This window comes from Triticum urartu, chromosome 3, assembly GCF_003073215.2.
Source record: "Triticum urartu cultivar G1812 chromosome 3, Tu2.1, whole genome shotgun sequence".
Classification (NCBI taxonomy): Eukaryota; Viridiplantae; Streptophyta; class Magnoliopsida; order Poales; family Poaceae; genus Triticum; species Triticum urartu.
The window spans coordinates 66490380-66562468 of NC_053024.1; the positions used below are offsets into that span (position 1 = coordinate 66490380).

The 72089-nt window shown below is 45.2% G+C and overlaps 1 long non-coding RNA gene across 1 annotated transcript; it reads left to right on the plus strand.

The window, feature by feature from the left end:
• The first annotated feature begins 47742 nt into the window (after positions 1–47742).
• On the plus strand, positions 47743–52910 carry LOC125547986. Its single transcript, XR_007300858.1, has 6 exons — positions 47743–48329; positions 48444–48647; positions 48858–51225; positions 51547–51687; positions 51820–52062; positions 52673–52910. It is a non-coding gene; the product is annotated as an uncharacterized LOC125547986 (long non-coding RNA).
• Positions 52911–72089: the final 19179 nt, after the last annotated feature.

The following is a 72089-nucleotide window of genomic DNA, read 5'->3' on the forward strand; positions in this document are numbered from 1 at the left end:
TGTCAGACTTCTTCATCAGTCAGTAAAGAGGCAACGCCTTTTCACCGAGACGAGAAATGAATCGACTTAGAGCGGCCAAGCAACCTGTAAGCTTCTGGACATCGTGTACACGCACAGGGCGCTTCATCCAGAGTATGGTGCCAACTTTCTCGGGATTGGCGTCGATTCCTCGTTTGGAAACGAGAAAACCGAGTAACTTTCCACCTGGAACTCCGAATGTGCACTTTGATGGATTGAGCTTGATATCATATCTCCTGAGGTTAGCAAAGGTTTTGGCAAGGTCAGTCAGTAGGTCGGAACCTTTCCGTGACTTAACCACAATATCATCCATGTATGCTTCTACGTTCCGACTGATCTGAGTGAGCAAACACTTCTGAATCATCCTCATGAACGTGGCTCCAGCATTCTTGAGGCCGAAGGGCATGGTGACATAACAGAAGCACCCAAATGGGGTGATGAAAGCCGTTTTGATCTCGTCGGGTCCATACAGATGGATCTGATGGTACCCTGAATAAGCATCTAGAAAAGACAAACGCTCACACGCCGTGGTCGAGTCCACTACCTGGTCGATGCGGGGGAGAGGGAAATGATCTTTCGGGCAGGCCCGATTGATGTGTTTGAAGTCAATGCACATGCGAAGTGACTTGTCCTTCTTGGGGACCATGACAACGTTGGCGAGCCACTCGGAGTGGTAAATCTCTCGGATGAACTCCGCTGCTAAGAGCCGAGCCACCTCCTCGCCAATAGCTTTCCTCTTCTGGACGGCGGACCGTCGAAGATGTTCTTTCACAGGCTTGAACTTCGGGTCGACTCGTAGACGGTGCTCAGCCAGCCCCCTGGGAACTCCAGGCATGTCAGAAGGCTTCCATGCGAAGACGTCCCAGTTCTCACGGAGGAACTGGATGAGCGCTTCTTCCTATTTGGAGTCCAGCGTCGTCGAGATGTGAGTCGGAGCAGCGTCGGGGTCGGTCGGGTGAATGTGAGCTGTCTTAGTTTTACTGGACGACTGAAAAGCAGATTCTGAAGCAGGCTTCTTGGCTCGTAGCAATTCACTCGGATCAGCAGTCTTCTTGTATTCTTGTAGCTCAACAACTGCCATCTGAGCGTCAGCAATCTTCGATCCTTTCTGAAAACACTCCTCTGCTTTCTTCCGATTGCCGGTAACGGTGATCACACCTCTGGTGCCGGGCATCTTCAACTTGAGATACACGTAACACGGTCGAGCCATGAAGCGTGCATAAGCTGGCCGGCCCAGAATAGCATGATAAGCACTTTGGAAGTCCACAACCTCAAATGTCAACTTTTCCTTGCAGTAATTCTTTGAATCATCAAAAACCACGTCGAGAGTAATCTGGCCGAGTGACTCGGCTTTCTTTCCAGGAATGACTCCATGGAAGCTCATGTTGCTGGCGCTGAGCCTGGACATCGGAATGCCCATCCATTTCAATGTTTCAGCATACAATATGTTCAGGCCACTGCCACCATCCATCAGGACTTTGGTCAGTCGAGTGCCTTCGACAACTGGGTCGACCACCAAAGCTTGCCTCCCAGGGGTGGCAATGTGAGTAGGGTGATCGGACTGGTCGAATGTGATGGCAGTCTGAGACCACTTCAGATAACTGGGTGTCGCCGGAGCAACCATATTCACCTCACGGTTAATGACTTTCAGTCGACTTTTGCTTTCGACATCAGCAAAAATCATCAGGGTGGAATTGATTTGGGGGTATCCGTCATCGCTATCTTCCTTGTCCTCGACTCTGTCCGACTCTTTTTCCTTATCTTTGGGCTGTTTGCCCTGAAACTGCTGGATCAGGAGCCGGCACTGTTGAGTGGTATGCTTTGGGTAAATGAAATTACCCTCTTCATCTTTCTTGGTGTGGATGTGACATGGCAGATCCAAAACATCATTTCCATCTTGATCCTTGACTTTCTTGGGCTTCCAGGGGCCTTTGGGTTTTCCCTTGAAATTTCCCTGGGTTGCGGCCAGGGCCTCCCCAGGGGCGGCTGGCTCGACCTTCCGCTTCTGCTTCCACTGGAATTGCCTCCCGTTTCCTGGGCGACTGCTTTCTGCTTGCCACTCCGGAGTCGATCTTCATCTTCTCCATTAGCGTATTTGGTGGCAATTTCCATCATCCGATTCAGGGACATTTCTCCGGTCCGACCGAACTTCAGGTTCAACTCTCTGTTCTTGACGCCTTCTTTAAAGGCACAAACTGCTTGGTGATCCGGTACGTTCTCGACTGTGTGATGCAAAGTGATCCACCTCTGGATGTAATCCCTCAGAGTTTCACTCGGCTTCTGCATGCAAGACCGCAATTCTGTAAGGCATGCGGGTCGCTTGCATGTTCCCTCAAAGGTTGCGACAAACACTCGAGAGAGATCCTCCCAAGTCTAGATGCTGCTGGGTGCTAACTGATTCAATCACGCTCTGGCCGAGCCCTCTAACAGGAGAGGCAAATGCTTCATGGCCACCTCATCATTGCCACCGCTAATCTGTACAGCCACTCGGTAATCTTCGAACCAAGTGTCAGGCTTAGACTCACTGGTGAACTTGCTGACTCCAGTCGCCAACCGAAAGTTGGGAGGAATCACCGCGGCCCTGATGGCTCAACTGAAACACTCTGGCCCTGAAACACGTATTCTGCTGCTGGCGGGCGCATCTCTGTTCTGGCCTTCCCGATGAGCCCTGTTCCTGTCAACCAAGCCTTGAACGAGGACAGATCTCGCGTCAAAGCCTGGGTCCCTGGGGTCGACTGGAATCCTCTGCCCAACGCTATGAGGGCGCCTGTCATCTCGATGTCGAGGCGCATATGACCCACTCCTCGGGGGAGGGGTTGGCACTCGACGTCGATCATCACGATCGGATCGGTGATCATACTGCTCATTCCTTCTGCACTGATCATGCCGGTCACCACGTCCCTCACGCCTCGGGGGCAACCTCGGGCTGTGAGCCGACTGGACTGTATCTGTCGCAACGGATCGACTGTGGATCCTGTTGAGAAACAGCGGAATTCTGGTTTCCCGCCGCCCGGAGCAACGCTCTGATCTGCAACAAGCCCCTGCCAGCCTCCGACTGGGAGGGCTGAATCGATTCTGCTATACGGGCCGCGGTGGCCAAATTCTGAACTGGGGTTCGATATACCTGCGTCGGCGGGAAGAGCTGGCGTCGACTGGACTCGGGAGCCCGCTGACGCGCTTGCTCGTCGAGTGCTCGCTGGAGATTCTCCAGTCAAGTGCGCTCGGCCAAGTTAGCCAAGCGCGCGTCCTCCAAGGCCCGAGCCTCGGGGGTCTCTCCGACGATAGGAGTGCGGAGTGCGTCCATGTTCCGGCGGCGAAGCTCCTCCCACTGTAATGACGTGAGAGGTTCGGGGAGATACTCATCGTGGGGATGCGACGGGTCACCCCCACCCGCGCCTCCATCAGCGCGAGGGAAATCGGGAGGACTGTGCGTTCCATCGACCGCCAGAATCTCAGCCGCTGGATCGCTGCTGTCGCACTCGGATGCGGTCTCCGCGGAGCCAGTCGAACAGGCCGCAGAGGGATTCGTCGGGCTCGATTGCCGCGACTTGCGGGGCGGCCGACTGGCGAGCCACGGCATGCCTCACCCACCTCTGAAGTCTCGACCGACCGGAGCGCTTGCGCCGGTGGGAGACAGAGTGGGGAGACGATACGGGGGGCGACCGATACTGGGTCGACGGCTGCCGCAGGAGGACGTCACGAACGCATGTGCGGAAATGCGTCGCACCACGGACGGGGAGCGCGTCGATGTCGAGTGGCGCCTCCTGAAGCCAGGCGGAGTCATCGGCGATGAACGTGAGCGCGCCGAGGCGGATCTCGCGGCCCTCCACCAAAACTTCGCACGAAACCATGATCGAAGGGATCGGAAAAATCGCAACTTCTCCAACCAGGCGCTAAGATTCCTGCCCCACGGTGGGCGCCAACTGTCGTGGTTCTAGCTCTGACAGTGATGTAGGGGGGTATGTATGGAGAGGCTAGATCTTAGCTATTGGGAAGTTGTAAACACACCAAGATGTACGAGTTCAGGCCCTTCGCGGAGGAAGTAACAGCCCTGCGTCTCGGTGCTCGGAGGCGGTCGATTGGATTACTGGCGTGTGAATAACAGAGGTGCGAACCCTTCATACTGAGGAGGGGGGTGGCTTATATAGAGTTCGCCGGCCCCCTCCTGCCCTCAGTAATGCAGGGTTTAAGGTACATTTAAGGTTGGGCGTTACTGGTAACGCCCCTAATAAAGTGCTATAATGACCATAAAGACTACTCAATAGCCGACCGTTTGCCTGCGGAGTGACTTTAGGTCTTCTGGCAGTCGAGTGGTTGGCTTCATGGTCGAGTGATAGCTTCTTGGTCGAGTGTCTTGAATCCGTCGAGTGGGATACCTTCAAGTCGATTGAAAGGTGACTTCCTCTAGGGACGTCCTTGGGTAGGGATCTTTGGACAGGTCCGTGCCCCTACCCTAGGTACGTAGCTTCATCAGGTGGTACGAGTGTTTGATTGTGCATAGAAAAAATGCAGAATTCTTTCAAAGAGGTTTGAGTGGATGGGATGTTTCCTATGAAATTTACTGCAAATGAATCATATGGAAAAATTCCTATGGTTTACAATCCTACGAATCAAACAACCAAGATAGGAAAAATTCCTAAGGATTAGAATCCTCCAAAATTCCTTCGAGAATCCTTTGAATCAAAGAAGCCCTTAATCTATTTTATGATTCATGGAATTGTGCGTTGTAAAGCATAAAGTACAAACAAAGAATGGCAATTCAACTAGAAAAAAAGTTTGGGCAGTTACGATACGGAAGATTCTAGAACAAAGGAGAACCACTGTTGTTTTGAGATTTGTGCATTATGCTTAAGTTCAACCATGGAGTCTGCTAGATTGTACATGTGGGAAAATCTGGTGGGGGGCTAGAAGATGGTGCGAGGGGTCGAGTGGAGGGAGACTATGAAGGAGTGCACAACTGCGAGATCGATATTTAGAGAGAGGGGGCGAGAACGTGCGCTGTTGCGCGCAGTGGCGGAGCCATGAAAAATGTATCATGAGCTAGGGGGCCAAGCATTGCTAATCCTTTACAAGGAGGGCCAATTCATCAACTTAAACTAGTTTTACCAGCAATTGTCTAATGATCACATTCATATTAGCCTCGATATATAGTGATGTTAGGGGGGCCCTTGCCGCCCCCTGTCTTGGCCATTGTGCGCGCGTCTGAGAGATGAAGCGGAAGGCATGGATGACGAGAGGTATAGATTGATCGATGTGGACATGGGAAACAGGGTGAGACCTCACTAGATATATAGATTGATCGGTTTATGTGGAAAACTATGGAAGACCTAGCTATATACACACACATAGAGGAACATCGATCGTTGCGCATGCACGCCAGAGATAAAGAATGCCCGATATGATGGAGAGGGGGATGTGTGTGTGTGTGCCTTCATGGGAGACCGACCTGAAGAAAAAGATTGCATGTGTGCGATGGATAATGCCGACTGGTAGTGTGTGTGCATGCATGCACGAGAGAAAGTTAGTGGTACAATTATAAAGAGAAGACCAATGTGTGGGTGTAAAAGACTAGGTGAGGTCATAATCAATGTAAAGTTGAATTCAAATATTTGAATAAGGGATCATGATGTTTGAAACCCATGCATGCATGAATATAACGGAGATATGCGCGGTGTGGTTTGGAAACGAGCATGTTGCAATGTATACACATTGAACAAGGTCAGATTGGTTTGAATTTGAGATACCGATGGCAGACATCGTTTGGCCACATTGCATCCGTGCATGGACAAACTATTCTAATTGGAGATGATGGGTGGCTTTCGCATCACATATCTATATCTATACCCCTATATATATATATATTATATATTTTTTATATAGTGTGCGGATAACTTTAACTTTGAAAGATGGTCGTTGGATGAGGCCAATCCGATGGTGTAGAGCTGGCAAATTTGAGCACTACTGGTCGTTGGATATCATCTAGATTCCACCAAATTTTTCCACATGTACAATCTAGAAGACTCTATGGTTGAACTTAAGCATAATGCACAAACCTCAAAACACAAGCACTTCGTCTCTGTTCTAGAATCTTCCATATCATAATTGCCCAAATGTTTTTCTACATGATTTGTTTTTACTTTATGCCTTACAACGCACAATTCCATGAATCTTAAAATAGATTAGCTTTCTTATAAAAACTAGATGATTTTGAATGAAATGAACTATAAGAATTAAACGAACATCTACATCATGCATATATGACTCAAAGCTTACATGCTATAATGTGGTATTTATTCATAATTTGGTTGCCAAATCTCATGCGTGCAATGCACGCGTACCTTACTAGTCTAAATGGTGTCTGTGTGTGTGTTGTGCATGTTAAACACATTGTACGTAGTATATCATACTAGTCTAAATTGTTTTTTTGGGTACACGTTAAGCTTGTTCTCTCAAAATTTCAAGCTGCGCCCTGTTATGCTGAAATTTCAAGCTAGCGTCTCTGTCTATCGTGCTGCGAAACTCCCGCCTCTTCAACCCGCGCCTTGTTAGCCTGAAATATTTAAGATATATCTTTGTCTCGTTGTGCTCCGACAACTCCCTCCATCTCAACCCACTCCTTGCTATTCCAAAATTACAACGCGCGCGAAAACTCCCACCTCCTGTGAAATCCCGACACGCGAAATGCCCGTGATACCCTTGAACCGAAAGAACCGCCTCAAATCGGTGGGGGTACTTTCATAACTTACCCCACATTTCGGACAAGCGCGTCCCTAAGCCATGGTTCCCCACTCTCATCCCATCCGCCGACCCGTTCATACACCAAGGCCGGGAAAACCCGCGAAGCCCCATGCTACCTCTTGAGCACTGCGTTGGTTTTCCCCGAAGAGGAAGGGATGATGCAGCAAAGTAGCGTAAGTATTTTCCTCAGTTTTTGAGAACCAAGGTATCAATCTAGTAGGAGGCCACACGCAAGTCCCTCGTACCTGCACAAAACAAATAAATCCTCGCAACCAACGCAAATAGGGGTTGTCAATCCCTATAAGGCCACTTACGAGAGTGAGATCTGATAGATATGATAAGATAATATTTTTGGTATTTTTGTGATAAAGATGCAAAGTAAAATAAAGGCAAAGTAAATAGCAAAGGAAATAACTAAGTAGTAGGAGATCAATATGATAAAGATAGACCCGGGGCCCATAGGTTTCACTAGTGGCTTCTCTCGAGAGCATAAGTATTCTACGGCGGGTGAACAAATTACTGTTGAGCAATTGACAGAATTGAGCATAGTTATGAGAATATCTAGGTATGATCATGTATATAGGCATCACGTCCGAGACAAGTAGACCGACTCCTGCCTGCATCTACTACTATTACTCCACTCATCGACCGCTATCCAGCATGCATCTAGAGTATTAAGTTAAAAACAGAGTAACGCCTTAAGCAAGATGACATGATGTAGAGGGATAGACTCATGCAATATGAAGAAAACCCCATCTCGTTATCCTCGATGGCAACAATACAATATGTGCCTTGCTGCCTCTACTGTCACTGGGAAAGGACACCGCAAGATTGAACCCAAAGCTAAGCACTTCTCCCATTGCAAGAAAGATCAATCTAGTAGGCCAAACCAAACTGATAATTCGAAGAGACTTGCAAAGATAACCAATCATACATAAAAGAATTCAGAGAAGATTCAAATATTATTCATAGATAGACTTGATCATAAACCCACAATTCATCGGTCTCAACAAACACACCGCAAAAAGAAGATTACATCGAATAGTTATCCACAAGAGAGGGGGAGAACATTGTATTGAGATCCAAAAAGAGAGAAGAAGCCATCTAGCTAATAATTATGGACCCGTAGGTCTGAAGTAAACTACTCACACTTCATCGGAGAGGCTATGGTATTGATGCAGAAGCCCTCCGTGATCAATGCCCCCTCCGGCGGGGCTCTGGAACAGGCCCCAAGATGGGATCTCGTGGATACAGAAAGTTACAGCGGTGGAATTAGGGTTTTGGCTCCGTATCTGATCGTTTGGGGGTATGTAGGTATATATAGGAGGAAGGAGTACGTCGGTGGAGCAACAGGGGGCCCACGAGGGTGGAGGGCGTGCCTGGTAGGGGTGGGCGCGCCCCCCTACCTCGTGGCCTCCTGTTTCCTTTCTTGACGTAGGGTCCAAGTCTCCCGGGTCTCATTCATTGAGAAAATCACGTTCCCAAAGGTTTCATTTCGTTTGGACTCCGTTTGATATTCCTTTTCTTCGAAACCCTAAAACAGGCAAAAAACAACAATTCTGGGCTGGGCCTCCGGTTAATAGGTTAGTCCCAAAAATAATATAAAAGTGGATAATAAAGCCCAATAATGTCCAAAACAGTAGATAATATAGCATGGAGCAATCAAAAATTATAGATACGTTGGAGACGTATCACCCCACACCCTCCTCCGTCCGCCACCCAGCCAGAGCCTCTTCCCCGACGACGTCGTCCACAGCAACACCTCGATGTCCCTCATCCACCGTACCGGATGAGGATCCGTTGTCGATCTGGTCGTCCTTGCCGGTTCAGCCACCCCGTCCTCCACCTCCAAGGAGCTGCCCCGATGTTCCCCTCGTCTTTCACGCCACCTCCATTCCCACACTGCCGTCTGCACCTGCACCACTGGAAGAGCATCATCATCACCGTTTCCTTGGATCAAGCTGCGGCCAAATCGGCGCCACCAAAGAGGTTGTACACTAATCGCCACATTTTCTTCTTGATTCGATCTCATGGTGCTTCCGGCGCTCGGTCTCGAGCCGACACGGCGCGGCTCCATCCACGACGGCGTCGCTGGCCACTTCCTCCACGATGTCGTTCCCTCGGTGGTGGCGCCCACATCAGTAGGAGCTGCTGCTGCTTTAGCTCTCGCACTACTAGCTCTTGCTCTCGGTCCCCTGCCTGGTCTGCTCTTGCTCTTGCTCTTGCTCGCGCTGCTGCTCTCGCTCTTGCTATTGCTTGTGATGCTGCTCTGATTTAGCTACACTTCAGTCGACTGAATTGACTTTTGGGTCAGTCGATTTTCAGGGGGTGGGGGGGGGGGGCTCGCCAGAGTTAAGGAAGAACCAACCGTAGCGGGGAGGGGGGCTCGCCGGAGAGGTACCCCACTATCTATCTTAGGGTTCAAGGTGGGGGCGATGGTCACCGACGGTGGTGGGGCGGTGGCGTGGGGATCGCCGGATAAAAAGCTCGGCACGGGGGACATACAGGGATGGCCGGGGCGGCGGTGGACCGGTGGTGGGGAGTGTTTTCGAGGTAGGCGGGGCGGCGCACCGCTGACCGCGGGCGGCGGGGGTGGCTGTTTGGCCGGTGGTGGCTGGCGGCTCAGTGGGGTGGAGGTTGAAGATGAACTGCGGGCCCTTGATTTCATATCCAACAGCTGCAAAATCGACTGACCAGAGATGAAAAAGTCAGTCGACTGACTTGTAGCCTCACCTCTAGTGCATTCAGTTTCGACAGAAAAATTCAGTTTCGATAGTTAAATTCAGTTTCGACAGTTAAGTTCAGAGATGAGCGGTTGATGTATACATCTAGCACTTTGTGGTTATGTATTTTACGTCATCTATTGGAGATGCTATTAGAATTCCACTTAGGTTAACGTTGTCTCTCTTGTCCTGCTTCAGCCTCGGCGTCGTACAACTCACCGGAGCTGCTCCAACGACAAAACCCTCCATCACAGCGGAGCAGTACCTCGGGCTCCATCTCCAGATGCCTAAGATCTTCTTCCCCTCCTCCAACAGCCAAGTCAGCCGGAGCATCCTCACTGGCCAACCCAATCACGCTGAGATCGACATGGCTTCGCCAAAGAGATTGTACACTTCTTGTGGTTTGACTTAATCTCAACATGCTTCTTTGCATCCTGTGATCTTCCAATTCTTGTGAACCAAACACCCAGATTGGCAGAAATCCTATGTTTTTAAATTCTCTGTTTTGCACGTGCATTCCTATCCTATTCCTGTCTATTTCCTATCCCTGCATTGTTAGAATCCTCAAATTCAAACAAGCCCTTACACAATTACTTCTGTTACAGATATGTGTCAAAGAAAACCTTGTGTGGTTTGTCCTGCTCCTGCGGTGCTGTGTTCCACCCTAGCTCAGCTCCTCCAATGATGGAAGGGTTCACCACAGCAGGGATCCGCTCTCCAGACTTGTCATTGAATTGTCACGGCAGATGTCCTAGAACAAGGACTTAGTCGTAGGGCCATCGCACTAGGAAGCTTAAAGGGGTTAATCGGGACAAAGGACACGAGAGAGTTGTATACTAGTTCGGCCCCTCACGATGAAGGTAAAAGCCTACGTCTAGTTGGGATTGGTATTGCTGAGGTTTCGATCTCCAAGAGGCTCAACTCGCCAGCTTGGTTATCGACTTGTTTTTTTTTCCTAAGCCGCCACCGGGTCATCCCCTTATATACATGGGTTGACGCCTGGTGGCCTACAGAGTCCCGGCCAGCTTATAATCGTGTCCGGCTCGGTGACTTCCTTTACATGCCTTTCCTTACAAGTCTTTCCTTACATATGGCGGTTCATAGTATCAGGCCTTAAACCGCCTTTAGGCCTTCTATAAGTCTTAATAAACTACAATCTTGAATGTTTACTAGGCTTCTTGCATCACCCGCCATTGGGGCTGAGCTGGCCCCTCCTGGGCGGGTCTCAACTGATAGTAATATCCCCAACATTAGACCCCAGGTTGACTTTGAACTTTGTTCTTTGTCAATCTTCCATACTTAGCAAAAAATCCATCTTCTTATCTTTACTGAAATTTCCTTGTAACCCGCCGTGATGTCATCTCTTGGAAACGCAAAAAACTTTCATGACGTCATCCTCCAACGGATCTTTTATCTTTAATGTTTCCTGAGAATCGAGGCGCCTGTATAGCTGGATAACCATTTATTCGGCTCTTCCTTGATCTTCGCGCCTGTCTGTTCACCTTTTCCCTTATAAATAGGCTCGCCCCGAACTTCCTCATTCTTCTCTCTCTCTCTCTCTCTCTCTCTCTCTCTCTCTCTCTCTCTCTCCGTCTTCTTCCTCTCGCGACCTTGTTACTGCTCGAGCTTCACCGCCGCCGCGCTCCACCTCCGTCTCCGTTAACCTTGGCCGCTGCATCAACCCGAGTTGGTTCAGAGAAACGGCGGCAACCTCCGCAGAAGATCTGTAGCTGTAAGTTCTCACTCTCCTACTCCTCAGATCCATGTTTAGGGTTTCTGTGTGTTCTTCGCAGTTCGTCATGGCTTCTTCGTAGTTTTTCCACTGCCTCCTCTTTTTGATCCAAAAGAGATGTATGTTCATGCAGTAGTTGTTTGGTGCCTCCTTTTGATACTAGCAGACTCCTTTTTCTGGTACAATAGCTATATTTAGATCTGATGAACTCATTTGGGCTGTATTTTTAGGTCTAGATTTTTTTTTCATTTTGAACATCCATTTGATCTGAAATAATATCAAGCATTTTGGGAAACTTGTTTTGTCCCAACACTTAGCTGAATCCGCTTTCTGAAAGAATCTATAGTCATGGCGGCTTACCGCTCCGGCTTTCTTTTCTTTTATGTCATTAGCCCTTAGTTAAGCCGCCATTAATTGTGTTGCATCTTCATCCCTTAACTGTTAATCTCACCGTTAAGCTGAACCGGCATGTTGCTTTTCTTTTCAGTTCCTTGCACATCATGCTGTCCAAAGCGCCAACCATCTGTATCTGGGTTCCCTCAACCATAACTGAGGAACGTTTAAAAGAGTTCTTCATCATAGGATTTCTGCCAGCGAAAACCGTCATGTCTTACCGTGCCCCTGATCCAGAAGAAGAATGACCCAATTCGAGAGATGGTGAGGTGATCATTTTTACTGACCACATGAACCGTGGCTTCTCACCGTCTGGCTCAAAGTTCTTCAGAGAGGTTCTCCATTTTTTCAAGCTCTATCCTCAAGATATCGGGCCTACTTCCATATCTAACATTTTTAACTTCCAAGTAGTCTGTGAAGTATGTCTTCAACAAGAGCCGATCGTGGAGTTATTTAGAGAATACTTTTATCTGAACCGGCAGAATGAGTGCACCAACGGCCTTAGTTTAGAGCTTGGAGGCATATCAATTCAGCGTCGGCAGGGTGCCGTCTTCCCCCTTATTGTCTTACCAAGTCACCCAAAGGAGTGGAACCAAACTTGGTTCTACTGCCAGGACACTTCGCTAGCAAACGAGAAGCCCCTGTCGGGTTACCGCCCCGATCGTCTTGACTCCAAGTTCGCGCTTCCTGATAAGCTGAATGTCGCTGAACGCAAAAGGCTGATACCATCCATCAAAAGGATCAACGCTCTGTTGGGAAACGGGTTAACTGGAGTTGATCTGACCCGCTGCTGGCTCTCATGGCGGGTCATCCCTTTGAGCCACCGGTCAAAGCTGATGTATGAGTATGGTGGAGGCCCGGATGACTCTCTTCGTCACAACCCTGTTCAATTGATAGAAGAAGATATTGTCTCAATGTCAACTCTTCTGGTGAATGGGAAATATGAAGATTGTAGTGTCGTCGGGTAAAACCCCTTCTGCCAACTTAACCCGGTTCCAAAAGTAAGGATGTCATTATTTCTCTCTTTTGTATTTTTCCAGCCATATTATTTTAATACTTGCCTGACTCTTTACCTTGTTTTTACCTGTCTGCAGGCCAATTCTGACTTCTGGAAAGTTAAGTATGACCACGAGGTGGCCAAGAAAGCCAAAGCCACCACCATAAACGCCAAGAAAACGACCCGGAGGTCAAAAAAGAAGAAAAAGAGTACTGCTGAAGACTTGATGAAGCTTGATGATACATCTGACTCGAAGGTAGCCCTTGATTCCCTTGGCCAATTTTTTAACAATCTTATTGACACTGATCGTTACCAGGATGACACTGGGGCTAGTCAGGCTGGGGAAGCAGAGGTAACTATCATTTCCTCCGACTCAGAGCCCTTGCCAAGACAAAAAGTTCGACGAGTGATCCGTAAAGTAAGGTTTTCTAACCCTTTAGCTCACTTGGATCCCAACTTTCTTTTGAAAAAAGAGCAACATGAAAGCCGCCGTCAATCTTGGACTGAAGATGAGCCAGCCGTCGTTCTTCAACAAACTCCTCAGAAACGTTCGCATGAGGTTTACCTCTTTCTGTCTTTAACTCTATTTAATGGATCCTTCCCTTTGTATTTCTTTTAACTCTATTTTATCCTTTCAGGAGGTGTCTCGCTCTTCTGGCGACTCATCGCAGACGCAATTTCCGGCTTTCAAGACTGCCCCTGGGTAATGAAAAATCCTCATATTTCCTGGGTTGTTCAAATTGTATCTTTATACTGACAATCCTGCAACATTTTTTCTTAGTGGCCAAGCTAAATCCAAGAAAGTGAAGGCAGCTAAGCCGGCGGAAGACCCGCCGGTGCTGGCATCTGACCCGACTAGGCCATCTTCTCCATTAACTAACGCTCCAGAAGACCTGCCTGTTGACACCGAAGCAAATCCTCCTAAGCCGTCATTTGACGAGACCACTGTGAACCCTTCCACAATCGGACCATCAAGCTCAGCCAACCCGCCGTCTCCGTCTGCACAAGATGTTCATATTACCGGGAGCCGCTTTATTGAACCGGGGAACCCAACCGTGCTGGCTCGGTGTACGGCAAAACAAGAGGCTTTGGAGAGGCAGAAAGTTTGCTTTGACGTTGCCAACTATGACCATCTAAATGCCAATGATATTTTATCCGGCTATCTTAGCCATCTACACTCCAGTCGCGATTCTGAGATTGAAATGCTGCAGTTAAAATACGAGGTACGCTCTTCCGGCTTATCTATATTCCTTCAACCCCAAGTCTTCGGATTATGAAAGAAACGGAATTATCTGTAGACTTTAAAATATAGGCCAAAACCTTTACCTTTAAAATTTTCCTTGAATCCAATAGAACAAAGCTTCACCTGTAGTCCCCAAGGGCCGGTTCTTTTTGATCATAAATGAGCCGGTACTTTAAATTGATTTGTACCGTTTTGAAAGAACTTAATACTTCGGCTTAACCTAGAGAACCTTGCTGAATTGCATACATTAGTCCCCAAGTGCCAAGTTCTGTTACTTTGTAAAGTACTTGGGACTTAAAGTATGTCTTTAGATTCATAAAAAATTGTTTTGGCATACATTAGCCCCCAAGTGTCAAGTAGTTTGTTTGTAAAGTACTTGAGACTTGAATCTTGATTGTTTAAACTTTGAAACAAAATCTTGACTCATCTGAATGTTTTGCAGAATGCCTTATGTGAATTGAACTCGCAATTGACTGATGCGAAGACACGGCTAGCGAGTCAAGAGGCATAAATTAAATATGCTAACTCCAAACTGCAAATAAGTCTCTCTGAGACGGAAAATTTAAAGACCAGCTTTGCTGTCAAGAAGAAAACTTGGGGAGAGGAAAAAATGCTTCTAACCCAACGTGCTGAGAAGGCTGAAACAACCCTTGAAGAGATTTCAACAGAGCTGAATGGGTTAAAGGGTCGGGTGTCTCAAATGGTAGCTGCCATCTTTGGTAAGCCGTCCGATTTTAACTTTGTGTGCTTTTTGCTGATTCGGAGTATAAGCCGCTAGCTGACTTTGTGTAAAGTTTATGCAGGCCCTCGAAGCAAAAATGTGAGCCAAGACCCGTTGATTAAATTGAAGGCAGTGTATACTTTGGTAGAACAACTGTACATTGGCGCACAGCGGGCTCTTGCCGCCATCTCTCCTACTAATCAAGGACCCAAGCGGCTCAGCGACGTCCTGAAGAAACTCTCAATCCTGCCTGCCAGGTTTCAAGAAGTGAAACGCTCCTGCGCGTGAGCCGGAGCTTTGACTGCCCTGAGCCACTCCAAAGCTTGGGTGCCAAACCTAGACTTGGCGGACGTGGCTAGAGGTTATCCCACCGTGAAGGAAGACGGATCTCCTTTTCACCAGGATGACTTCATGGCTTGCGTGCGTGGAGTCCGACCTCAGGCAACTACCCTTGGAGATGATACCAATGTTGATAAATACCAGTCGGGTTTTGATAGTGAGAATAAGAAGATGGCCACTCCCTCGTACAAGGTAACAGATTTGATCCCACCAGTAAGAGAAGACACATTTGCCCCGGAAGTTGACCCGGTCGGCCTGATCGACGATGAAGCCGAATTTGTCACCGTGAACGGTTTTGATTGGTCAAAACCCAACTTCCAGCCAACAGAAGGAGGTGAACCGGCAAGGGAGGAACAATGATCATCTTCATGGGCTTATAAAGCCTTGTAATAGTTTAGCTGTGAAAACACTGTATGCTTTGCTTATGCCATTGCACATAAAACACTTTTATGTGAGTCTGTGTTTCCTGATGCCAATGTATGCATCGTATTTAATGTTTGTTTCTGCAATGTTTGAACTCTGTTCCTATAGATACAAAGAAAAGATTGGCTTGGCGGCTTAGAACCAAACGGGTTAAGACACCCAATTTATAGCCAATACATTTACCACAATAGGAACCAGAGACAGATATAAATAAAGGACGGGCTGAAACTAACTCTTTTAGTTAATGCAGCAGGTAATTGCGTATAAGTAATAACCATACCTTGTACCTTTTGATCCTTAGACCGCCGGTTTAAATAACCCGGGTGATGAATTTGATAATTCAATCTTTATGAGAATCCAATGCTTTTTTGAATACACAATGATCATTATACCTTGGTAGGGTGCACCTTTTGATCCTTAAACCGCCGGTTTTAATGACCCGGGCGGCTGTGTTGTCAAATAGTCGAGCCGGTGAAGAAGACCAGGCTAATCGTTTGTAATATTGAAACAACAAAAAAACTAAAAGGCAAGCAACAGATAATAAGCATAATTTAACCTTGTATTCAAAAGGTTGGGGGTTTCTGATTCGAATACGATCAGTAAACCGGACCAAAGAGGTTAAACTAAGGTTAGAATACGACCATATAGTCCCCAGTGGCTTTGGCGTTGCGCCGATCAAGAGGGTACCGACAGCTATGTTCTCTTTGGTTCTAATATGACCTATGTTTGAACAGGAAGTCCCCAAATGATCTTGAGAGGTTTTTAACGACCCTGATTCGAATACAATCCAAGTCGGACCCAAAAGGGGTTAAGCTATGATTCGGATACGATCAAGAAGCCCCCAGGTGAGTTTGGCCTTGAGCCGATCAAGAGGGTTATGACAGCTATGTTCTCTTTGGTTCGAATACGACCTATGTTTGAACAGGAAGCCCCCAAAGTGACCATGAGATTTGCAGCTAAATTCAGATACGATCATAAGCTGGACCAAAAAAGGTTAAACTTGATTCAAATATGATCAACTCCTTAATAGTCATTTGAAAATAAGAAATAACAAAGATGCATAATCTTTGAAAAGAAAAGAGACCGATGGTCTTACTTTATTGCTTATCATGGTATACACAATGTTAAAGTATGTACATGATGAGAGCCGGTGGCTCAGGTGTTGTATGGCCGAAGTTGAGCAATGTTCCACGGCCGGCGGGTCTCCTCCTCCGACTTACGTGAGTCTTTGTGCTCTCGAACGTCAATGAGGTAATATGACCCATTGTTTAAGTTCTTACTGACCACAAAGGGTCCTTCCCAAGGTGGGGATAACTTGTGTGCATCTGACAGATCCTGGATGAGCCGGAGCACCAAGTCGCCTTCCTGAAAAGTCCTGGACTTATCTCGGTGGCTGTGATAACGGCGCAGGTCCTGTTGATAAATTGATGACCGGGCCGCTGCTAAGTCTCTTTCTTCATCCAACAAGTCAAGTGCATCCTGTCTGGCTTGTTCATTATTAGCTTCAACATAAGCCGCCACATGGGGCGAGTCATGACGAATGTCACTAGGCAACATTGCTTCTACTCCATAAACCATGAAGAAAGGTGTGTAACCTGTAGACTTGTTAGGTGTGGTGTTGATACTCCACAACACCGAGGGTAATTCTTCTACCCAACAACCCAACGTTCGCTGTAAAGGAACCATAAGCTGGGGTTTGAGCCCTTTCAAAATTTCCTGATTGGCTCTCTCAACTTGACCATTGGATTTAGGATGAGCTACAGAAGAAACATCAAGCCGGATGTGCTCTCGTTGACAAAACTCCTCCATAGCCCCTTGGGATAGATTAGTGCCATTGTCAGTGATATTGTTGTGTGGAAAACCAAAACGGAAGATCACCTTTTTCATGAACTGAACCGTCGTGGCCGCGTCACACTTACTCACAGGCTCCGCCTCAACCCACTTGGTGAATTTATCAACTGCCACCAAGAGATGTGTCTTTTTATCCTTAGACCTCTTGAAAGGTCCCACCATGTCAAGCCCCCGGACCACAAACGGCCAAGTGATTGGAATCATCCGGAGCTCTTGAGCCGGCACATGCGCTCGTCATGCAAACTTTTGACATCCATCACATCTACTAACCAGATCTTCTGCATCAGCGTGAGCCATCAACCAGTAAAAACCGTGACGAAACGCCTTGGCCACCAAAGATTTTGACCCGGCGTGATGACCACAATCGCCTTCATGGATCTCACGAAGGATTTCTTGACCTTCTTCGGGGGAAACACACCGCTGAAACGCTCCGGAAACACTGTGATGATATAACTCTCCATCCAAAATCATCATTGACTTAGACCACCGGGTTATCTGTCGAGCCAGGGTCTCATCTGCTGGCAACTCTCGCCAGGTCATGTAAGCCAAGAACGGTACTGTCCAATCTGGGATGACATGAAGAGCTGCCACCAACTGCGCCTCCGGGTCAAGAACAGCTAAATCTTCTTCTGTGGGCAACTTGACAGAGGGGTTATGCAAAACATCCAAAAAGGTGTTAGGTGGTACCGGCTTACGCTGAGACCCCAACCGGCTTAAGGCATCAGCCGCTTCGTTCTTTCGACAGTCAATGTGCTCCACCTGATAACCTTTAAAATGCCCTGCAACGGCATCAACCTCCCGGCAATAAGCCGCCATGAGAGGGTCCTAGGAATCCCACTTGCCAGATACCTGTTGAGCCACTAGATCTGAGTAGCCAAGACATCTGACCCGGCTCAAACTCATCTCTTTCGCCACTCGAAGACCATGGAGCAAGGCTTCATACTCTGCTGCGTTGTTAATGCAAGGAAACATCAACCGTAACACATAACAAAATTTTTCACCTCGCGGAGAAGTTAACACAACTCCAGCCCCCGAGCCTTCCAACTGTCTGGACCAATCAAAATGAATAGTCCAATACGTGTTGTCTGGTTTCTCTTCTGGCATCTGCATCTCTATCCAGTCATTAATGAAGTAAACCAATACTTGAGATTTGATCGCAATACGTGGCACATACTTCAACCCATGAGACCCAAGCTCAATTGCCCACTTGGCGACTCGCCCAGTGGCTTCTCTGTTTTGAATGATGTCTCCCAAAGGAGCAGAGCTAACCACGGTGATTGGATGTCCCTCAAAATAATGCTTAAGCTTCCGGCTTGCCATGAATACCCCATATACGAGCTTCTGCCAATGTGGATAGCGTTGCTTGAATTCAATTAGCACTTCACTGATGTAATAAACCGGCCATTGAACCGGATGCTCCTTGCCAGTCTCCTTGCGCTCCACCACAATAGCCACACTAACAGCTCGTGAGTTGGCGGCCACGTATAACAGCAGCGGCTCTTTCTCAATTGGAGCAGCCAGGACCAGCGGCTCAACAAGCTGTGTCTTCAGATCCTCAAAAGCAGAGTTCGCAGCATCGCTCCAAACAAAATCATCTGTTTTCTTCATCATCTGATACAGAGGCATTGCCTTCTCCCCTAACCGTCTTATGAACCGGCTCAAAGCAGCAACACGGCCCGCCAGTCGTTGAACGCCATTGATGCATGTTGGTTTTGCCAGGGATGTAATTGCCTTGATTTTCTCCAGGTTAGCCTCAATACCTTGGTTAGATACCAAAAAACCCAAGAGCTTGCCGGCTGGGACTCCGAAGACACACTTGGCCGGATTAAGCATAATTTTATAGAACCGGAGATTATCAAAAGTCTCTTTCAGATCTGTGACCAAGGTTTCCTCTTTCCTGGATTTTACCACTATATCATCCACATAAGCATGAACATTATGCCCAATTTGATCGTGAAGACAATTCTGCACACACCGTTGGTAAGTCGCCTAGGCACTCTTAAGCCCAAAAGGCATAGACACATAACAGAAAGCTCCAAAAGGAGTAATAAAAGATGTCTTCTCCTGATCCTTGACCGCCATCTTAATCTGATGATAACTGGAATAAGCATCCAAGAAACTCAAACGTGCGCAACCCGCTGTAGCATCAATGATCCGATCAATATGGGGGAGAGCAAAAGGATCAGCCGGACAAGCCTTGTTTAGATCGGTGTAGTCTACACACATACACCAGGTGCCATTCTTTTTGAGTAAAAGCACCGGTTTAGCTAACCACTCTGGGTGAAAGACCTCTACAATGAACCTGGCCACCAAGAGCCGGGCCACCTCTTCTCCAATGGCCTTGCGCCTTTCTTTATTGAACCGTCGGAGGAACTGTCTGACAGGTTTGAATTTTGTATCAATATTAAGAGTGTGCTTAGCGAGTTACCTCGGGACACCCGGCATGTCTGAAGGTTTCCATGCAAAGATGTCCCGGTTCTCACGGATGAACTCGATGAGTGCACTTTCCTATTTCGGATCCCAGTTTGCACTGATGATGAACTGCTTGGATGAGTCGCCAGGCACAAAGTCAACCATCTTGGTGTCATCAGCTGATTTGAATTTCAACACCGGCTCATGCTCTGTTGTTGGTTTCTTTAATGACATCATGTCTGCCGGTTCAACATGATCCTTATAAAACTTTAACTCCTCTGTTGCACAAACAGATTCAGCATAGGCGGCATGACCTTCTTCACACTCCAAAGCTATCTTCCGGCTCCCATGTACTGTAATGGTGCCCTTATGACCTGACATCTTGAGCTGTAAATACACATAACACGGCTGAGCCATGAACATGGCATAAGCCGGCCGCCCAAATAGAGCATGATATGGGCTTTTGATTTTAACCACCTCAAAGGTTAATTTTTCTGCTCTGGAGTCATACTCATCCCTAAAGGCTACTTACAGTTCAATCTTACCAACTGGGTATGCCGATTTACCAGGTACCGCATCGTGAAAAATAGTGTTGGATTGTTTAAGATTTTTATCAATCAAACCCATCCGGCGGAACGTCTCATAGTAGAGGATGTTGATGCTGCTGCCTCCATCCATGAGCACTTTAGTGAATTTGTATCCACCAAACTGAGGTGCCACTACCAAGGCCAAGTGACCCGGATTATCAACCCGGGGCGGGTGATCCTCTCTGCTCCATACAATAGGCTGCTCTGACCAACATAGATAACGTGGAATCGCCGGCTCAACGGCATTGACGACCCTCTTGTGAAGCTTCTGGTCCCTCTTACATAAACTAGTGGTAAATACATGGTATTGCCCACTACTCAGTTGTTTTGGGTTGCTCTGATAACCAAATTGTTGCTGCTAATTACCTTGGCTGGGTTGTTGATTATATCCTCCTTGGTTACCAGGATGGCCCTGACCATGAAATCCTCCTCCACCTGAACTGGTGCCCGGGCCGTAAAAACCGCCTCCTCCTGAACCGCCACTTGGGTCGTGACCTCCATCAAACGCGTTTGAATTTTTAAACGCCTTCATGATCGTACAATCTTTCCACAGGTGGGTGGCTGGCTTCTCCTGGGTGCCGTGCTTTGGACAAGGTTCATTTAATAACTGCTCAAGGGTGGGACCTGACCCGCCTGACTGAGGGGGTTGTCTGCCCTTGCGTCGTTGATTACTGCCCTGTGCATTGGTGTTAGCAACAAACTCATTAGCCTTACATTTATTACCTCCCTGATTTGCCGGTTTATGCTGGTGACCCTTGCCGTTGCCGTTCTTCTTTCCCTTCATTGCCTTTTCTTCGTCAGACACCGGGTCCTTGGTAGTATCAGAATCAGCATACTTGACGAGAGTTGCCATCAACGTTCCCATGTCATTACAGTCACGCTTGAGCCGCCCCAGCTTCTGCTTCAGAGGTTCAAAACGGCAATTTTTCTCCAACATCAAGACTGCTGAGCCGGCATCCATCTTATCAGATGAATGTATTATCTCCTTGACCCGGCGCACCCAATGGGTTGTGGATTCACCATCCTCTTGCTTGCAATTGGTTAGGTCCACAATTGACATAGGCTGCTTACATGTGTCCTTAAAGTTCTGGATGAACCGGGCCTTCAACTCCGCCCATGAGCCGATAGAATTGGGTGGCAACCCCTTCAACCAAGTACGAGTTGTTCCATCTAACATCATGGTGAAATACTTGGCCATTGCAGCATCGCTGACCTCCAATAACTCCATAGCCATCTCATAACTCTCAATCCAAGCACGAGGCTGTAGGTGAGCTATGTAATTAGGCACTTTACGAGGCCCCTTGAAGTCCTTTGGCAAACGCTCATTACATATGGCCGGCACCAAGCAAGGCACGCCCCCTGTTCTTGTGGCCACTCCTGCCTTGACCGAGGTTGCTGGATAAGCCGGAAAAGTTTGATGAGCCGCCTGATCTGCTGCCATTTGAGCTGCTCGTTCCGCCTCTTGACGAATCCTCTCCTGATCCGCCAAATTAAGGGCTCTAGCCCGCACCGGCTCATGCCTGTATGTCCAGTTGTGGCGTTGAGCATTGCTTGACATATCTGCGGACTCCATATGCCTACTGTAACTTGGGCTCTGGCTTGGGCGAGGAGTCAAATGGATCCTGTCTCGACTGTAGGAGTACGCATCCTGCTGTGCCAGAGCAGTTTGAAGAAGTTCTCTTACCCTCCGCGTTTCAACCGCCGCCGGTGAGTCGCCTTCCATCGGGAGAGCCGCCAAACGAGCCGATGCTGCGATGAGGTTTTCCAAAGGGCTGGAGAAGTGACCCGGCAGTGTTGGTACATAATGAGGTGGAGTGGTAATTACACGAGGTGGTTCCATGGCACGCGGCTGAACCGGTGCGCCGGGTGTCGTGATCCGGTTTGCCTCTGGCGGGTTGCTTCCCCCGGCCCCGGGTGTATGGAATAGGTTCCTAGGATCAAGCGTCAGAGGTAGGCGTGACTGATTTTTCTGATGCCTCCTCCTCATGACCTCGTTTGACGCGTTAAGATCCACGAGAGCCGGAAGGTCTCCGCTTGGAGCTGTTGAGCACGAACATCCAAAGCCGCCCGATCTGCTGCCATCCTGACTTCCTATGCGGCTAGATTTTCCTTAGCTTGCACCATCTCTTCACGTACGTGTGCCACCTCTGCATCATGCTGGGCTTTATCCACCGGCTCTACCACAACGGTCAACAGGGTCGTCAGTTTATCCATGAGGTCCATTAGAATCTGAGCCGGGGGGCACGCGGGGTCTCCTGACCCGGCTGCCGCCGACCCGGTAGCTGTTAATGCCGCTGCTGTAGAGTTCTGCCCGGGCTGTGTCCCTGCCATGAAGACTCTGGCCCAATTCGGCGGCTCAAGAGGGTCCAGAATACTGCTGCCATCGGAACAGCCCCCGAGCATGCCGTCTCACAGCTAGTACAAAGAGTTCGTCTCGCCCAATGATGATGCAGTGTCAGAACAGACGCCCGTCTCACCGCCCTCCACCGATCCTTCAGAGTATTCACCACCGTGGACGCAGCCTACGAAGGCATGCTTCATGACAGATTGAACACGGGTGGTCCTTGCGCGCTGAGCCGTTTTGATGAGATTGGTGTGGACGTCCGGCTCAGGGCCTGACTCGTCGATCCGGCCGATGAAGACGTGAATTACGCCGAAGGGGACCTGGTACCCGTACTCAATTGAGCCGGCCTCAGGGCCCCAGACTTCGTCGTCGATGTAGAGCTTGCCGCGACGACTCTTGGTCATCCGGCCCACATCGTATCCCTTGAGCCCTTCGAAGTTGCCCTTCAAGAACTCAAATCCACCGTGCGCTGTCCCCACGGTGGGCGCCAACTGTTGTTGAATTGTCACGACAGATGTCCTAGAACAAGGACTTAGTCGTAGGGCCATCGCACTAGGAAGCTTAAAGGGGTTAATCGGGACAAAGGACACGAGAGAGTTTTATACTAGTTCCGCCTGATACGTCTCCAACGTATCTATAATTTTTGATTGCTCCATGCTATATTATCTACTATTTTGGACTATATTGGGCTTTATTTTCCACTTTTATATTATTTTTGGGACTAACATATTAACCGGAGGCCCAGCCCAGAATTGCTGTTTTTTGCCTATTTCAGTGTTTCGAAGAAACAAAATATCAAACGGAGTCCAAACGGAATAAAACCTTCGGGAACGTGATTTTCTCACCGAACGTGATCCAGGAGACTTGGACCCTGCTCCAAGGAACAAAAGAGGCGGTCACGAGGGTGGGAGGCGCGCCCCCCTAGGGCACGCCCCTGCCTCGTGGGCCCCTCGGTGCTCCTCCGGCGTACTCTTTCCTCCTATATATACCTACGTACCCCCAAACGATCAGAAGAGGAGCCGAAAACCTAATTCCACCGCCGCAAATTTCTGTATCCACGAGATCCCATCTTGGGGCCTGTTCCGAAGCTCCGTCGGAAGAGGGCCATCATCACGGAGGGCTTCTACATCATCATAGCCTCTCCGATGAAGTGTGAGTAGTTTACCTCAGACCTTCGGGTCCATAGTTAGTAGCGAGATGGCTTCTTCTCTCTCTTTGAATCTCAATACAAAGTTCTCCCCCTCTCTTGTGGAGATCTATTCGATGTAATCTTCTTTTTGCGGTGTGTTTGTTGAGACCGATGAATTGTGGGTTTATGATCAAGTCTATCTATGAATAATATTTGAATCATCTCTGAATTCTTTTATGTATGATTGGTTATCTTTGCAAGTCTCTTCGAATTATCCGTTTGGTTTGGCCAACTAGATTGGTAGTTCTTGCCATGGGAGAAGTGCTTAGCTTTGGGTTCGATCTTGCGGTGTCCTTACCCAGTGACAGAAGGGGCAGCAAGGCACGTATTGTATCGTTTCCATCGAGGATAACAAGATGGGGTTTATTTCATATTGCATGAATTTATCTCTCTACATCATGTCATCTTGCTTAAGGCGTTACTCTGTTTTTAACTTAATACTCTAGATGCATGCTGGATAGCGGTCGATGAGTGGAGTAATAGTAGTAGATGCAGAATCGTTTCGGTCTACTTGTCACGGACGTGATGCCTATATACATGATCATGCATAGATATTCTCATAACTATGCTCAATTCTGTCAATTGCTCAACAGTACCGTAGAATACTTATGCTCTTAAGAGAAGCCACTAGTGAAACCTATGGCCCCTGGGTCTATTCTCATCATATCAATCTCCATCACTTTAAATCTTGTTTTGCTTTTTTACTTTGCCTTTACTTTTTTACTTTGCATCTTTATGCCAAAAATACAAAAAATATTATATCTATCAGATCTCACTCTCGTAAGTGACCGTGAAGGGATTGACAACCCCTAATCGCGTTGGTTGCAAGTAGCAATCGTTTTGTGCAGGTACGAGGGTCTTGATCGTGGCCTCCTACTGGATTGATACCTTGGTTCTCAAAAACTGAGGGAAATACTTATGCTACTCTGCTGCATCATCCCTTCCTCTTCGGGGAAAACCAACGCAAGCTCAAGACGTAGCAAGAAGGATTTCTGGCGCCGTTGCCGGTGAGTCTACGCAAAAAGTCAACATACCAAGTACCCATCACAATCCCTATCTCTCGCATTACATTATTTGCCATTTGCCTCTCGTTTTCCTCTCCCCCAATTCACCCTTGTCGTTTTATTCGCCCTCTCTCTCTATCATCCCTCTCTATTTGCCTCTTTTGCCCATTTGCTCTTGTTTGCTTGTCGTCTTGGCTAGTCTCATATCTTCTCCGTTGTCTCCCGAGAGTGAAGTTTTAAATTTTAAACAAATGGGTCTAGAATTTGCAATGCTCAAAATAGATCTACAAGGAAGCAATCTACCTTAGTTCTTCTCCGCAATTTTTATGTAGGTGTTAATCCTTGGTATAGATATATCCTCGATACTGATGTCTACTACACAACCTTATTCTTGTAGACGTTGTTGGGCCTCCAAGTGCAGAGGTTTGTAGGACAATAGCAAATTTCCCTCAAGTGGATGACCTAAGGTTTATCAATCCGTAGGAGGCGTAGGATGAAGATGGTCTCTCTCAAGTAACCCTACAACCAAATAACAAAGAGTCTCTTGTGTCCCCAACACACCCAATACAATGGTAAATTGTATAGGTGCACTAGTTCAGCGAAGAGATGGTGATACAAGTGCAATATGGATAGTAGATAATAGTTTTTGTAATCTGAAATAATAAAAACAGCAAGGTAGCAAGTGATAAAAGTGAGCGTAAACGGTATTGCAAAGATGGTAAACAAGGCCTAGGGTTCATACTTTCGCTAGTGTAAGTTTCCTCAACAATACTAACATAATTGGATCACATAACTATCCCTCAACATGCAACAAAGAGTCACTCCAAAGTCACTAATAGCAGAGAATGAACGAAGAGATTATGGTAGGGTACGAAACCACCTCAAAGTTATTCTTTCCAATCAATATGGTGGGCTATTCCTATAAGTGTCACAAACAGCCCTAGAGTTCGTACTAGAATAACACCTTAAGACACAAATCAACCAAAACCCTAATGTCACCTAGATACTCCAATGTCACCTCAAGTATCCGTGGGTATGATTATACGATATGCATCACACAATCTCAGATTCATCTATTCAACCAACACATAGACCCTCATAGAGTGCCCCAAAGTTTCTACCGGAGAATCACGACGAAAACGTGTGCCAACCCCTATGCATAGGTTCCCAATGTCACGAAACCCGCAAGTTGGTCACCAAGACATACATCAAGTGGCACATGGTATCCCATTGTCACCACAGATATCCACGACAATACATACATCAAGTGTTCTCAAGTCTTTAAAGACTCAATCCGATAAGATTACTTCAAAGGGGAAACTCAATTCATTACAAGAGAGAAGAGGGGGAGGAGAAACATAAGATCCAACTATAATAGCAAAGCTCGCGATACATCAAGATCATGCCAAATCAAGAACACGAGAGAGACAGAGAGAGATCAAACACATAGCTACTGGTACATACCCTCAGCCCCGAGGGAGAACTACTCCCTCCTCGTCATGGAGAGCACCGGGATGATGAAGATGGCCACCGGAGAGGGATTGCCCCCTCCGGCAGGGTGCCGGAATAGGATCCCTATTGACTTTTGGTGGCTATGGAGGCTTCTGGCGGCGGAACTCCCGATCTAATCTCTGTTTTGGAAGTTTTAGGGTACGTGGAGTTATATAGGTGGAAGAAGTACGTCAGGGGAGCCACGAGGGCCCCACGAGACAAGGGGGCGCGCCCTAGGGGGGGCGCCCCCCACCCTCGTGAGCGCCTTGTTCCTTCCTTGACGTGGGGTCCAAGTCCATCGGGTGGCTTTCGTTCCAAAAATAACTTCTCTAGTTGATTTTGTTCCGTTTCGACTCCGTCTGATATTCCTTTTCTTCAAAACACTGAAATAGGCATAAAATAGCAAATCTGGGCTGGGCCTCCGGTTAATAGGTTAGTCCCAAAAGTAATATAAAAGTGGATAATAAAGCCCAATATTGCCCAAAACAGTAGATAATATAGCATGGAGCAATCAAAAATTATAGATACGTTGGAGACATATCAAGCATGCCCAAGCTTAATTCCCGCTCGTCCTCGAGTAGGTAAATGATAAAAAGATAATTTTTGATGTGGAATGCTAGTTGGCATAATTTCAATGTAATTCTTCTTACTTGTGATATGAATATTCAGATCTGAAAGATTCAAGACAAAAGTTCATATTGACATAAAAATAATAGTACTTCAAGCATACTAATAAAGCAATTATGTCTTCTCTAAATATCATGGCCAAAGAAAGCTATCCCCACAAAATCATATAGTCTGGCTATGCTCTATCTTCACCACACAAAGTATTTAAATCATGCACAACCCCGATGACAAGCCAAGCAATTATTTCATACTTTTGACATTTTCAAAACTTTTTTGATCTTCACGCAATACATGAGCGTGAGCCATGGATATAGCACTATATGTGGAATAGAATGGTGGTTGTGGAGAAGACAAAAAGAGGGGAAGATAAGTCTCACATCAACTAGGCGTATCAACGAGCTATGGAGATGCCCATCAATAGATATCAATGTGAGTGAGTAGGGATTGCCATGCAACGGATGCACTAGAGCTATAAGTATATGAAAGCTCAACAAAAGAAACTAAGTGGGTGTGCATCCAACTCGCTCGCTCACGAAGACCTAGGGCATTTTGAGAAAGCCCATCATTGGAATATACAAGCCAAGTTCTATAATGAAAGATTCCCACTAGTATATGAAAGTGACAACATAGGAGACTCTCTATCATGAAGATCATGGTGCTACTTTGAAGCACAAGTGTGGTAAAAGGATAGTAGCATTGTCCCTTTTTACTATTTATTATTATTATTTATTTGGCCTTTCTTTTTTTTATTTGGCCTTTTTTTGGGGACAATGCTCTATTGAATGATGATTCTATTTATTTACAACTCGATGATACAACTCGATACTAGAACAAAGATGACTCTATATGAATGCCTCCGGCGGTGTACCGGGATGTGCAATGATGCATGAGTGACATGTATGAAAGAATTAGGAACGGTGGCTTTGCCACAAATACAATGTCAACTACATGATCGTGCTAAGCAATATGACAATGATGAAGCGTGTCATAATAAACGGAACGGTGGAAAGTTGCATGGCAATATATCTCGGAATGGCTATGAAAATGCCATAATAGGTAGGTATGGTGGCTGTTTTGAGGAAGGTATATGGTGGGTTTATGGTACCGGCGAAAGTTGCGCGGTACTAGAGAGGATAGCAATGGTGGAAGGGTGAGAGTGCGTATAATCCATGGACTCAACATTAGTCATAAAGAACTCACATACTTATTGCAAAAATCTATTAGTTATCAAAACAAAGTACTACGCGCATGCTCCTAGGGGGATAGATTGGTAGGAAAAGACCATCGCTCGTCCCCGACCGCCACTCATAAGGAAGGCAATCAATAAATAAATCATGCTCCGACTTCACCACATAACGTTTCACCATACGTGCATGCTACGGGAATCACAAACTTCAACATAAGTATTTCTCAAATTCACAACTACTCAACTAGCATGACTCTAATATCACCATCTCCATATCTCAAAACAATTATCAAGTATCAAACTTCTCATAGTATTCAACACACTCATAAGAGAATTTTATTATTCTTCGATACCTAGCATATTAGGATTTTAAGCAAATTACCATGCTATTTAAGAATCTCAAAATAATCTAAGTGAATCACGAGAGTTCATCTATTTCTTCAAAATAAAACTACCACCATGCTCTAAAAGGTATAAGTGAAGCACTAGAGCAAATGACAAACTACTCCGAAAGATTTAAGTGAAGATCAATGAGTAGTTAAATAATTATTTAGCTATGTGAAGACTCTCTAACATTTAATAATTTCAGATCTTGGTATTCTATTCAAACAGCAAGCAAAGCAAAATAAAATGACATTCTAAGAATAGCAAACATCACGTGAAGAAGCAAAAACTTAGGATCAACCGATACTAACCGATAGTTGTTGAAGAAGAAAGGTGGGATGCCAACCGGGGCATCCCCAAGCTTAGATGCTTGAGACTTCTTGAAATATTATCTTGGGGTGCCTTGGTCACACCCAAGCTTGAGATTTTGTGTCTCCTTAATTCCTCTCATATCACGGTCTCCCTAAATCTCAAAAGCTTCATCCACACAAAACTCAACAAGGACTCGTGAGATAAGTTAGTATAAACCATTGTCAAAACCTTATCATACTCTACTGTAGCAAACCACTAAAATTATTATTCAACATTGCATACTAAATGCCTCTGCATATTTAATAGTCCTATCCTAAAATAGAATCATTAAAGAAGCAAACAATGCAAACATAACAGCAATCTGCCTAAACAGGATAGTCTGTAAAGAATGTAGCAACATCCATACTTCCCTAGCTCCAAAAATCATGAAAGAAAATTCCCACTTTAGTAAATTTATCAGAGATTAATATGCAAAAGGTTTCAACATTTTATCACATACTTACTTTTCTAGGGAATTATTGCAACAGCGGTAAACTCTCTATTTTCAAACAGCAACATGTATACTTGTAACATAGGCATAGTAAAGGCTATCAATGCCACTTTTATTGAAATAAAAGATGAAAAACATTGTTATAAATAACAGCAAGAAAATCCTAACAAAATAAATTGACGCTCCAAGCAAAACACATATCATGTTGTGAATAAAAATATAGCTCCAAGTAAAGTTACCGATGAATGAAGACGAAAGAGGGGATGCCTTCCGGGGCATCCCCAAGCTTAGGCTCTTGGTTGTCCTTGAATATTACCTTGGGGTGCCTTGGGCATCCCCAAGATTAGGCTCTTGCCACTCCTTATTCCATAGTCCATCGAATCTTTACCCAAAACTTGAAAACTTCACAACAAAAAACTTAACAGAAAACTCGTAAGCTCCGTTAGTATAAGAAAATAAATCACCACTTCAAGGTACTGTAATGAACTCATTCTTTATTTATATTGGTGTTAAACCTACTGTATTCCAATTTCTCTATGGTTTATAAACTCTTTTACTAGCCATAGATTCATCAAAATAAGTAAACAACACATGAAAAACAGAATCTGTCAAAAACAGAACAGTCTGTAGTAATATGGATCAAACGTATACTTCTGGAATTTATAAAATTCTCAAATAAATTTCTGGACCTGAGGAATTTATCTATTAATCATCTTCAAAAAGAATTAACTAAATAGCACTCTCCTGCAATGATGGTAAACAAGGCCTATGGTTCATACTTTCGCTAGTGTAAGTTTCCTCAACAATACTAACATAATTGGATCACATAACTATCCATCAACGTGCAACAAAGAGTCACTCCAAAGTCACTAATAGTGGAGAACGAACGAAGAGATTATGGTAGGGTACGAAACCACCTCAAAGTTATTCTCTCCAATCAATCCGGTGGGCTATTCCTATAAGTGTCACAAACAGCCCTAGAGTTCGTACTAGAATAACACCTTAAGACACAAATCAACCAAAACCCTAATGTCACCTAGATACTCCAATGTCACCTCAAGTATCCGTGGGTATGATTATACGATATGCATCACACAATCTCAGATTCATCTATTCAACCAACACATAGAACCTCATAGAGTGCCCCAAAGTTTCTACCGGAGAATCACGACGAAAACGTGTGCCAACCCCTATGCATAGGTTCCCAATGTCACTAAACCCGCAAGTTGGTCACCAAGACATACATCAAGTGACACATGGTATCCCATTGTCACCATAGATATCCACGACAATACATACATCAAGTGTTCTCAAGTCTTTAAAGACTCAATCTGATAAGATTACTTCAAAGGAGAAACTCAATTCATTACAAGAGAGAAGAGGGGGAGGAGAAACATAAGATCCAACTATAATAGCAAAGCTCGCGATACATCAAGATCGTGCCAAATCAAGAACACAAGAGAGAGAGAGATCAAACACATAGCTACTGGTACATACCCTCAGCCCCGAGGGAGAACTACTCCCTCCTCGTCATGGAGAGCACCGGGATGATGAAGATGGCCACCAGAGAGGGATTTCCCCCTCTGGCAGGGTGCCGGAACAGGGTCCCGATTGACTTTTGCTAGCTACGGAGGCTTCTGGCGGCAGAACTCCCGATCTAATCTCTGTTCTGGAAGTTTTAGGGTACGTGGAGTTATATAGGCGGAAGAAGTACGTCAGTGGAGCCACGAGGGCCCCACGAGACAGGGGGGCGCGCCCTAGGGGGGGCGCCCCCCACCCTCGTGAGCACCTCGTTCCTTCCTTGACATGGGGTCCAAGTCCATCGGGTGGCTTTCGTTCCAAAAATAACTTCTCTAGTTGATTTCGTTCCGTTCCGACTCCGTCTGATATTCCTTTTCTTCAAAACACTGAAATAGGCATAAAACAGCAAATCTGGGCTGGGCCTCCGGTTAATAGGTTAGTCCCAAAAGTAATATAAAAGTGGATAATAAAGCCCAATATTGCCCAAAACAGTAGATAATATAGCATGGAGCAATCAAAAATTATAGATACGTTGGAGACGTATCAGATACCATTACCAGAGGGAACTTCTTGGGTAGCCGTACTTTTGATTCTTATAATGCTATGCTAAATTTATTTGGCTCACCACCTCTTTTGGTTAATGGAACCATGTTAACTTTGGAGCATGTTATGCAAAGACTTGAAATTATTGAAAATAAAGTTGCTACTATTGAATCAATTGAAAATCTAGATAAAAAGACCCACAATCAAATTACTCAATATGGATCTAAGGTCGGAATGACTTTGAAAAATATTAAGGAAAAAGAACCCATAGTTAATGAGAAAATGAACTTAGATTCTACTAGAATTGATAAACTTGAGGGTATCATTACAAACTTGGGAAGCGCTTTTTCTTCCATAAAGAATACTCCAAGTCCTCCTACTAAAATTGCCAAGCTTATGTATGTTCCTAAAAATAAGGGTGAATCATCTAGTAAGGAAACTGCGGATCTTAAATCTATAAGTATTCATCCTAATCTTTTTGCTATCATTAAGGAACCGATTGCTACAAATGAATTTTTTGATCTTGTGCCTAAAAGTTTGATAATCACTAGAAAGAAAGAAATTACTAAGGGAAATAGATGCATCATCGAAGAATTGCCTACCAAAGATGGCAATACCTAGATCTATCCTCGCTTTTATGCCTAGCTAGGGTCGTTAAACGATAGCGCTTCTTGGGAGGCAACCCAATTTTATTTTTATTCCTTGCTTTTTGCTCCTGTTTAGTAATAAATAAATTATTTAGCCTCTGTTTTGGTTGTGTTTTTTTGTGTTTAATTAGTGTTTGTGCCAAGTAGAACCGTTGGGAAGACTTGGGGAAAGTCTTGTTGAACTTGCTGTAAAAAACAGAAACTTTAGCGCTCACGAGAACTACTGTCATTTTTATTTGAAGAGTTCTATTTAGTTAATTCTTTTTTCAGATGATTAATAGATAAATTACTCACGTCCAGAAATTTATTTTAGAATTTTTGGGGTTCCAGATCTTGCGCTAGCTACAGATTACTACAGACTGTTCTGTTTTTGACAGATTCTGTTTTTCGTGTGTTGTTTGCTTATTTTGATGAATCTATGGTTAGTAAAATAGTTTATAATCCATAGAGAAGTTGGAATACAGTAGGTTTAACACCAATATAAATAAAGAATGAGTTCATTACAGTACCTTGAAGTGGTCTTTTGTTTTTTTTTTCGCTAACGGAGCTCATGAGTTTTCTATTTTGAGTTTTGTGTTGTGAAGTTTTCAAGTTTTGGGTGAATTCTTTTGATGGATCATGGGGCAAGGAGTGGCAAGAGCCTAAGCTTGGGGATGCCCATGGCACCCGCAATATAATCCAAGGATACCAAAAGGTCAAAGCTTGGGGATGCCCCGGAAGGCATCCCCTCTTTCGTCCACTTCCATCGGTAATTTACTTGGAGCTATATTTTTATTCACCAACATGATATGTGTTTTGCTTGGAGCGTCTTGTATTATTTGTGTCTTTGTGTCTTAGTATGCCATGATCATCCTTGTTGTACACACCTTTTGAGAGAGCCATACATGAATTAAAATTGATAGAATACTCTATGTGCTTCACTTATATCTTTTGAGCTAAGTAGTTTTGCTCTATGTGCTTCACTTATATTTTTTGAGCTAAGTAATTTTGCTCTATGTGCTTCACTTATATCTTTTGAGCGTTATAATTTTGCTCTATGAGCTTCACTTAGATCTTTTAGAGCACGGCGGTGGATTTGTTTTAAAGAAACTATTGATCTCTCATGCTTCACTTAAATTATTTTGAGAGTCTCTTAATAGCATGGTAATTTGCTTAATAATAATATGCTTGGTATTCAAGATTTGTGAAACTTTATTTTGAGTGTGTTGAATACTAAGAAAAGATTGAAGCATGATAATTGTTTTGAGATATGGAGGTGATAATATTAAGTCATGCTAGTTGAGTAGTTGTGAATTTAAAGAATACTTGTGTTAAAGTTTGTGATTCCCGTAGCATGCACGTATGGTGAACCATTATGTGATGAAGTCGGAGCATGATTTATTTATTGATTGTCTTCCTTATGAGTGGCGGTCGGGGACGAGCGATGGTCTTTTCCTACCAATCTATCCCCCTAGGAGCATGCGCATAATACTTTGCTTTGATAACTTCTAGATTTTTGCAATAAGTATATGAATTCTTTATGACTAATGTTGATTCCATGGAGCATACGCACTCTCACCCTTCCACCTTTGCTAGCCTCTCTAATACCGCGCACCTTTCGCCGGTATCATACACCTACCATATACCTTCCTCAAAACAGCCACCATACCTACCTATTATGGCATTTCCATAGCCATTCCGAGATATATTGCCATGCAACTTTCCACCATCTAGTTCATCATGACACATTCATCATTGTCATATTGCATATCCCGGTACACCGCCGGATGCATTCACATAGAGTCATATTTTGTTCTAAGTATCGAGTTGTAATTGTTGAGTTATAAGAAAAATAAATGTGTGATGATCATCATTATTAGAGCATTGTCCCAGTGAGGAAAGGATGATGGAGACTATGATTCCCCCATAAGTCGGGATGAGACTCCGGACGAAAAATAAAAAAATAAAAAAAGAGCCCAAAGAAGCCCAAATAAAAAGAGGCCATAAAAAAAGAAAGAGAAAAGGCCCAAATAAAAAAAAATAAAAAATGAGAGAAAAAGAGAGAAGGGACAATGTTACTATCCTTTTACCACACTTGTGCTTCAAAGTAGCACCATGATCTTCATAGTAGAGAGTCTCTCATGTTATCACTTTCATATACTAGTGGGAATTTTTCATTATAGAACTTGGCTTGTATATTCCAATGATGGGCTTCCTCAAATTGCCCTAGGTCTTCATGAGCAAGCAAGTTGGATGCACACCCACTTAGTTTCTTTTTGAGCTTTCATATACTTATAGCTCTAGTGCATCCGTTGCATGGCAATCCCTACTCACTCACATTGAGATCTATTGATGGGCACCTCCATAGCCCGTTGATACGCCTAGTTGATTTGAGATTATCTTCTCCTTTTTGTCTTCTCCACAACCACCATTCTATTCCACCTATAGTGCTATATCCATGGCTCACGCTCATGTATTGCGTGAAGATTGAAAAAGATTTGAAAAAGTTAGAGTATGAAACAATTGCTTGGCTTGTCATCAGGGTTGTGCATGATTTTAATATTTTGTGTGGTGAAGATAGAGCATAGCCATACTATATGATTTTGTAGGGATAACTTTCTTTGGCCATGTTATTTTGAGAAGACATAATTGCTTTATTAGTATGCTTGAAGTATTATTTTTTATGTCAATATAAACTTTTGTCTTGAATCTTTCTAATCTGAATATTCATACCACAATTAAGAAGATTTGCATTGAAATTATGCCAAGTAGCACTCCGCATCAAAAATTCTTTTTTTATCATTTACCTACTCGAGGACGAGCAGGAATTAAGCTTGGGGATGCCTGATATGTCTCCAACGTATCTATAATTTTTGATTGCTCCATGCTATATTATCTACTGTTTTGGACTATATTGGGCTTTATTTTCCACTTTTATATTATTTTTGGGACTAACCTATTAACCGGAGGCCCAGCCCAGAATTGTTGTTTTTTTGCCTATTTCAGTGTTTCGAAGAAACGGAATATCAAACGGAGTCCAAATGGAACAAAACCTTCAGAAACGTGATTTTCTCACCGAACGTGATCCAGGAGACTTGGACCCTGCTCCACGGAACAAAAGAGGCGGTCACGAGGGTGGGGGCGCCCCCCTAGGGCGCGCCCCCTGCCTCATGGGCCCCTCGGTGCTCCTCCAGCGTACTCCTTCCTCCTATATATACCTACGTACCCCGAAACGATCAGAAGAGGAGCCAAAAACCTAATTCCACCGCCGCAACTTTCTGTATCCACGAGATCCCATCTTGGGGCCTGTTCCGGAGCTCCGCCGGAAGAGGGCCGTCATCACGGAGGGCTTCTACATCATCATAGCCTCTCCGATGAAGTGTGAGTAGTTTAACTCAGACCTTCGGGTCCATAGTTAGTAGCTAGATGGCTTCTTCTCTCTCTTTGAATCTCAATACAAAGTTCTCCCCCTCTCTTGTGGAGATCTATTGTAGCGACCAGACCTCAAACGGTCCAATCTCTGTGCTCAGGTGTCATCCCTGGATCAGTAATGCTGACACCACACAGTACTTGAAGGATTTATAATAGAGTAGCAATCACACACTTATTACATCGAGTGTCTCAAAAGAGAACTTATTACAATAAATATGGATTAAGGCCATCTAATAACGATAACAGCGGAAGGCTTGGAAGATAAGTGAGTCCATCAACTCCAACGGCATCACTGAGTATAGAACCACGACCTAAAAACACCTTAATCGTCGTCTGAAAAGTCTGCAACATTAACGTTGCAGCCCGAAACGGGTCAGCACATGGAATATGCTGGCAAAATAACACATAGAGAGTAATGGAATGAAATAGGCTATTCTATATGCATATTTGGCTGGTGGAAAGCTCTATGGTTACAGTTTTGCGTAAAGCCAATTTTTCCCTACTACAAAGGAATAAATTTTATTTAACTATCATGGTAGTTGTTAAACATTGAGAATGGTTGACAGCATTCTCAATCCCAATTAAGCATCATCGTTAAACAAAACCCAACAAAATTAATTTTAGAGTAACATGTTGAGATTCACATGATAATCCAGGTACTAGATACTCAAGATGTCCATAACTGGGGACACGGCTAATCATGATTAGTTTATACACTCTGCAGAGGTTTGCGCACTTTTCCCCACAAGACTCGATCTCCTCTGTTTGGTTTCTCGCACTACATAGTGTTTGAGAAGACGGATGACCGAGACATAGTCTTTCAGAAGCGCTAGCACCTTACGATCGGGTAGACCGTTACACCTACTTTCCCCTACATCTGCTAGTCTACCACTGTAAGAGTTCGCACAACTTAATCAACTATGCTAGAGCCCATAATAGCTTGTGGCTGCACACGGAAGTTTCTAGCATGAATAATCTCATGATCCCTTTGAGCCTGGGTGGTGGTCCAAAAGAAAAACAGGCAATCGCTGGAATACCCAGGTGCCTCAATCCACCCAGATGTGTGTTTAACTTGCCACCTTAAATAAACCATTAATTAACAATCTCACATCTGTCATGGATACACTCACCCAATCCACATCTACTAGCATAGCATGGTGTAATAAGCAAACATAGAAGTAATTCCCAAAGGTTTGATAATAACAGGTAATAGGTACTACCTCAACTACTTCCCAAACCCACAATTTAATTAGATCCTAATCATGCAATGTGTGAGGATTGATCTAATGCAATAAAACTGGGTAGAGGGAAAAGCATGATCAAAGTGTTACTTGCCTTGCTGATGATCCGGGAAACCTAGCGATTCGAAGTAGCAAGCGGCGCACTCCGGGCACTCTATCGCAAACAAACAAGCATACAATAAGTACTCAACTAATGCACAGGTAAAACTCAAATAAGATATCTAACCAGAAAGTTCAACTTAAGAACTCCGGTTGGAAAAAAATCAAATCGAACGAAGCAACGAAAGACAAACGACAAAAGAAACAGGCTTCGTTTCTTATTCTGGATCTAAGGCAATTTTTACAGTGGCAAAAACTTGTTTGAGTTGGTTAACGAAAAGAGGGTTTCGAGACGAAACTCCAGGCGCTTGAATCGCCTGATTCCGATAAACGAGCGAAAAGTTAGACTAAAACGAAAATCGGATCAGAAATCGCGATCAGAAAAACCGCGGATTTAATCCGAGAAAAAGAAAAACGACGAACGTTCGTTAAAATGAACGAACGGACGAACACTCGCTAATTAAATAAAGAGGAAAAACCGATCTATTTAAAAAAACCAAAACTAAAAAAACCAACAAAACCGATGGAAAACCGATCGGTTTTCTATAAAAAAAACGGCGGCGCGAGGTCTACCTCCGGCGACTCCGGCGAACGGCGGCGGCGGCGGCGCGGGCGGGCGGCGGCGCGGCCTAGGGTTTCGGGGGCGGGGCGGCTTGGGGCTGGCCTCGGGCCTCGGGGCGCTATAAAAAGGGCCGGCCAGGCGGAGTCCTGGCCGGTTACGGCCCAAGGTCGGTTCAAACTCTTTTTTTTAATAATTACGCTCGAAAAAACAAAAGGAATACTAAACGGACTCCAAAAATCCCGAAATAAATTTTCCCCGGCTTCTAAAATCAAGCCGCACAGGATGAACATTTATTTGGGGCCTAAATGCAATTTTGAAAAACGCGCATTTTTCCTAAATTCAAATAAAATAGCAAATAAAACCAAATAAAAATATTATTTGATTTTTTATTAAATCCCCAATATTTCTTTATTTTGGGAAAGTCATTTTATTCCCTCTCTCGTAATTTTTATAATAGAAATAACTGAAGATAAAATAAATAAAATCAAATGATCCTATTCTCAAAATTTGAGACAACTCAAATATGAAAATAACAAAATCCCCAACTCTCTCCGAGGGTCCTTGAGTTGCGTGAAATTTCTGGGATCAACCAAAATGCAATAAATATGATATGCAATGATGATCTAGTGTATAACATTCCAAATTAAAAATTTGGGATGTTACATCTATTCGATGTAATCTTTTTTGCGGTGTATTTGTTGAGACCGATGAATTGTGTGTTTATGATCAAGTCTATCTGTGAATAATATTTGAATCTTCTCTGAATTCTTTTATGTATGATTGGTTATCTTTGCAAGTCTCTTCGAATTATCCGTTTGGTTTGGCCTACTAGATTGGTAGTTCTTGCCATGGGAGAAGTGCTTAGCTTTGGGTTCGATCTTGCGGTGTCCTTATCCAGTGACAGAAGGGGCAGCAAGGCACGTATTGTATCGTTGCCATCGAGGATAACAAGATGGGGTTTATTTCATATTGCATGAATTTATCTCTCTACATCATGTCATCTTGCTTAAGGCGTCACTCTGTTTTTAACTTAATACTCTAGATGCATGCTGGATAGCGGTCGATGAGTGGAGTAATAGTAGTAGATGCAGAATCGTTTCGGTCTACTTGTCACGGACGTGATGCCTATATACATGATCATGCCTAGATATTCTCATAACTATGCTCAATTCTGTCAATTGCTCAACAGTAATTTGTTCACCAACCGTAGAATACTTATGCTCTTGAGAGAAGCCACTAGTGAAACCTATGGCCCCTGGGTCTATTCTCATCATATCAATCTCCATCACTTTAAATCTTGTTTTGCTTTTTTACTTTGCCTTTATTTTTACTTTGCATCTTTATACCAAAAATATTATATCTATCAGATCTCACTCTCGTAAGTGACCATGAAGGGATTGACAACCCCTAGTCGCGTTGGTTGCGAGTAGCTATCGTTTTGTGTAGGTACGAGGGATTTGAGCGTGGCCTCCTACTGGATTGATACCTTGGTTCTCAAAAACTGAGGGAAATACTTACGCTACTCTGCTGCATCATCCCTTCCTCTTCGAGGAAAACCAACGCAAGCTCAAGACGTAGCACGACCCCTTACGATGAAGGTAAAAGCCTACGTCTAGTTGGGATTGGTATTGCTGAGGTTTGGATCTCCAAGAGGCTCAACTCGCCGGCTTGGTTATCGACTTGTTGTTTCTTTTCCTAAGCCGCCACCGGGTCATGCCCTTATATACATGGGTTGACGCCTGGTGGCCTATAGAGTCCCGGCCGGCTTATAATCGTGTCCGGCTCGGTGACTTCCTTTACATGCCTTTCTTTACAAGTCTTTCCTTACATATGGCGGTTCATAATATCAGGCCTTAAACCGCCTTCAGGCCTTTCGGCCTTCTATAAGTCTTAATAAACTACAATCTTGAATGTTTACTGGGCTTCTTGCGTAACCCGCCATTGGGGCTGACTCGGCCCCTCCTGGGCGGGTCTCAACTGATAGTAATATCCCCAACAAGACTGTCTTTCACTGCCTCAGATCTTCTTCCCTGCCGCCGGTAGCCACGACAACTGCATTACCATCATCAACTGAGCAGATGACCTTGAGGACTACATGGGTCCGCAAGAGAGGTCGCACTCTTCCGTTTCTGCTTACATTATGCATCGCTTAATATGATGACATGCTACTTTATCGTCGTGTTCACCTATTAGACTCCAACTCAGGTCCAAACTTATGCTAAAACTTGAGTTTTTCAATGGTTGTGGGGTACATATTGGGGCAACAATCAGTACTATTTGTCTACTATCTGATTAATCTTGGGTGTCTACTATGAGTTTCATGTTGGGTGCAAACAAATATTAAAGGAGCCATTATCTGTATTTTTTAACTAAAGCTATTATCTGCCTGCTATCATTTGTTTTGGGTCTATCCACAGTTTGCTACCATCACTCTGGATTTGTGCATGCACTCCTTACATAATATCACTATGTTTTATTTCTATGCATGTCAGTTATTGTACACAATGGAACTGAACAAGTAGAGCAAAAGGGACGAGCCTTGCGTAGTAATAAAATTTCATGCAGACGTCGCTCCATGGTGGGCGCAAAGGCAGCCCCCTCCACCCATTTCGGATTGTAATCAAGAGGAAGATAACTATTCTGAGGGGGATTCAAAAGTAGAAGACCACTCCTATTTACCCCATGAGGTCTTCGCTCTAACTTGTCTTCGCTCTAACTTGTAATATCATGCATATGGTGCCTTGCATTGCTTACTGTATACATCAAAGATGTCATCTGCTTAGTTTAGACATGCTTTGTGTCAATGCCATCTGTTTAGTTTCTTTATCATATATGTGAATCATGCAATGCCATCTTGTTTAGCCAGGCATCATATATGTGAATTTTGCAATGCCACCCTGGTTAGCCAGTCATCTTATATGTGAATTATATCATGACATCATTTTTTATTACGTGTTAAATTTGTCAACCATTTTAGTACATTCAATTACTCTTCCTGTGCATCAGCCATTCGGCACGGTCGTGGAAAAATCTGGAGTGGAAACAAGATCTTCAGAGCAGACAATGCTATCTGACGAAGCGCATGTCTTGCTGGTTACAGATAGCTCCTCAGAGGAGGATTCAGAGACAGATGCCCGGTCCTATTTCCCCCCGAGGTGCATGCTCTAACTTGGTAGGGTTATGATGCTCATATCGTGCGTATGGTATCTTGCATTGTTATGTCATTTGCTTAGTTTAGACATGCTTTGTGTGAATGCCACCTGTTTAGTGTCTAATTACCATATATGTGAATTATGCAATGCCATCTTGTTGCAAGACATTATATATGTGAATTATGCAATGTTATATTGTTGCAAGGCATTATATATGTGAATTATGCAATGCCATGCTGTTTAGCCAAGCGTCATATATGTGAATTATATCATGCCGTCCTTTTTTGTATTTCTCATTGCTTTTGTCGACAATGTTTGTATATTCAACTGCTCTTCCTATGCATCAGCCATTTGAATTGGTGATGGAGAAATCTGGAGTGAAAACAAGGTCTTCAGAGCAGACAATGCTACCTGGTGAAGCAGATATCTTGTTGTTTACAGATAGCTCTTCAGAGGAGGATTCAGAGGCAGATGACCAGTCCTATTATCCCCCTGAGGTATATGCTCAAACTTGGCAGGGTTATATTACTCATATCATGCATATGTTGTATTGCAATGCTTACTTTTTACATCATATACACGATATTGAATGCCATCTCCTTAGTTGACACATCATATATGCGATTGCCCTCTACTCACTTCCTTAGTATATAAATCATATATTTGAATTATATCATGCCATTATGTTTACATAGACAGCATGTATCTGAATTATGGCATGCCAACCCATTTCTAAAGACATAATATAGTTATATCATCTCATCCTATTCACATAGTCATCATATTTTGAATTATGTCATTCTATCCGTGAATTATATCATACCATCATGTTTCCATCGACGGCATGTTTGTGATTTATGGCATGCCAACCACTTTAATAGACACATCATATAGTTATATCATGTCATCCTGTTTACATAGTCATCATATTTTGAAGTATGTCATTCTATCCTGTTTAGTTAGCCATCATACATGTGAAATTGTGTCATGCTATCCTGTTTAATTAGCCATCATATATGTGAAATTATGTCATGCTATTTTGTTTAGTTAGAAAACATAAATGTGAATTATTTCATGCCCTGTTTTCTTCCCTACTATCCATTGCACCTGTCTATCTTACAATGTCTGTACATTCAATTACTTTTCTTGTTTATCAGCCATTTCAATTGGAGGGGGTGATGGCAGTATCTGTGGGAGTAAAAACACGGTCTTCAGAGAAGATCGTGCTATCTGTCGATGGAGATAGAACCACGGTTGTACTTGCCCAAGAACCAGCCCCACCACACATAACCCAGACTCACGCAGATTGTACCCCTACCCAGTTGGACAGAGAACCAGCTACACCCCTTCTAACCCCAACCCCAGCAGATAGTAACCTAGTTCCCGTTGACACAGCACCGTCTCCACCACAGAGCACCCAAACACGAGCAGTTAGTAAGGCAACTGCAGTGCCCAAAGCACGAGGACCACCACTCCAAACCCCAAGTCAACGCTTAAAGCAGAAGAAGAATTGTTCTCAGGGCAGGTTTCGTAGCTATGGTTCATACTACTTTACTCTTGCATCACTGTATTTACTCATACCAACTAATTTCAAATTTGAAGGATGCAATTGAAACTCCAATGGCGCAACATGTATGTTTTAAACCTGTTTCTTTAACGTGTTTGCTGTTGTAACTTGCTCTATGTTGATTTCAGTTTCAATTGAATAAACAGTTATATTCTCATGCCATGCACCTTACAAGTGTTGTTATTGCTGTGTAGTTTCCCACACTTATATTATGTCTAAGCTGCTTTGTGTTAAATAGATATGATTCGAACTGTATCTATTTTGATTTGGCAACATAAACTAGAATGATATAGACCATACAGTGACCATACTACATAGATATATGTTTGTTTCATGCTGTTATCCTGTCCACCTTACTACTGAACTGGTTTACCAAAACGAGTTTCATATACTACATTATAAACCTGTGATGTGTTTGTTTGTTTCTCTTTTAGAATGTAGATAAAATATTAGAGAAGAGTGCCCCGTTATGCAATGGTACAAGAAGTAATATAGATAAAGTCCAAGATAGTGAGACATCCCTGTTGGTCTCCAAGAAAGCTGATAAAAACTATATTGAAGACACTTAGACAACCCCAAAGTCCTGTCTTGATGTAGTGTTCGAGTTACTGGCAACTACTGCTGGCACCAGCTCTTTGAACTCGCTGCCTGAATCAGTTCGGCTTCTTGAGTCTCAACTTCAAGTTGAAAGACATCGATCAGATGTTATGCGACAGGAAGCCGAAGGACTGAGGAAGTCCCTGCAGAATTCAGATGCATACTTTCTAGTGCAACAGCAAGTGCTGGAGGATTTAAGCGCCAAACAAGAGAAAGTTAATAAGCTTGCTAAGAATCTTGCCAGCATTATGGGTACCCAGGATATTGTTTCTTGAGCTCTTCTGAAGTGGTTTCAGTTCTGGACTTGTTTTGCTGTGGCGTTTACATGCTGCTTTGTTCCCTATATTTGCACTGGTGGCGAACTTTGATGCCCAGTGGATGTAATATGTGTAATAGCCGTGATAGCCTAGCATAAGTTGCTTGCCTATTTATTCCCTTATTGTCTTGTTTATTTGTTTTCTTGTAGTCAGTACAGTTCCTTTTCCGCGGTTTGCTAGTGGCCGCAATAGTCTATTTTTTAAAACTAGGCCACATTAACCATGGGCTACATATTTACTATAGTTAACAAGGGCCTCATATGGGCCGTAGAAACAATGGGCCTTCTAAGGTTCGTAGAAACAATGGGCCTTCTACGGGGCATAGAAACAATGGGCCTTATTCGGGCCGTAGACACAATGGGCCTTCTACGGGTCGTATCATCAATGGGCCTTCAACGGGCCGTATGATCGGTTGGCCAAACATGGGCCAATAACAGACCATATTATGGCTGTAAATGGGTTAGAGTTGAAATCGTCCGTTCATGGGCCGACCATAACGGGTCGTCGTTAATCGGACGTATTTGATGACGCTATGAAAACGGCCCAACGTATTAACGGGCCACAAACGGGCCGACTGTAACCACGGGCTGAATTTGTCCCACAAGCATAAAATGACAGTAACATGCCGAAATTAAACGAATGCTAGAAATGAGCCCAATAATAAATGGACCCTGAGAAGGCCGAAAGATAACATGGGCTAGAAATGGCCCAACGGTATAATGGGCCGTTAATGGGTATAAAGTGATACACTATTCATTACGGGCTAGTTTTACCACGGGTCGTTAATGGGCTGATGGTTACTAAGGGCCTCATATGGGCCGACAGAAGTCATGTGCCATACATGGGCCAGAAGTTAAAATGGACTGGAATTATATTGGACGGCCCAGATGACGCTACTGGGCCTAATTCAGATGGGCCATAAATGGGCCCTGGGTTAGCGGGTTGTAAATGGGCTATATGCGAACATGCCGTTAACAGGCTGGCCGTGGGCCAGCCTGCCACCTTTTGACCAAGTCAAATGGCCGGCCTTTTCACAAGAATGGGCCTCTGTTGGGCCGTGCCACGTGTCGGCGTATCATAGGCGCTTTGGGTCCAATGAGTGGATGGCATCTGTCCCAGCGGCGAGCCGACACATGTTCCCTCCAGCCAAAGATGATTTTACACGTGGAAAATCCCCATTGGTCGGGGCTGTTAACGGGTTATCGAATCCAAAACCGGACCCGATAGCTTAACAGTGTTCCGTTACGGTGGATGCCACGTGTCGGTCACCCTTGACGAAAGCACTTCTGTGACGCGCGATTTATCGTCATGGCACTACAAGAAATATGTCAACTAGTGACCTTCTTTCAGTGACCCTGGAAGAATTGGTCATAAATCTATGACCATTTGAGACCAATTGGTCAAAAGCTGTTCGGGGGACTCCAAACACTAAACTATATCGACCATTTTGGTCAGAAAGGTCGTAATTTCCTTACACGAAATGGTCACAAAGCAGATAGCACTGATCCACTGCCTTATTTCTAGCTGGTCATGATCAATATAGATGGTCATAACCTTGTAAGTTGTGGTGGATTGCTATGACTAGGCGCCACCTCATCAGTTTTGCCTATGTGTCATGCCCATGTGTCAATTTTTGCCCTAGGTTGTGAAGCAACCTATATTTCTATTAGTCCCAAAATTCCGAAAAAAATTCTCATAAATTCTTTGGATCATATCTTCGTCAAATATGTCAAAAACCTTCCTCGCTTAGTTAAAATATAATTCAACAATATTCATTTTCCTATTCTGTTCAGAATAGCACTTTGTGAAGGAGGTGCTATTTTTATATTCTTGATTGCCCTAAAAAAGTTTGGGCACTCTTTCCTATCCAAACCATTACCTCATGACAAAATTCAGCTCCATTTGCCCGGTAAATCTTCCTCAGCAAATTTCCAAAGTTTTTGTCCACCTAGAAGCATTGTGAAGGAAGTACTATCTATGCACATCCAAATGGCATGAAATTTATACAGTGTCTTCATATGCCCAAATTATCACCCTCCTCCAAATTGCAGCTCAATCAAAACATCTATGTGAGCCCAACTTCAATTTTTATTTTCTATCCAGATTAGCACATTGCAAAGCAAGTGCTATCTATACCACTCCTATTGCCCGCAATTTTTTTGTCAATCTTCCATACCCAAATCATTTCCACATGCCAATATTCAGCTCTATTTTCCTAGTAAATCTTCCTCGGCAAATTTCCAAAGTTTCTATTCACCTAGAACCTTTATGAAGGAAGTACAAGATAGGAATATCGTAATGAGTTAAATTTTTTCCACATGTTCTATATGCCGAAGTCATAGCTCTACACAAAAGTTCAGCACCATCTAACAATACATGTGAGCTCATCATCGAATCTTTGTTTCTGGTAATATTTTCAGTTTGTGAAGCAACTACATTTTATGTTGCTTTATAATTGCTGAAAATTTACCAGGACATTACCCTGACTATAGAAACTCCATAAACCAAATTTTTCAGAATAATCCAATCATTTATGTAAGCCCAGATTCAATTTCCATTTTCTGTCCAAATTGGCACATTGCAAAGCAAGTGCTATCTAGACACCTCCTATTGTCATCAAAATTTTTGTGCCATCTTACATATACAAATCATTGCCACATTCCAATATTCAGCTCCATTTGCCTATTAAATCTTCCTCAACAAATTTCTAAAGTTTCTATCCAAAGAGAAGCTTTGTGAAGGAAGTACAAGCTAGGATTACCCAAATGGTATAAACTTTTTACAGTGCTTTACTATGCCAAAATTACCATACTCCACAAAATTTCAGCTGAATCCACTTATCCATTTGAGCCCAACTTCAACAACCATATTTCTACCCGATGTGGTACTTTGCAAAGCAAGTGCCATCCAAACTCCTCCATTTGAGCTAAAAAAATTCCAAGACAGTCTCCCTAGTCGATGATCATCCTCACCCAAAACTCAGGACCATTGGCCTTGTGAATTTCCCGTACCGCTAATCAAACACTTGGCTGCTAATTCATGTTTGAGCATAGTTCGGTCTCCTCATGAGATTCTTCTGTTGTTATTTTATTCCAAGCATCTACCTGGGGATTTCCAAACCTACTAGACATGCATAGGCTTACCAGAACACACAGCAACGCCAAGGTCACGCGGTGACCACGCGACGGGCATGCGAGTCTACGCGCTTTGGAGTTGGGGTCCTGGGCCACCGTCCAAACCTCAATGTATCACCACCAAACCATGTATTTATGCTTAAATAGATACTAATGTACCTAGAAATGATTTTTGGAAAAAATAAAGAGCAAACTATAAGGAAGCTGCAGTTCAAATTTGACCCGCTTCCTACTGAATCGGCAGAAATTTGTCTTTTTCATCAGAGGCGGATAAAAACTTTTTACACCCAACCATTTTGTCAATTGTGCATTGAAAATGGCCTAGTATTTTATAAAATTGATTTGGTCCAATTTTGCAACAAATATATGGTACATCCTTCACAAAAAAAAATTCATTTCGGGCACTCAAAAAATGGAAAATGAATTTTCCGTGCAAAGAAAATGAAAACTCCCTTAGGAAACATTGTTTGGAATTCCAAGATGCACCCTTGTGCACAATATGAGATCATTTGAACAAACTATGCCATGAATGTGGCCATAAGATTGATCATTTGGCTTGAAAGCCATGAATCTTCACGCATGATAGCTCATTTCTGAGAACACTTTTTAAAAATAATTGCTGTATTACAAGTTTATTATTTTTCCTGAAAACTTGGTCACATATGATGACACAATGCGAAGGTTTTCCAATTTTTTAATTTTTTTATGCCCGTTTCAAAATGCGGTCAAAACGGCGGGCTTGACCGTTCCTAGCTAGTGGTTGAATCTTGGAAAAAATTTGATGTTTCTCTGATTAAATAGATACTTATGTACCTAGAAATAATTTTTGGAAAAAATAAATAGCAAACTATGAGGCAGCTACAGTTCAAATTTGACCCGCTTCCTAATGAATCAGCGGAATTTTGTCTTTTTCACCAGAGATGGATCAAAACTTTTGACACTCAACCATTTTGTCAATTGTGCATTAAATATGGCTTAGTATTTTAGAAAATTGATTTGGTTCAATTTTGCAACAAATATATGGTAGGTCCTTCACAAAAAAACTCATTTTGGGCACTCTGAAAATGGAAAATGAATTTTTCGTGCAAAGAAAATGAAAACTCCCTTAGGCAACATTGTTCGTCATTCTAAGATACAACCTTGTGCACAATATGAGATCATTTGAACAAACTATGTCATGAATGTGGCCAAAAGATTGATCATTTGGCTTGAAAGCCATGAATCTTTGCGCATGATAGCTCATTTCTGAGAACACTTTTTAAAAATAATTTTCGTATTACAAGTTTATTATTTTTCCTTCACAAAAAAACTCATTTTGGACACTCGAAAAATGGAAAATGAAATTTCCGTGCAAAGAATATGAAAACTTCCTTAAGCAAAATTGTTTGCCATTTCAAGATGCACCCTTGTGCAATTATTTGATAGCTTTCTTCACAAAAAAATCATTTTGGACGCTTAAAAAATGAAAAATAAAATGCTGACATGACTTCACATTTTATTTTTATTTGACCACGACCAATTTTGGATGGTCATAACGTCCAATTTTAAATGGTCATAACGGCATACACACGTACTGCATTCTGATTGGGCCATAGCCATCTCACGCAGATCATGCATCAAACACCGTTGGATGCTTCTGGATCCAACGGTAGCCCTTGCCCCCTCACCGCTCACCCACACCACAGCCCAAACCCTAGCTCACATTACACCCCTTCCCTCATCGTACCCCTCCTCCCCCCATCTCCTCGCCGCCACCGCCACCGCCACCACCCAATCCATTCTCTCCCCACCGCCTCCCGATTCAACCTCCCACCCACTGCCGACCTCGCCGTCCTCCTCACCCACCGCCGCCGACCTCGTCCCTCCCTCCCCTCACCATCTCTCCCTCGTCTCTCCCTCTCCCCCACACCACTCCTCGCCTTCTACCTCAGCCGGATGGGCCAGACGCTGCGCCTCGTCCGCCCGCCCGTGCTCTGGGTCGTCGTCGAGGCCGGCAAGCCCTCCTTGGAGGCCGCCCTCGCGTTGCGCCGCACCGCCGTCATGCACCGCTACGTCGGCTGCTGCGACGGCCTCAATGCCTCCCCCGCAGTCGACTTCCACCCGCACCACCTCAACACCAGCCTCGAGGTCGTCGAGAAGCACCTCCTCGATGGCGTCGTCTACTTCGCCGACGAGGAGGGCGTCTACTCCCAGCCGCTCAAGAATCCCCCCACTCCACCCCTGACGCCACTCCACCCCCGCCCCTGCCCCCTCCGCCGCATGAGCCGGGCCGCCTCCCAGCCCCACCGGCGTCTGCAGTCATGGGAGCCTAGCAGAGCGTCAATGCCGGCAAAGGTCCGTGCCCCTTCCCCTCCCCTCCCCTCACGGCCCTAGCTCGCTCCCTCCCCGCCCGCTCCGCCATTTTGTCGTTCCACGCGCGTGGCTAACGTGTTTGCGTGAATGTTGCAGCGAAGGTGGATTTGCACGTCGACCTCACCCACATCCTCTGCGAGGCGCTCCTGCTGCCGCCCATGAGGTCCTCGGCCTTTTGCCCCCACGACCGATTGGTCGGTTTTGTTGCGGTTGCGCACCTTGGAATTACCGACCGTGTTGTTTTCCTGGCCCGTTTCCTTTCAGCAGCTCCAGCGCCACCATCTCTCAAATCATTGGAAGGTGGGCTTGTTTGTTCTCATTCCGTTTGTAGAATCTGATTTCATATGGGTTCCAGATGACCTCACGCAGGGCATATGTGGCTGATTCGGGTTGAGGAATGATTACTCCCTGTTTAAACTTTGTACCATTTTGTTCAGAGTTCTGAAGTCATCTTATTCTTAGCTCTGAAGCTGTACCATTTTGTTCTGAGTTGTGAAGTTTGGTGTGCAGGATCTCCCTCAAACACCCAAGCCTATTTGGGAGGAGCGAGAAGTTGGACGTGATTTTGGATAAGGGTGTCAATGACTCTAATGTTGTTGTTGCCTTTAGACGCCCAATGCCCGAATGGTTATCGTAGTAGTCGTTTGTCATTCAGGTCTGCATTCTGTCTGATTGTATCTTGGCTTCTTAATTGAGCCTTCTGTCTGAAATTGAATATATATGCTGCAGTGCTATAGCATAAACATGGTATAGTGTTTTAAACTATTGCTAAGCAATTTATACTCCATTAATCTTGTTAACAGTACTCATTTCTCATTTTCATTGGTATTCTAATTCTTGCAGCAAATCTTGCATCAATTAGGGATTCTTCAACTGAACTTCTCTTTCATTGTACCACCAAATACTGAAGTTTTGCTATGTGTTTTTGTCTATATAGAATTGCATTCATTGCCTCTTCTTTTAGTAGTTACATGGCTTGAGGTCTTTGTATTCTTTTGAATAGGATGTACTATTCTATGCAGAAGATCTGATTTGCACAAACATAGTTATCTGCATGTGCTTCCTGACTTGGTATTTGTTATATCTTGTTGGTTGAATGTATGGTGGTGCCAGTACAGTGGTAGTATATTTAGGTTGGTGTGTTGCTGTGAGGTTAATCCCTTCGGAAACATTCTTTGAGAATTTTGTAATTGGGTGTTGATATTGCACAAGTTCTATTGTATGTGAGTTCCTTTTGTTGCTGCAAAGCATTGATACAATATGTCATTTGCAAGGAGCTCGCTCTGCATCCGAGTCTCAGTCATCCTGCACAGTAAGGAGCCGGACCAAGGGAGCAAGCAGCGCTGCTGGTTCCTTGAGACATGTGCATGTGTGGAGTAATTTTTCTTAGAGTATTTAACAAGATTGAACTATACATGTGTGGAGTAATTTTGCTTGGAGTATTTAACAAGATTCAATAAGATTTAATTTACTTTTCCAGTTAATTAAATGGACATCTAGGATTAGTTAGAAAATCATGAATTATTTGCAGAAATCCATAGAAGTATTGTACTCCAATGTGCATTACTTACATAAACAAGCAAGCTTATTTTCTGACTTGTATATTCTGAAACAGAAAAAGCTTAGTTAACTTCTGTTAATTTTCAGTAATATTCAGTGGAGTATTTATTGTAAATTTTGCAGATCACAGTAATTTAACTTGCTGTTAACTGTTGTAGCATTAGGAGTAGTTTTACCACAGTACTGCTTGAACAGGGTGAATGGAGGGTGAGGAAGTTTTACTGCAGAGTAGGATTGCACAGGGAGTAGTTGGCAGTAGTAGATGTTGATGATCATAGCCAGGAGTAGTTTTTCCTTTGGTGATCATCCAAAAATGTGATGCACTATTGTACTTTGAGTGAAAATGGAATGGTGTGATCCTACACAACTTACTTTGAGTGAATGTTGAGTACTGTATGCACTTGTAGTAGATGTTGAGTACTGTATGCACTTGTGTAGTAGATATTTTATTGACTAGATATATACGTGTAGACGATTGATTAGTGGTTTTAGCCCCTAGCCATCTTGTCTTGCCGTTTTTGGTGAGCTGGTGGCTTGGGGCTAAAACCACTGTTTATGGTCATCGGTGATGGTCATATTAGCTATGAGATGTGAGGGAAATACTGTAACCTCAAATGTGTGTCATCATGTTACTGTTGTGACCCTTCATGTTATTTCTGTGCTGAGATTGTGAGATTCTTATAGGACCATAAAGTTCATTCTCTTTCAGTCTATCACATGTGTTTTGTACCAACATCATGATTATGCACCAAACATATTACCGTTAGTGGTTCATTCTATTTGATATCATCAACTTTATTATCACCTGCCATAAGGACGATCTGTACTATATTGTTTACAGAGATAACCTAGTAAGAAAACAACACTGCATCTCAGACTCAACTGACCATTGTTATGTTCTATTGCATGGTTTTGTAAATAGCATCTAAGATGAATCACACAGTGCATTTGAATTGGCCCTGCGTAATGTATTTTTGAAGTTTTATCATTTGTTTTGAAAGTTCTACTGTTTCTTGTATTGATAAATATACGCAACGGGGTTGTGATTTGCGCTTGCAAGCTGTTGTTTTATCCAGGCAATCCTGATTCGCCATTTATTTGGTGTTTTTTTTCTGGCTTTCATTTGTCGTCTATAGTGGTAAGGACTGGCATCGTGCAGTAACAATGGTGGTTTTAGTTTGTTGCCTGGATTCATTTTGATTTCTGCTGGGTGTTCCTGTTGCTGGCTCCAGGAGTTCGGGTGGTAACGCTTCTCTCTGCCGGGTGTTATTACTCTGGTGGCCACCATTCCCCTCCCCTGGTTTAGCAGCAATAGCAGGTACCACCTCATCCCCATCTCACTTTGGCTAATCTACAGACCGTGTCTTGTTCTTGTACAATGTCTTGTCTATAAAAAATGCATCTTTCTCTCAGAAATTTTACACTATATTGATTCTCAGACCAATGATAAGATGATAAAATTACTTACTGCCCTTCAAGGTCAACTGTGCTGCCACCTATCTTGCTAGAAAATCTTAGTTAGTTTATGCATATAAATAGGTGTTGTTACCTGTTTGCATCTGAGATTGCATAATATTGGAGGAACATGCTTAATTGGCTTGTGTATTTTGCACTAATGGACCGGTGTCTTATTCTGCAGTTTTCAAAGGTTGTAGGGAAGATCAAAGACACCATCTCAGCCCTGGCAGTGGAAATAGTGGACGATGATAACAATGAAGTCACGGCGTGAAGCCCTCCTGAAGTGCCTCGAGACTGCTGCTCGGCGCTACAGGATACCGTGGTGAGTCCTCTGACAGACCTGTGCACGCCCCATGAATATGCATGCCACATATTTTGTCTGCTGTTCTAAAATTCAGTTCACTATGGCTTGAATTTGTCAGAAATTCAGTTCGCTGTGGCTTGGTTTTGTCAGGATGCAGACGACCATCGACATCCTGGGGCGGCATGCATACGACAGCATGAGGCGGTTCACGGCCCGACAGCGAGAGGCGGTGGAGAAGCTGTGGAACTTGATCAAGGAGCAGCAGATCCGGCGCAAGCACGACAAGTCGACAAGCAGGAAGCTGGACGTGAACGCCTTTGAGCGGCCCCAGGAGAAGTCTATGCAAAAAGGGTGAGGATGACAAGGTGAAGATGAAGTGCTGTTTTGGTCATGGTAAGAGATCCTCCTCCATGCCTCATGGGATGCAATGTCATGTTTGCCCTTGTGGTCTAGGCCAATGGTCGCTGCAGCATTTTTCTTCTTGTGTGGTCTAGGCCAATGGCAGCATGCATACATTTATATTTACTGGAAATGCATGCATCTCTTTACACACATGACAAACAAAAGTCGTTGCTGCTGCTAGGATAGGACATAGCTGTCTAGCTAGTGTATGCTGAATTACTGATCAACTCACGTTTGGGCTGGCTGCTAGTACACCTATGTATAGCTACCTAGGTAGGAGTAGCTATGTGGATTATTAAAATATTACAATCTCTTGATCAGCAATGAAAAGCATCTGAGATGCAGCTTATACTGGCATGCATGCGTATGCATGCAGCATGCTATGTATGTGCACACTTGTGTACATCGATAGAAACAATATGCAGTGATGGTGCCAATCATATGGATGAAGCTTATAAACCAAGCACGCATGCACATTAGTGATGGTTTTGGTACTAAAAATATACCAGCACTTACATAGTATACACTGGGTGCCAACATTTGTGATTCGTGTCAATATGGTCTGACCAACTATGCTTAACGGTGTTGTGTCCTCTTGCAGCTCAAGAACACAGGTAAGAAGAAGAGGAAGAGGAGGTCCTGAACATTTCTCCCGCACATCGTAGATACCACCACCGCGGCCTTGTAGGAATTAAGCTGGTGCCGTGCCACCCTTGTGTATCTGTTTTTGATTGTGTGTGCAAGTTGGACGTGCATACGTGTATTTGCTCTTGTGTGTATTTGCTCTTGTGTGTATTTGACTGGATGATCTCTGGATTTGATCAGTTAATTGACATATTTATTGGTATTTTGCTGTTCAAATGTGTAAATTGAAATCTGTGAATGAAAAAGACCAAATATTCTACTTGACAAAATAATATTTGGGCTCTAAAAGGCTACAACCCAAACTATAGTGGATCAGAACCTTGCATTTTTGAAAAACTAGAAAAATAGGCTTAATGAAATGGTTCGCAAAAGGCCATGGCCCAAAATAAAAAAATGCCAAATTGTTGGATCGGACCCATGTAGCTAGAGAAAATTACCAGAAAAATATATAGTAAAAAGGCTGAATTGTTGGGCTTGGCCCATCTAAAACACCAAATTGGACCGGGCCGATTCTAATTTGCGACCTTCTCAATTCGTCGCAATTTTGCCACGTCAGATTGCCATGTCAGATCCGACGTGGCCTGGGCAGACATCCAGCGACCAAAATAGAAGGTCATACAATCTATGACCTTTTGTTTTGATCGTGGCCTTTCGCGACCTTCTCATAGAGAAAGTCGTTAATTTCAGTTTACGACCGCCAACTTTTGACCATCTATTTTTGGTCAAAAAAGGTCGCAAATGAAAAACAATGACTTTTCAGTGACTAATAGTGATGGTCGCAAGTTGACATATTTCTTGTAGTGTGGAAGTGGACACTTCCGTGATGATAATTTTGGTAATGTCATGGAACACTTCTATGACAGCACAGGTATGACTACTTGATTCTGTCATAAATTTGTCATGGATGTACATGCATGACAGAAAATGTGACCTACTGTGACAAACACGTATCATCACGGAAGTGTATTTTTTTGTAGTGTTAGTGAGGGAGTCCTGGATTAGGGGGTCCTCGGACAGCTGGACTATATACTTTGGCCGGACTGTTGGACTATGAAGATACAAGATTGAAGACTTCGTCCCGTGTCCGGGTGGGACTCTCCTTTGTGTGGAAGGCAAGCTTGGCAATTAGGATATGTAGATATCCTCCCTTGTAACCGACTCTGTGTAACCCTAGCCCCCTCCGGTGTCTATATAAACCGGAGGGTTTAGTCCGTAGGACAACAACAATCATAATCATAGGCTAGCTTCTAGGGTTTAGCCTCTACGATCTCGTGGTAGATCAACTCTTGTAATACTCATATCATCAAGATCAATCAAGTAGGAAGTAGGGTATTACCTCCATAGAGAGGGCCCGAACCTGGGTAAACATTGTGTCCCCTGCCTCCTGTTACCATCCGCCTTAGACGCACAGTTCGGGACCCCCTACCCGAGATCCGCCGGTTTTGACACTGACATTGGTGCTTTCATTGAGAGTTCCACTGTGTCGTCACCATAAGGTTTGATGGATCCTTCGATCATCGGCAACGATGTGATCCAGGGTGAGGTTTTTCTCCCCGGACAGATCTTCGTATTCGGTGGCTTCGTACTGCGGGCCAACTCGCTTGGCCATCTGGAGCAGATCGAGAGCTACGCACCTGTCCATCAGGTCAGGTTTGGAAGCTTGAACTGTACTACCGACATCCGCGGAGACTTGGTCTTCGACAGATTCAAGCCCATGTCAGGTGCGCCGCACAGTCACGACGAGCATGACTTAGCTCTACCGCCGGACAGTGTTCGGGAGATCACACCTGTGGCTACTTCGGCCCTCAATCCGGAGCAGATCGTGCCGTCCGAGGACATGTTGATGGACCCCGCCACAGTGGCCGCACACCCAGCGGCAATAGAGCCAAATACTGACTTCATCCCCTATGAGACCTGTGTTGCCGGACCCTTGGATTCGTCCCCGGCCTCAGGCTCCGAACCTCCTGCGTCCGTGCCTATCGAATTTGATTGGGCACCGATCATGGAGTTTACCTCTGCGGATATCTTTCAGCACTCGCCCTTGGGCAACGCGCTAAATTTATTGAGGTCTCTCTCCTTGTTAGGAGACCCTTGGCCGAACTATGTCCGGCTTGAGTGGGAAGCGAACGACGAATAAATTCATTCCCCACCCACCACCTACTTAATAGCCACTGTCGACGACTTAACCGACATGCTTGATTTCGGCTCCGAAGACATCGACGGTATGGACGACGATGCAAGAGAAGAACAGGAACCACCACCCACAGGGCGCTGGACAGCCACCTCATCATATGATATATACATGGTGGACACCCACAAAGAAAGCGATGGCAATAAGGCAACGGAGGATAATCCCCTCGAGAAGCAATCTAAGCACCGGCGTCATCGGCGCCGCTCTAAGCCCCGCCATAGCAAAAGCAGCGATACCGGCACAAGAAACAATAACGATGTGGATAGTGCCGAAGACGAAGACAATCCCCTCCAGCCAGGCTTCGAGCGGGAGGAGTGGCAAGCTAGCCCTAAGAAACAGGCGGCAGACGGAGAATCAGAGGATGACAATTACATGCCCCTCTTCGATGACGAGGTGAGCCTCGGCGACAAAGAATTTATCGCGCCTGAGGATCCCATCGAGCAGGAGCGCTTGAAGTGCCGGCTTATAGCCACAGCAAAAAGCCTGAAGAAAAAGCAACAACAGCTTCAAGCTGATTAAGATCTGCTAGCGAATAGATGGACCGAGGTGCCGACATCCGAGGAATACGAACTCGAGCGCCCAACCAAAAGTTACCCAAAGCGCAGGTTGCTACCCCAACTCGAGAAGGAAGCATTAAAGCCTACACTACCAGCGTGTGATGCGGCTGACCGGCCACCTCGTGGCCGAGACAAAGCGGCATATCAGCCCGAAGTCCAGACCGCACCCCGTCACCAGTCAAACAAAATAACAAGGCCCGGGGTAACATGCAGGACCTTCGAGAAGTATTGGAGAACAATTCGGGACATAAAAGATCGGTCTACGGATCACGGGGGCGCGCCCCAACGCGTGACGACAGCCGTCATGCCAGATATACTAAAAGCAAATCCGACCGGGCCGAACACAGCAGACAAGACTCGTATGAACTGCGTCGTGATATAGCCCGGCACAGAGGTGCCGCACACCCCCTATGCTTCACTTATGAAGTAATGGATCATGAATTCCCAGAAGGGTTTAAACCCGTGAACATTGAATCATATGACGACACTACAGACCCCGTGGTATGGATAGAGGATTTCTTCCTCCACATTCACATGGCCCGCGGGGATGATCTACACGCCATCAAGTATCTCCCGCTAAAACTCAAGGGGTCGGCTCGACATTGGCTGAATAGCTTGCTGGCAAACTCCATCGGAAGCTGGGAGAACCTAGCAGACGTATTCCTGGACAACTTCTAGGGCACTTATGTGCGGCCACCAGATGCTGACGATTTAAGTCACATAACACAGCAGCCCGGAGAGTCAGCCAGGAAATTCTGGACTCGGTTCCTAATTAAAAGAACCAAATTGTTGACTGTCCGAACGCCGAAGCCCTAGCGGCCTTTAAACATAACATCCATGACGAGTGGCTCGCCCGACATCTCGGCCAAGAGAAACCAAAATCCATGGTAGCCCTCACGACACTCATGACCCGCTTTTGCGCGGGCAAAGACAGTTGGTTGGCCCATAGCAACAACACAGCAAGCAACCCTGGCACATCAGAAGCCAGAGATAGCAACGGAAAACCCCGACGCAACAAACACAAGCGCCGCAAAAATGGTGGAAACGCCGAAGATACGGCAGTCAATGCCGGATCTAGGGGCTCTAAGTCCAGTCAGCAGAATGGGCCACTCACAAATGACAATTCGGGTTTGTCCAGTCTGGACCGCATACTCGACCACCCATGCCAAATTCATGGCACCCCAGGAACACCAGCCAATCATACCAACAGAGAATGATGGGTCTTCAAACAAGCCGGTAGGTCAGGTGCCAAAAACAAAGATAAGGGGTTTCAAAGCGACGATGGCAACGAGGAGCCTAGATCACCGAGTACAGGAGGGTAAAAGAAATTTCCCCCGCAAATCCAAATGGTGAACATGGTAAACGACACCTACACTCCCAACCCGAACCGGACACACACCCTTAGGGATGTCGACTTAGCGGAACCAGTCGTCCCACAATATAAACTAGGGCCGATCACCTTCAACTGCATAGATCGTCCGGTTAACACCAATCAGGGCAATCCAGTCGCACTAGTCCTCGACCCAATAATTGACGGGTTCCACCTCACGCGAGTCCATATGGACGGAGGGAGCAGTCTAAACCTGCTTTACCAGGACACAGTGCGCAAGATGGGCATCAATCATTCGGTGATCAAGACCACTAAAGCCACCTTCAGAGGTATTATACCAGGTATGGAGGCCAGCTGTACAGGCTCCATCGCCCTTGAAGTAGTCTTAAGATCACCAGACAATTACCGTGCCGAAGAGTTAATCTTTGACATCGTCCCCTTTCGCAGTGATTATCAGGCACTGCTCGGACGAACCGCGTTCGCTCGATTCAACACGGTACCACATTATGCCTACCGTAAGCTCAAGATGCCTGGTCCGCACGGTGTCATCACGGTTAATGGCAAGGCCGAACTTCCCCTCGGCACCAAGGAGCATACCGTTGCTTTAACAGCAGAAGCTACAAGTGGCACCTTCCAACGGAACCTTGACTCGACGGCCCGATTCCTAGACATCGCCAAAGGACTTCAAACTACTTTGCGGCAAGATAGCCCAGCTCGTCCAGAGCTCAATTAAACACTCCGGTGAAAGCCAGGACATGCCACATACCGCGGCTCAACCGCTCTACGGCACACAAGCATTTATTACATTTTATTTGCAGGTTCAACTTTGCGCAGACTAGGACTGGCGATATGGAAGCAGCTCGAACGCGCAAGGGAATCCTTAGATATTCCCCGTGATGACCATCCGACTATACTCCAGATCCACACACAGCTTCTTCCCCCTGGTCTCAGCAGGTTCCACATGTATATTTCTTTTTTATCACATTACTTGTACTCACACGCATCGACGTACTATTCAAATACAACATGTGGATTTATATAATGCTTATCTGCTGTTGTTTCTTATTGAAATTCTTTTGTCAAGTGGCATCCGTACATCGCGATATGCTTTAAATATGCCAGGGGCTTCGTTTTACCCATAATACGACAATAAAGTCCGAACACCTTCATGGAAGTTCGGCACCCCGAACTCATAGCATTTTATGCATCGGCTCCGAATCATGTCTTGGGTCAAATGTTGGGTTTGCCCGGCTCCCATGTTTTGCTGCCTTATGTTCCGCTATATCGGCTAAGGCGACACAGGGAGAACTACTGCGATTGTGTCCCGGTTCTTCCGGACGAGCACCTCACTAGAGAAAGCCGAAAACTGGCTGTCATGATACGGCGAGAGCTGGTCAGCTATTCGAGAGGTTGTAAAATCTTTAAGGATTTCTCCTGCATAATGCCATAACCAATGCAGCGTGCAATGGATCGACTTTTCTTCTGATCAGGTGCTTATATAGCCCCTCGTGCAGTCTTCTGAACACCAGGGGCTGCGCCTACCTTCCTTTTATAAAGCTCCTATGGCTAAGTGAGAGTGATAAAGCCCTATAGTCCGATTGCCTGGTTCATTGTGCTGAACACCTCCTTCGAAGGACCCAAAACTGGGATAAAGAGTGATCAGGTTTATCCCAAACACCCCCATACTTCCTACGTGGGGGCAGAAGGCGACGACTGGTTAACTCTCAGGATTAATATATAAAACGGCTGCGCTGGAGGATAAACTTTTATATAACAGGCAATAAATAATAGAAATGACCTTGTTCAACATTACAAAGGACAACATGATTGTATTCATGGAAATATAATGTCCTTGGTGCATTGCTTCGCCGCTAGGCAGGATCCTTTCAAGACACTTTCATAATATAATTTGGGCTTGCGGTGCTCCTTCCCCTCTGGCGGTCCCTCGGTCATCAGCTTTTCAGCATCCATCTTCCCCCAGTGCACCTTTGCGTGGGCGAAGGCCATTCGCGCACCCTCTATACAGACCGACCGCTTGATGATGTAAAGTCGAGGGCAGGCACTCACAAGCCGCTTCACGAGCTCGAAGTAGCTGCCTGGAATCGGCTCGACATGCCATAGCCGGATAATCAAATCCTTCATGGCTAGTTCGGCCGCCCTATGTAGTTCGATCAGCTATTTCAGTTGGTCGGCAAAAGGCACCGGATAATTCGGTGCCAGATACTACGACCAGAAGAGCTTATCCGTAGTGTTCCCTTCTTCGGCTCGGTAGAATTGGGCGGCATCCGATATGCTGCGGGGCAGTTCCGCAAATACCTCTAGAGAAATCCGAACTCAAAATTAGAAACATGATTTTCTCCTCAAATACTTGCTTTACATGGGAAAAAGCCTTACCCACCGCGATCATCCTCGCCTCTTGGATCTCCTGCAGGGCGCCTTGGGTTTCCTACTGGGCATCGCGCGCGGCCTGATGAGCCCTGGCGAGTTCGGATTCTTTCTCCGTTAAACTCTGCTCCAAGGTCTCGCATTTCTTCACGGACTCTTGAAGCTCCTGCTCAGCTTCAATAACCCTGGCCTCGTGCTTCTCACAAAGAGCCTGTTCTGCGGCTGCCTTTTCCTCGGCCTCGGCAACAGCCTTCCTCAGAGCCTCGACTTTGGTCATCGCCCCTGACGCAAATAATGAAACATATTTTTATCATACTGAGAATTTGTTCGCACTGAACGCGAATAAGGCTTGCGCATACCTTGTTTATCTTCCAACTGCCTTTTCAACTGGCCAAGTTCTTATTCGGCCCGCTCCAGACTTTGATTCAGTCCGAGACCTCCGCAGCATGAGAGGCAGCCGCCGGCGCAGACGCCTGCTTAATAAAAGAAGAGAGAGAGATGTCATCAAGTGAGTCTTCCTGCGGACATAAAATTGATCCTCTGTCCGATCCTTTCTTGCACCGAACAGTGTATCAGGGGCTACTATCCATACTATGACACTCTTCGAAACCTCATAAAACATACCTCAAAGCCTCTTATAAGGCTGATACAGGCTTCATTCAGTCCACTCTCAGCAGAATGAGTCTCCTTAATCACCGCACCCATCAGGGCACGGTGTTCATCGACGATGGAGGCGCTCTTCAGCGCCGCCAACAAAACATCCGGCACCTCTGGCTAGACAGAGGTTGCCGGTGGAACAGGCACGCCCCCTCCAGCCGAGGGAGGCCGCCTGCTTGATTCTAGAGCCGTACTGGTCTCCGGAATTGCGTCCGGCTGGGAGCCAAATTCAAGATGGCTCCCTCCATCGACTCCCATGGGAATCTTCTCCCCCATGTCTCCGGCCCCCGAAGTTTGACCTCCAGGCACCACTTTCACGATCTTTTCCCCCCTCCTTGGCCGGGGTCCTTCTAGGACGAAGCCTCGGTGTTATGCACATATTTCGGGGAAGGGGCCTTCGGGGGCATCCCACTCTCTATAGCATCCGAGCTCAGCGAATCCTCTGATGAGGATCGTTCGGTGCGGGACCTTGCCGGACTACAAAAGATATAGCTAAGGTTAAAATATTATGCCATGATGAGTCTGGACGCATAAACATGTTTGGATTTTATACTCATGAGTTCACCAGGGGCTGGGCCCTGGGATCCCATGCCGGGCTGTTGTCGGCGGCGGCAGTGGACTCTTCCGGAAGAGGAGCTTTTCCCCTTTTAGGCGACTCGACCTCCAAGTGTATGGAGGCCGCCCTCTTCTTTCTTCCCCCCGCTGGGGATTCGTCTTCCTCCTCCTCCTCGTCCTCTTCGGAGGCAGAACAGACGTTGAAGCCTTCGGATATTGTGCCCGAAGTGCCTCGGCGATGAAGGCCGCCCCGGATCTTTTTGGCCTCCTTCTCGGTCTTCTTCTTCGGCGCCTTGTACGGCGCCGGGGCCAGCATCTTCGTTAGAAGTGGGCCGGCCGGTTCTTCGGGAAATGGGCCCGACAGTGGATCTGCCCCGCCTTCTTCGTCCAGCCCTAGGGGAGTTGAGGAAAACACATTAAGCATTTCCCTTGGGTTATGCGGGTAAAACGCATAAAAACTTACCGAGCTTGCAGGGCAGGACAGTTGATACCCGTGGTCCTAGGCCGAGTCGGGCCATGATTTTCCGGACTTGAAAAGCACCTTCCAGATGTCTTCGTGCGAGGAGACAAAGAGCTGTATGGTGCTTGGCCGAATCGAATTCTCATAGATTGCAAGTCCGGTGCTGACAAGGCAGGATCCGGCGAACTAACATCACCTGGACTATATTGACAAGTTTGATGTTCTTGTCTTCCATATCTTTAACGCGCGTCTGGAGCCTAGACAGTTCGTCAGACGAAGACCAGTTCTGGCCCTTCTTGGGCCAGGACGTAAGCCGCATAGGGGCTCCGGATCGGAACTCTAGAGCAGCAGCCCAATCCGTGTCGCGCGGATCAGTAATGTAAAACCACTGCTGTTGCCACTCTTTGACGAAATCATTAAAAGTACCTGTTGGCCAGGTGACATTGGGCATCTTACTCACCATGGCGCCCCCGCACTCGACGTGCTCGCCGCTCACCACCTTGGGCTTCACATTAAAGATCTTCAGTCATAAGCCGAAGTGTGGCGAGATGCGGAGAAAAGCCTCGCACACGATGATGAATGTAGAGATGTTGAGGAAGGAATTGGGAGATAGATCATGAAAATCGATCCCGTAATAATACATGATGCCGCGAAGGAATGGGTGGAGGGGAAACCCTAGCCCGTGGACAAAATGAGGGAGGAATACAACCCTCTCTTGGGGTTCCGGAGTAGGAACGATCTGTCCCATCGTCGGGAGATGGTGGCCGATTTTTTTGGCCAGATACCCGGCCTCCTGAAGCTTTTTGATATGCTTCTCCTGGACGGTAGAGGCCATCCACTTGCCTCCTGCTCGGATCCGGACATTTTCGGAAGGTCTTTGTGGGCGGAGAAGACAAACGCTCGGGTGCTGGAGCTCGGGCGAAGGGGAATGGATCGGCAAGAAGAAAGCATGGGTGCGAAAGGGAGACCTTATCCCCTTATAAAGGCAGCAGGGATTCTGTGCCTCCCCACTTGCCTGGTAAACTCGCTTATTCCCCAAGCACCGTGATTGATGGCGCGGTTGGGTTACCCACACCCGTATTGATGAGAATCCCGTGATAAGGGGACACGATCTCTGCTTCGACAAGACGTTCCAAGAAAACCGCCTCGCAATATGTGTAGTAGCTGGTTGAGAAAAATGGTTCGAATAATGACCGGGCCATAGCGTGATGTCACGTTATAAAAAGTTGTCAGTAGATTAGATTTGTGGAATGATATACTCTCTACGGTGGTATGTAGAATTTGTTTTGCAGAGCCAGACATGATCCTTGTGTTCAAAATCTTGTATGGAGTATTCGGAGAAGGAACCCGCCTTGCAATGGCGAAGACAATTTGCGCGCTGGGCTCATCTTCATTGAAGTCTGGTTCAGGGGCTACTGAGGGAGTCCTGGATTAGGGGGTCCTCGGACAGCCGGACTATATACTTTGGCCGGACTATTGGACTATGAAGATACAAGATTGAAGACTTCGTCCCGTGTCCGGGTGGGACTTTCCTTTGCGTGGAAGGCAAGCTTGGCAATTCGGATATGTAGATCTCCTCCCTTGTAACCGACTCTGTGTAACCCTAGCCCCCTCCGGTGTCTTTATAAACCGGAGGGTTTAGTTCGTAGGACAACAACAATCATAATCACAGGCTAGCTTCTAGGGTTTAGCCTCTACGATCTCGTGGTAGATCAACTCTTGTAATACTCATATCATCAAGATCAATCAAGCAGGAAGTAGGGTATTACCTCCATCGAGAGGGCCCGGACCTGGGTAAACATTGTGTCCCCTGCCTCCTGTTACCATCCGCCTTAGACGCACAGTTTGGGACCCCCTACCCAAGATCCGCCGGTTTTGACACCGACAGTTAGCACATTACATTTTGAAGAGATTACTGGTGAACTGCGAACCATTATCGGTGATGATGCGATTAGGGACCCCAAAACGGCTCACGAGGCTCTTGATGAACTTGACCGCAGAGCCAGCTAGGATGGTGCGGTCGGCTTCCATCTCTGCCCACTTGGTGAACTTGTCGATGGCAACATAGAGGTATCGGAGGTCCACAGGCGCTCGAGGGAATGGGCCCAGGATGTCCAGTCCCCAGACTGCGAACGACCACGAGAATGGAATGGTCTGGAGGCCCTGAGCTGGCTGATGGATTTGCTTGGCATGGAATTGGCAGGCCTCATAGGACCTCACCAGCTCAGCTACATCGTTGAGCACCATAGGCCAGTAGAACCCGCTGCGGAATGCCTTGCCGACGAGGGTTTGTGACGACGAGTGGTGCCCGCAGTCCCTGCTGTGTATGTCGGCTAACAGCTCTTTCCTCTATTCCCTGGAGATGCAACGCAATGAAACGTCATTTGGCCGCTTCCTGTATAACTCACCGTCATGGATGCAGTATGCCGTGGCTTGGCGGGCCACACGCTCCACGTCTTCCTCCTTCTCCGGTAGTGTCCCCTGCATCATGTATTCCTTGAATTCCTTGGTCCAGCATCCCTCCTGGGGCTCGAGCGCCAAGAGCAGACGCGGTCCCGAAGTCAGGCCACAGGTTGGGGCTCCCGCGGCAGGTGGCTGCGGAAGCTCCTCCTGAGGCTGCGCTGTCCTTGAAAGCGATGGTGTCGCCGATGGCTTAAAGAGCCGCTCCTCGAAGATGCCAGGTGTCGGTGTCAAAACCGGCGGATCTCGGGTAGGGGGTCCCGAACTGTGCGTCTAGGCCGGATGGTAACAGGAGGCATGGGACACGATGTTTTACCCAGGTTCGGGCCCTCTTGATGGAGGTAAAACCCTACGTCCTGCTTGATTAATATTGATGATATGGGTAGTACAAGAGTAGATCTACCACGAGATCGGAGAGGCTAAACCCTAGAAGCTAGCCTATGGTATGATTGTATGTTGTGGTTGTTGTCCTACGGACTAAAACCCTTCGGTTTATATAGACACCGGAGAGGGTTAGGGTTACACAAGGTCGGTTACAAAGGAGGAGATATCCATATCCATATTGCCTAGCTTGCCTTCCACGCCAAGTAGAGTCCCACCCGGACACGAGATGTAGTCTTCAATCTTGTATCTTCATAGTCTAACAGTCCGGCCAATAGAGATAGTCCGGTTGTCCGGAGACCCCCTAATCTAGGACTCCCTCAGTAGCCCCTGAACCAGGCTTCAATGACGATGAGTCCGGCGTGCAGTATTGTTTTCGGCATTGCAAGGCGGGTTCCTCTCCAAATTCCGTGTACCTGTCAAAATAGTGTCCGGCCTCTTGTGAATGTTGCACTCCTTGGCTTCCACGCCCAATAATGGCCACTTTCCACGTGCCGAGCGAATGTGAAGAGCCAGGGTGTTTTTACATTTACCCCCTAGCTGTGTAAACAAGCTGCCTATTAAAAGACGAGGATTCAGATCCAAATCACACCATCCTCCCTTGGCGAGCCTTCATTGGAGCGCATTCGACAGAGATGCATTCCATCATGGCCGGTCCACGCAGCTCCTCCTCTCGCTCCCCTAGCCCCAAGCCTGGAGATTGGGAGAGATGTTCCATCCCGCACAGCAGATTAGTGATGCTTCATGAAGGAAAAATGCCCTAGAGGCAATAATAACGTTAGTATTTATTTCCTCATATCATGATAAATGTTTATTATTCATGCTAGAATTGTATTAACCGGAAACATGATACATGTGTGAATACATAGACAAACAGAGTGTCACTAGTATGCCTCTACTTGACTAGCTCGTTGATTAAAGATGATTATGTTTCCTAGCCATAGACAGAGAGTTGTCATTTGATTAACGGGATCACATCATTAGGAGAATGATGTGATTGACTTGACCCATTCCATTAGCTTAGCACTTGATCGTTTAGTTTGTTGCTATTGCTTTCTTCATGACTTATACATGTTCCTATGACTATGAGATTATGCAACTCCCGTTTACCGGAGGAACACTTTGTGTGCTACCAAACGTCACAACGTAACTGGGTGATTATAAAGGTGCTCTACAGGTGTCTCCAAAGGTACTTGTTGGGTTGGCGTATTTCGAGATTAGGATTTGTCACTCCGATTGTCGGAGAGGTATCTCTGGGCCCTCTCGGTAATGCACATCACTTAAGCCTTGCAAGCATTGCAACTAATGAGTTGGTTGCGGGATGATGTATTACGGAACGAGTAAAGAGACTTGCCGGTAATGAGATTGAACTAGGTATTGAGATACCGTCGATCGGATCTCGGGCAAGTAACATACCGATGACAAAGGGAACAACGTATGTAGTTATGCGGTCTGACCGATAAAGATCTTTGTAGAATATGTGGGAGCCAATATGAGCATCCAGGTTCCGCTATTGGTTATTGACCGGAGACGTGTCTCGGTCATGTCTACATAGTTCTCGAACCCGTAGGGTCCGCACGCTTAAAGTTCGATGACGGTTATATTATGAGTTTATGTGTTTTGATGTACCGAAGGCGTTCGGAGTCCTGGATGAGATCGGGGACATGACGAGGAGTCTCGAAATGGTCGAGACGTAAAGATTGATATATTGGACGACTATATTCGGACATTGGAAAGGTTCCGAGTGATTCGGGTATTTTCGGGAGTACCGGGGAGTTACGGGAATTCGTATTGGGCCTTAATGGGCCATACGGGAAAGGAGAGAAAGGCCTCAAAGGGTGGCCGCACCCCTCCCCATGGGCTGGTCCGAATTGGACTAGGGAGGGGGGGGGCGCCCCCTTCCTTCCTTCTCCTTTTCCCTTCCCTTTCCTTCTCTCCTACTCCTACTACTTGGAAGGGATCCTAGTTCTACTAGGAAAGGGGGAATCCTACTCCCGGTGGGAGTAGGACTCCCCTAGGGCGTGCCATAGAGAGGGACGGCCCCTCCCCTCCTCCACTCCTTTATATACGTGGCCAGGGGGCACCCCATAGAAACAACAATTGATCTCTTAGCCGTGTGCGGTGCCCCCTCCACCATAATCCACCTCGATCATATCATAGCAGTGCTTAGGTGAAGCCCTGCATCGGTAGAACATCATCATCGTCACCATGCCGTCGTGCTGACAAAACTCTCCCTCAACACTCGGCTGGATCGGAGTTCGAGGGACGTCATCGAGTTGAACGTGTGCAGAACTCGGAGGTGCCGTGCGTTCGGTACTTGATCGGTCGGATCATGAAGACGTACGACTACATCAACCGCGTTGTGCTAACGCTTCCGCTTTTGGTCTACGAGGGTACGTGGACACACTCTCCCCTCTCGTTGCTATGCATCACCATGATCTTGCGTGTACGTAGAATTTTTTTGAAATTACTACGTTCCCCAACAGTGGTATTAGAGCCAGGTTTTATGCGTAGATGTCATATGCACGAGTAGAACACAAGTGAGTTGTGGGCGATATAAGTCATACTGCTTACTAGCATGTCATACTTTGGTTCGGCGGTATTGTTGGATGAAGCGGCCCGGACCGACATTACGCGTACGCTTACGCGAGACTGGTTTTACCGCCATGCTATGCACACAGGTGACTAGCGGGTGTCAGTTTCTCTAACTTTAGTTGAACCGAGTGTGGCTACGCCTGGTCCTTGTGAAGGTTAAAACAGCACCAACTTGACAAACTATCGTTGTGGTTTTGATGCGTAGGTAAGAACGGTTCTTGCTAATCCCGTAGCAGCCACGTAAAACTTGCAACAACAAAGTAGAGGGCGTCTAACTTGTTTTTGCAGGGCATGTTGTGATGTGATATGGTCAAGACGTGATGAGATATAAGTTGTTGTATAAGATGATCATGTTTTGTTGAAGTTATCGGCAACTGGCAGAAGCCTTATGGTTGTCTCTTTATTGCATAAGATGCAAGCGCCAAATAATTGCTTTACTTTATCTCTATGCGATAGCAATAGTTGCAAGAGCAATAGTTGGCGAGACAACCATGTGACGACACATTGATATAGATCAAGATGATGGAGATCATGGTGTCATGCCGGTGACGATGGAAATTATGACAATGCTTTGGAGATGGAGATCAAAGGCACAAGATGATGACGGCCATATCATGTCACATATTTTGATTGCATGTGATGTTTGTCTTTTATACATCTTATTTTGCTTAGTTCGGTGGTAGCATTATAAGATGATGTCTCACTAAATTTCAAGATAAAAGTGTTCTCCCTGAGTATGCACCGTTGCCAAAGTTCGTCGTGCCCAGACACCACGTGATGATCGGGTGTGATAAGCTCTACGTCCATCTACAATGGGTGCAAGCCAGTTTTGCACACGCAGAATACTCAGGTTAAACTTGACGAGCCTAGCATATGCAGATATGGCCTCGGAACACTGAGACCGAAAGGTCGAGCGTGAATCATATAGTAGATATGATCAACATAGTGATGTTCACCATTGAAACTACTCCATCTCACGTGATGATTGGACATGGTTTAGTTGATTTGGATCACGTGATCACTTAGAGGATTAGAGGGATGTCTATCTAAGTGGGAGTTCTTAAGTAATATGATTAATTGAACTTAAATTTATCATGATCTTAGTCCTGGTAGTATTAGCATATCTATGTTGTAGATCAATAGCTCGCGATGTTGCTCCCCGTTTAATTTTTATATGTTCCTAGAGAAAACTAAGTTGAAAGATGTTAGTAGCAATGATGCAGATTGGATCCGTGATCTGAGGTTTATCCTCATTGTTGCACAGAAGGATTATTTCCTTGATGCACAGCTAGGTGACAAACCTATTGCAGGAGCAGATGCAGATGTTATGAACGTTTGGCTAGCTCAATATGATGACTACTTGATAGTTTAGTGCACCATGCTTAAACGGCTTATAATCGGGACTTCAAAGACGTTTTGAACGTCATGGACCATATGAGATGTTCCAGGAGTTGAAGTTAATATTTCAAGTAAATACCCGAGTTGAGAGATATGAAGTCTCCAACAAGTTCTATAGCTAAAAGATGGAGGAGAATAGCTCAAGCAGTGAGCATGTGCTCAGATTGTCTGGGTACTACAATCGCTTGAATCAAGTGGGAGTTAATCTTCCAGATAAAATAGTGATTGACAGAATTCTCTAGTCACCATCACCAAGTTAGTAAAAGTTCGTGATGAACTATAATATGCAAGGGATAACGGAAACGATTCCCAAGCTCTTCGTGATGCTGAAATCGACGAAGGTAGAAATCAAGAAAAGCATCAAGTGTTGATGGTAAACAAAACCACTAGTTTCAAGTAAAGGGATAAAGGGAAGAAAAGGAGAACTTCAAGAAGAACGGCAAGCAAGTTGCTGCTCAAGTGAAAAACCCAAGTCTGGACCTAAGCCTGAAACTGAGTGCTTCTACTGCAAAGGGACTGGTCACTGGAAGCGGAACTACCCCAAGAAATTGGCGGATAAGAAGGATGGCAAAGTGAACATAGGTATATTTGATATACATGTTATTGATGTGTACTTTACTAATGTTTATAGCAACCCCTTAGTATTTGATACTAGTTCAGTTGCTAAGAATAGTAACTCGAAACGGGATTGCAGAATGAACAGATACTAGTTAAGGGTGAAGTGACGATGTGTATTGGAAATGGTTCCAAGATTGATATGATCATCATTGCACACTCCCTATACTTTCGGAATTAGTGTTAAACCTAAAATAAATGTTATTTAGTGTTTGCGTTGAGCATGAATATGATTGGATCATGTTTATTGCAATACGGTTATTCATGTAAGTTAGAGAATAATTGTTGTTCTGTTTATATGAATAAAACCTTCTATGGTCATACACCCAATGAAAATGGTTTGTTGGATCTCGATCGTGGTGATACACATCTATAATACATAAATAGTTCATCCCCACTATCCTATTTCTCTTGACATGCAAGCTATCCACATCATCCTACATGCCCCACAGATTTTCATCCATTCTTATGCAGCCACATCATCCTCCTTTGTTCGCACCACCTTGCACGATAAATTTCGGTCTGCCTCCCGTGCCTGTCGATTTCTTGCAGCTGGGCTGTACTTGGCCATTGCTCACCAAAAGGTGGTTCGAATGGGCTGTACTGGGCCACCTCTTATTAAGTGTTTTGAGTTATCTTTTTGTTCCCCGAAGGGCTCGCATGCAACAGATAATTAATTAGCATTGTTTAAAAAAAATGGATGCCAACCGCTGGATTCCTGCATGCAAGCATCCATCGCTAGCCATGCGCAATAAACCGGTAATTAATAGGTGGAACATCAGCGCTGAGTTTCCAAACATCTTTGACTCTCTCCCAGCGCTATTCTCCAAGGCGTTATCGACTCCACAACACACAGGCTTGGTCTGTTCGTCTACTCGTCCCTCTTCGTCTCCTCGACCCACTCACGCAAATAAATCTAGAGGCATTGGTGGATTACTTATTGCCCCAAAGTCCGATGTCTTTCTCCAGTGGTTCCCTTCATCTCCCCTCAATGAATAAAATCGTCACCGCAACAGCAAGGAGCCACGAACAAATCGGCGGCGGTGATGGTGCTAATTGTATTGCGGTGGAAGATGGTCGTGATCCTCTCTCTTTGCCTCTACCTTCCTCTCTCCATATTGCACCGCCGCTATCTTCGCGGACAGTCGTCACCAAAGACCCGTGTACTGCTGCTGACTCGGAGCACCGTGATTGCCGCCGTTGCAAGATCCTCTAGGCCAGTCCCCGGGCCCCGGTGTTGAATCAGCCTCCCGGTGGGCCACACTTGCCAGCCCTGGCGTCCTCTTCCAACATCAAGACCGTGAGAGGTAGGGGCTCTCCTCCCTTTCTATGTCCTTAGATCTGAATGAGTCTCTGATTTATGTGTTGCAGAGAGCATTTTCTTACTAGGATTCTCTGTTCGGTCTCCAATGGCCTTCTCAAAACCTCAATGGCAGCAAGTCAGGTTATCCTTTATCTCTCATTTTCCGTTAGTACAAACAACTGCTATCATCTTCTATACCATTAACTGTGCACAACTGCAATCCTGCATATCTTCATATCTCTCCTAGGTTACTTTAGTGCAGATTTCATTGGTATTTGTATGGCTTTTCTATGGTTATTTTGTAGAATCATGATCAGCGCATATTCAAGTTCATTTTCAGGTATGTTGTTCCCTGGTAGTATTATTCCATCGTTAATGGCATGGGATTGGTCAAGAGCTGAGTGATACAATGGTGGTGATTGACATCTATGTTATTCCCCCTACTGCGGGTTTTATTATTTACACACATAATCATCTACATACATAAATGATATGGAATATGAAGTGGCCCTTATGAACATACTTGCATTCTCCCTGTGATTCAAGATAAATGTATGGTTCCTACAGCCCTATACTACATGCTTGCTAACAAATATTCGGTTGAAATAGATGGCTTACATGATGTTGGATAAATATATAAAGAAGCATACATATAACCTTTAGATATGCAGTAGTATATCTCATAATCAAACATTTCCTGGTACATGATGTTCACTTTTATTGTTTATCTACACTATCATTTTATTGTTTATCTATGCTAGAATAGAAACTTAGGAAGTGATGTTCAGTTTTCAAGCAAGCATGTCTACTTACAGTTCTGTAGGGCTAAGCACTTGAATATTATCTATACAAACATATAGCTTCGCTTGATATGTAAGACTCTGATTAAATAATGCTGTGCCAAATATTCAATCAAAGTACTGAATGTAGTTCTTACTAATGAATAAGACATTTCTATGATTTGAATATAACTATTTTATTGTTCTCACATAGATGATCAAACAGGGCCCATTCTGATGTACTTCTGTTTAATTGTTCTATGTTGGCATGCAGCCTGTTAAATAAGATGTAATGAAAATGGAGTTTTTATGTTGTTATACTAAGAAACAATGCCATTTTGCATACCTTTGGTCATTCTTTGTTCAAATATGGATCAAGGTGGGCAATAGCATCTAATTCCCATTTGGTTGCATTAATACAAAAGGATCTCAAATTAGTGTTTGAAGTCCGTTTGTTTCTTGCTCAAATTATATTATATGGAATTATTGTTATAAAAAATTTGATCTCACTAAATGCTTTTCTGGATTGTTAGATGCACTCTAATTACGCAAGGTACTCCCCAATATACTATTTTTTACTTTTCATATCATTCCTCCAAAAGTTCAAAGAGACATATTTTTTATGGTTTCATTATTTGTTGCTCCGTAAATCCTCTGCCTACTCTGTGCTATAAATTCCCGCAGCAACGCGCGGGGCATTAGCTAGTTTTTATAATATTGAAGCCAAAAGTCGCAAAGTTAATAATGATAGTGCAACTTATTTGTGGCACCACCATAATCCACCTCGATCATATCGTAGCAGTGCTTAGGCGAAGCCCTGCGTCGGTAGAACATCATCATCGTCACCACGCCGTCGTGCTGACGAAACTCTCCCTCAACACTCGGCTGGATCGGAGTTCGAGGGACGTCATCGAGTTGAACGTGTGCAGAACTCGGAGGTGCCGTGCGTTCGGTACTTGATCGGTCGGATCGTGAAGACGTACGACTACATCAACCGCGTTGTGCTAACGCTTCCGCTTTCGGTCTACGAGGGTACGTGGACACACTCTCCCCTCTCGTTGCTATGCATCACCATGATCTCGCGTGTACATAGAATTTTTTGAAATTACTACGTTCCCCAACACTTCAGACCAAGGGATTTCTTCCCCCAGCGTGCATGGTCCCGGTTCGAGCCGGGCTCGCCACCTATAATGGCGGAGAGCAAGCGGAGAGCCTTGTCCCTTATTTGGTAAGAGGGCTTGGATTTCCAATTCATCCGTTTCTCCGGGGGCTCCTGGAGTTCTATGGCTTCCAGTTGCACAACCTTACGCCTGCCTCCATACCGCATATCGCGGGATTCGTAGCCCTTTGCGAGTTGTTTTTGGGCTGTGAGGCTCATTTCGCTCTGTGGAAGAAGCTGTTCTGCCTTGTGCCCCGTTCTCAGAAGGGGTCAATATATCAAGTGGGCGGAGCCGAAGTGTGGCGTATTGCCGGGACCGGATACCTGTCCGGAACCCCAAAGAAGACGCCCGAAGACTGGCCTTCACAATGGTTTTATATACAAGACGTCCCCCTCCCGGTTCCTATTAGAATCGGCCTTCCTGAGTTCAACAACGCCCCTTTGAAGAAGCGCCGGAGCTGGCGTCCATGGAGCTCCCTGGAGGAAAACGACAGGGACGTTCTTTACCTGATGAGCCAGGTAAGTTTTTTAGCTCGATCAGGATTGAC